The sequence below is a fragment of the Oryzias latipes genome, chromosome 8, assembly GCF_053564925.1.
Source record: "Oryzias latipes strain Hd-rR chromosome 8, Olatipes_Hd-rR_3.1".
Taxonomy (NCBI): Eukaryota; Metazoa; Chordata; class Actinopteri; order Beloniformes; family Adrianichthyidae; genus Oryzias; species Oryzias latipes.
In genome coordinates this window covers 1,464,031-1,532,748 of record NC_136244.1, presented here as the reverse complement: position 1 = coordinate 1,532,748, position 68,718 = coordinate 1,464,031, and the positions used below count along the sequence as shown (strand labels likewise).

The 68,718-nt window shown below is 46.1% G+C and overlaps 6 protein-coding genes across 9 annotated transcripts; 4 read left to right on the top strand and 2 right to left on the bottom strand.

The window, feature by feature from the left end:
• The first annotated feature begins 9,206 nt into the window (after positions 1-9,206).
• On the top strand, positions 9,207-19,512 carry scaf1 (SR-related CTD-associated factor 1). Of its 3 annotated transcripts, XM_078951083.1 has the most exons (7): positions 9,207-9,393; positions 10,680-14,111; positions 14,714-14,796; positions 14,880-15,155; positions 18,669-18,797; positions 18,884-19,060; positions 19,158-19,289. In XM_078951083.1, exons 2-6 carry the CDS (start codon positions 10,751-10,753, stop codon positions 19,040-19,042), a joined length of 4,008 nt encoding a protein of 1,335 aa, XP_078807209.1. In that variant the 5' UTR covers positions 9,207-9,393; positions 10,680-10,750; the 3' UTR covers positions 19,043-19,060; positions 19,158-19,289. The 3 variants fall into 3 exon arrangements, with proteins under 3 accessions (XP_078807209.1, XP_023813621.1, XP_078807208.1); XM_023957853.2 differs by having other exon boundaries at positions 18,884-19,512; XM_078951082.1 differs by lacking the exon at positions 9,207-9,393 and adding an exon at positions 9,774-9,890 and having other exon boundaries at positions 18,884-19,512.
• Positions 19,513-23,377: 3,865 nt separating this feature from the next.
• snrnp70 (small nuclear ribonucleoprotein 70 (U1)) lies at positions 23,378-35,094 on the top strand. The gene is made up of 10 exons (XM_004071876.4): positions 23,378-23,603; positions 23,964-24,116; positions 24,191-24,253; positions 25,378-25,432; positions 25,515-25,579; positions 25,647-25,709; positions 25,934-26,015; positions 33,017-33,118; positions 33,872-33,971; positions 34,040-35,094. The coding sequence occupies exons 2-10, from the start codon at positions 23,970-23,972 to the stop codon at positions 34,770-34,772; spliced, it is 1,410 nt and encodes a 469-aa protein (XP_004071924.1). The 5' UTR covers positions 23,378-23,603; positions 23,964-23,969; the 3' UTR covers positions 34,773-35,094.
• A 127-nt stretch (positions 35,095-35,221) lies between these two features.
• On the top strand, positions 35,222-40,967 carry lin7b (lin-7 homolog B (C. elegans)). The gene is made up of 6 exons (XM_004071877.4): positions 35,222-35,437; positions 37,081-37,199; positions 37,743-37,814; positions 38,065-38,274; positions 38,396-38,559; positions 40,547-40,967. The coding sequence occupies exons 1-6, from the start codon at positions 35,362-35,364 to the stop codon at positions 40,566-40,568; spliced, it is 663 nt and encodes a 220-aa protein (XP_004071925.1). The 5' UTR covers positions 35,222-35,361; the 3' UTR covers positions 40,569-40,967.
• A 751-nt stretch (positions 40,968-41,718) lies between these two features.
• Positions 41,719-44,621, top strand: ppp1r35 (protein phosphatase 1, regulatory subunit 35). The gene is made up of 6 exons (XM_004071884.5): positions 41,719-41,967; positions 42,308-42,512; positions 42,879-42,978; positions 43,528-43,637; positions 43,991-44,081; positions 44,251-44,621. The coding sequence occupies exons 2-6, from the start codon at positions 42,309-42,311 to the stop codon at positions 44,553-44,555; spliced, it is 810 nt and encodes a 269-aa protein (XP_004071932.1). The 5' UTR covers positions 41,719-41,967; position 42,308; the 3' UTR covers positions 44,556-44,621.
• A 431-nt stretch (positions 44,622-45,052) lies between these two features.
• On the bottom strand, positions 45,053-49,411 carry prmt1 (protein arginine methyltransferase 1). 2 transcript variants are annotated; one of them, XM_004071871.5, is made up of 10 exons: positions 49,192-49,411; positions 48,198-48,293; positions 47,966-48,121; positions 47,826-47,889; positions 47,614-47,756; positions 46,451-46,538; positions 46,260-46,375; positions 46,037-46,187; positions 45,787-45,908; positions 45,053-45,713 (listed from the first exon to the last, which is right to left on the bottom strand). In XM_004071871.5, exons 1-10 carry the CDS (start codon positions 49,216-49,218, stop codon positions 45,630-45,632), a joined length of 1,047 nt encoding a protein of 348 aa, XP_004071919.1. In that variant the 5' UTR covers positions 49,219-49,411; the 3' UTR covers positions 45,053-45,629. The 2 variants fall into 2 exon arrangements, with proteins under 2 accessions (XP_004071919.1, XP_011476959.1); XM_011478657.4 differs by having other exon boundaries at positions 48,198-48,284; positions 49,192-49,328.
• A 2,300-nt stretch (positions 49,412-51,711) lies between these two features.
• LOC101172738 (uncharacterized) lies at positions 51,712-59,178 on the bottom strand. The gene is made up of 6 exons (XM_004072023.5): positions 57,618-59,178; positions 55,203-55,276; positions 55,053-55,121; positions 53,974-54,025; positions 53,014-53,050; positions 51,712-52,933 (listed from the first exon to the last, which is right to left on the bottom strand). The coding sequence occupies exons 1-6, from the start codon at positions 58,165-58,167 to the stop codon at positions 52,873-52,875; spliced, it is 843 nt and encodes a 280-aa protein (XP_004072071.1). The 5' UTR covers positions 58,168-59,178; the 3' UTR covers positions 51,712-52,872.
• Positions 59,179-68,718: the final 9,540 nt, after the last annotated feature.

Genomic DNA, 68,718 nt, shown 5'->3' with positions numbered 1-68,718 from the left:
TCGTGTCCCTGGGGGGTGGGTCCTGGTCCTTGCCCCTGGGCGCTGGGCCCCGCCAAACTTCCAACATGGCCGAGCCTGGTCGGGCCATATTTATAACACCCCTTGTGGGCCGCCCTTTTTTCCCCAGGGTTCCCCCCTCCTGGGCGGGGGCGGCGGGCCCCTGCCTTGCTCCTACCTGGACCAACCGTGGGCCGGGTGGGTGGCTGCCTGGAGTGCGGAGCGGGTCTCCCTTGGGGGGTCCTGGCTCGTACCTGGGGTCGGGGCGGGGGGATGCCCGGAACTCCTGGGTGGTGGTGGGGTGCTCGTCTGGGGCTGTGGGCGTCCCTCTCCGGTGGGGCCCTGCGTTGGGCTCTTCCGGCGCGGCGGGGGGCTGCTTTCCTGGCTGGGCTGGGGCGGCACTCTCTTTCCCTCTGCGCCTCCCTGCTCTCTGGCTCTGGGGGCCTCGCGGCGGTCCTGCTGGCCCTGGCCTGGGTGGCGGTCTTGGTCGCCCGGGGGGCGGTTGTTCCCTGCCTGTTCCCGTGTGGCGTTGGGGGGATTCCGGCTGCCGCTGCTGCTGCGGCGGGGGTCTGGGTGTGGGGGTGGCTGGGCGCTCCTCCTCCTTCTTTTCACATTCCACCATCCATTTTAGAAGAACATAAATACTCACTTGAGCACAGGTGTTAGCTCACCTTTGCACTAATAGTTTGCATGATTGAATGAATGAAAGATTTCACACTAGTTGGTTTAAAGGCATAGGTATGCGTTCGTGAACACTATCTGTTTTGTGTGCATGTTGACATGTGGACATTTTTGCGGCTAGCAGGTGTGTTGATAATATTTGAGTGTGTGTGAACAGGCCCCGCCCTTTTTGTACTACATTTGAACCGTACCGTGACGATAAACAACCAGTAAACCTGTCTGCTCTATGCTGCTTCATGGTCTTACCCCCCTTCCCCTCCTATTATCACCCTCCTACCCCCCCCCTCTCTCTAACGTCCCTCTCTCTTCTTCCCCTCTTTCCTTTTCCGTCCGGTCCAACACCAAAGATTTTCAAACATGATTGAAATTAATAAAGTTTGGCCTCAATTACAAAAGGGGTTTATTCAGACATACCTTTGGTTTGTCTTAAGATGAATAACCCCTCTTGTTAAAATAAAATATGTCCAACACAAGAGGCCCTCAGCTCTCATCTGTTTGCCTAGCTGTTGGACAGGACAAGTTAAAAAAAAAAAAAAAAAAAAAAAGCGCTAAATAAGTATACGCCATTTACTCGTCTCTGCTCACCTAAAACTTTCATTGTAAGTAAAGCATGCATTTTTCTTTGTAAACTTTTGCCTTAATAAAACCAGACAGATGAATTTGGTGAAATGTTTCCAGAAAGAAGAATTTCAGTCCAGACAGCAGGATTCAGCTAAACGTCACCTGGAGGACTGAGAACCTTCATCGACTCCAGAAAACCGGTTTTAATTTCACATTTTCAGTCATTTATTCTTCAAACGCAGGGATAACCCAAGAAGGTTTCTAAATGCTGTTGGATAACTGACTCCATCCATCCATCCAGGGATGCTGGAGCCTATCCAGCTCTTCTTTAACTGCTGAATACATCTCTATACCTTCAATATCAGAACAGTCTTTGCTCCATTTATTTCTGGTTTCTACATTTTTTCCTCTAAACTCTGAGACTCCTGGGACTCATTTCAAGAAGAAAGATGAATATAATCTGAATCTAATGAGAAACTGACTAAATTCATCCTATTAGAACAAAACTCAGAGATAAAAGACTCTTGAATGTAACGGAACAGAGAAAACTTGCACTGTGGTTGTTTTTCAAGATTTCAAAATGTGTTTTATTGTCATTTCACACATTTTATTTGCAGAGAAATGGGACGAGATGTTGTTTCTCACTAGTATGACTGCAAAGAAAGCAAGCAACAAAATCGCAATCAACTGCAATGAAAGTAGCAATAAAACCTGAAACCACTGCATTAAACTTTCTGTACTGACTGATCACAAACCTATTGTTCTACTACAACAGAGATTATGTCAGAACATTACTTTGTTGGCTTCAGTATCTTTAGAGATATTGAGCATTTTCGACCAAATATGATCCATATTTACATGTAAAAATAATTCTCAACATAAACAAAGTGAATTTATGAATAATCTTTGGGACAATAAGGTCATGATTAGTACAGAAAGTTTAGTGATAATAGCCTCAGTATTTTTAGAGCTATTGAGCACCTGTATTATGATGCATATCTCTATTCAAACTTGAAAATAAATATATCGATACAATAAAATAAAGATGGACTTTCTTATAAAATATTTATTGTAGCCTAAATATGCTGACGAGTCTTCATTACCAGCTCATATAAATGTAGACAATTATTCATTATTGAGAATTTTCTTATTATTGATTTTTACAGAATGGTCGTTTCACACTTGCAATTTGTTTACGGTCCCTTAGCAGCCGTGTTGCATGTCTGCATTTACAGCTGGAAGAGATCATTTCTCAGTAACCCTTGTTCTATCCTAGGCACTTTAACATTGGGAGTGGGGTCATCTAGACCCACTACATAGTGCTCTGAACCTTTTTTCTTCAATGATTTGTCATCTTCACTGGTGTCCATGGATTACATGAAATCTTTCCACCTTTATCCACCTTTGTCATGGTAGGGAGAACACCTCAATGGAAGGGGGGGGTCATCTAAGATAACACAAGGGTTAAGAGGCAGAAAAAAGCATCTTTTTTCTTTAGAACTACATTTTTAGTTCACTCTCTGTGTTAATACAAAATGATTGCAATACTTTTGTCAAACTTTTATCGTTTATCAGAAGAGTTATAGAGACCAGAAGTCCAAAACTGTTTAGATCTTTCAAACTTCATCAAATCTTCTGAGTCCTGCACTCTGATGGATTGACAACCCCCCCCCCTCCTCTAACCTAACCCCCTTGTTCCATTAAAATAAATAATAATAAACTTTATTTATATAGCACTTTTCGAAATCCAGATTAAAAAGTGCTGTACAATTAATATGAGACAAAGTCAGTATTAAAAACAGTTTCCAGTATGGAGTAATAAAACCCAGCACACATATGAAATGGTGATAGTGGTTAAAATCAATACAATCGTTAAATCAGTAAAATCAAGAAAATCAAGAAAAACCAAGGAAATTGATGAAATCAATAAAATCAAATATTTAGATTTAAGAACCAGTAAAATCATTAAAACACACCTGTAGAGGTACGTTTTTAAAAGAGATTTAAATACTGGCATGGACCCAGCGAGCCTGATCTCTTTAAGGAGGCTGTTCCAGAGTGTTGGGGCTCTTACAGCAAAGGCCCTGTCTCCCCCGGTCTTTAATCTAGATTGTACAATTGTTAAAAGGCCTCTTGCCGAAGATCTAAGATCGCGACCAGATACGTAGGGAATGAGGAGATCAGCTATATATTTAGGGGCCAGACCACAGAGTGCTTTAAAAGCAATCATTGAAATCTTAAAATCTATTCTAAAACGGACTGGGAGCCAGTCCAAAGACGCTAAAACTGGAGTGATATGGTCTCTCATTCTGGTACCGGTTAATAGTCTGGCGGCAGAATTTTGGACTAACTGGAGTTGATACACACTCTGCTGTGAAAGGCATGTGTAGAGTGCATTACAATAGTCCAAACGGGAAAAATAAAAGCGTGAATCACCATCTCAAGACATTTTTTTGATAGGAGAGGGGTTATCCTGTATAAACTATGTAGTTGCCAGAAACAGGATTTGACCAATGATTTAACATGTGTCTCCAGATTCATATCGGTATCAAATATCACCCTCAGATTTCTGCAGCTTGAAGAAACATTGTTAGACAGAGACTCCAATTTCAAAGCCACACCATTTCGGGCCTCAACTGAACCAAAAATAATCACATCAGTTTTGTCCATATTCAACTGCAGAAGATTTTGGGCCATCCAGGTTTTAATATCAGCAATACAGCTATTGAGATTCTTTAAAAGACCAAGGTCACCAGGTTTAAATGATAAGTAAAGTTGAGTATCATCTGCATAAAAATGAAAATTAAGGTTATGTTGGCGTATTATCTCCCCCAGTGGTAACATGTAAATGGAAAATAACAGAGGTCCCAGTACCGAACCCTGGGGAACGCCACATGTCATTTTCACCTTAGATGAGCAAGAATTGCAGATGAAAACATTAAAAAACCTGACCGATAAATAAGAATAAAACCAGTTAAAAACTGTGCCAGAAAAACCAATCCAAGATTTTAGACGTTGTAATAAGATGGAGTGGTCAACTGTATCAAATGCTGCACTGAGATCTAAAAGAACTAAAATGGATATTTTTCCTGAGTCTGCAGCCATTAAAAGGTCATTCATCACTCTCAGCAACGCAGTCTCTGTGCTGTGGTTGGCCTTAAACCCAGATTGAAGGGTCTCAAATAATTTATTTTTATTTAAAAAGGAAATTACCTGCTCAGCCACTAACTTTTCCAGGATCTTAGCCAAGAAAGGCAGTTTTGAGATTGGTCTGTAGTGCTCCAAGCAACTTGGGTCCAGGGAGGGTTTTTTCAATAGTGGCTGATTCATGGCAGCCTTAAAATCATCTGGACTGTGCCAGTTGAAAGAGAGGTGTTCATTAGGAACAGTATGTGGGAGCTAACCGATCCATATATTTCTGGAAAAAATCTAACTGGCATAATGTCCAGAGAGCAATGGCATGGTTTCATTTTATGAACTATCTCAGAAAGAGTGTTGAGGGAGACTGACTGAAAGGCTTCAAAGACCACTGTGGGCCTCGCAGGTGGAGTTGACAGAATAGGAGGTGACGAAGATCTGGTAATGGATATCTGGGACCTAATGTTAGAAATTTTGTTAATAAAATGATTTGCAAATTGCTCACAGATTACTGGGGAAGTCGGTAAATTGCTAGTATGTGGGGCTTCACTTAGCTGATTTATGACCTTAGAAAGTACCCTGGGATTATTTCTATTGGCATCAATTAATTGCGAGAGTCTGATCTTGCCTTTTTCATTTGACGGTTAAAATTATTCATGTGATTTTTCAAGGTTTCCAAGTCCACAGTTGATTTAGAAGCTTTCCATTTGCGCTCGGCTCTGCGACAGATTCTTTTCGAGTTGTGAATACTATCAGTTATCCAAGGCAGATTTTTATTTTGGACTTTTCTCAACCTGAAAGGGGCAATTTGGTCCAGGATGCGTGCAGTTGCTGAGTTAAAATTTGATAAAATACTGTTTGCATCAGAATTTAAAACCAAAGGGGCCGAGAAAACATTTCCAAAATTTGCTGCAGTAGATGAGTTGAAGACACGTGAGTAAATGACATTAGGCTTAGACTCATTACCATTTAGGATTACCATTTAGTTCTGGAGAAAACAAAATGCACTTATGGTCAGACATGACAAAATCCATACATGTCACATTGAGGACTGAGATCCCACATGTTAAAATAATATCTAGTGTGTGACCTTTGATATGGGTTGATCCAGTGAAAGCTCGATCAAGGTTAAAAGAATCAATGATGTTTAAAAATTCCCTTGCTAGTTGATTATCTGAGCAGCACACATGGATGTTGAAATCTCCAGCAATAATAACTTTATTATGTGTTGTCATAACCAGGGAGAGAAGTTCAGCAAACTCCTCAATAAAACCAGAGGTTGATTTGGGGGGCCTATAAATAAGAATACATAGAACTTTACTCAAACCACTTATATAAAAATATAAAGACTCAAAAGATTTAAAATCACCAAAAGTGGCTGAAGTACAGTTAAATGAGGTCCTGGCAAGTAAACGATTTGTTAGCCAGGGATCTAATATTCAGAAGTCCAAAGTTTGTCAGATATGACACAGGGTTTGATGACGGGTAAATAGTGATCATGTTATGAGGATTTCTAGATCTCCTATATTTAAGAGGATAATGGTTCTTTAGCTGGTTTTAAGATGACAGTTATATTACAGTTATATTACAAATGGGTTGAGATTGTGATGAACAATAGTATACTGACAAAGGGGATTTCCTTTGGGAATTAATTGCACAACAGTTGGGATTCTGTGAGGTAATTGAGCAGCAGGGGGAGCTGGTGAGACAACCGCGCAGCTTCATTACCAGCTCATAGCAGAAGAAGAAGCTGGAGGAGTGCTTTGTTGTGAAAACAGTCAGTCACGTGGTCTCATCTGAACGGCATATCTGATATTTGATAACTACCCATCCTGTTTGGGTGAGTTCCATCCAGACAATAAAAAGAAGTGCGTTTCCAGAAAAGATTAAAATTGTCAATAAAACTGCACTTTTGTGTCATGCATGCAGCTTGTAGCCAGGTGTTCATCCTAGAAGACGACTGAAGCGTTCTGTGCTCCGGGAGAATCCTGGCAGAGGACCGCTGATGAAAACCGACTTTCCACAGTTTTTTAAAAAATTAAACAGGTCCATGAAATCCGCTTTGGTTTCTTGAGATTCCCGGCGGGAGGTGTCATTACAGCCCACATGCACTATCAGACGGAAAACAGTTGTTGGAAGTGAGTTTAGTATGCCCGGAAGTTTTTCCAAAATATCCCGAACTGTAGATCCAGGAAAACAGCGAGTGACAGCGTTGAAAAATGGGACATGTCTGATGCTGTCGCCCACTATCAGGGTAGTGGGAGCAAATTCGGCTGAGTAGCTCGGTTGGTAAGGTGAGCGGCTACCATGCAGGAATCCAGGGTTCGATTCCCGGAGGGGAAGAAACAATGGTACTGGGGGCAATTACCAATTACCAGAGCAGTTAACATCACTCAGTGAGGGTCCTTAGGCAAGACCCTTAACGCTACTGCCTCCCGAGCGCAGTTCAGTTGCAGCTCACTGCTCCCCCAGGGGATGGGTCAAATGGAGAGAAGAATGTCCCCATTGAGGGATAAATAAAGTATACGAAAAAAAAAAATAGTGGGCGAGGTGGAGGCATGTGGGGCTCAGAGTTTGCTGAGTCCACATCACTTGGCTGGACAGGTGATGCTTCCTTCTTGTCTTGCTGCTGCGTCGGGGAAACGCTCCTCTGTGACTCCAGGGACTGGAGCCCCCCGGGGCGACGATGTAGTACGGCGTTTTTTAGGAGGATCCTCCGCCATGAGGAAGAGGTGGAGCTGCGTTTAGAAAGTTACGGGAGACCTTATGGAAATGTTGATTTCTGTATCCATCTTGATTTGCCTCTCCACTCCAGGCCGGCGGGGGATCACAGATGCCGAGGAATTCAGATCCGGTTTTTGTGGGGCTGCTGAGGGCTCGGCCTCATGCGTCATAGCTGACACTGACAGCTTTGGATTCAGGGGAGGACGCTGTGGGGATTCCCCAGCCTGGTTGTCATCCGCCAGAGCAGCAAAACGATTGGCAAGGTTCAATCCAGGAGCCTGAGTTGAGAGCGAACGGCTTGGACCTTTTTGATAGCCACGTACGACCACCTCCGACCATGTTGACCCGCATTTGGTGTTGAGCAGGACGGCAGTTTCTCTGGATTCCAAGGCAGTGAGTCCTGGAGGGTTTGGTTTAGCGTGGCTAGCCGCTGGGATTGACTACCCGCTAGATCCATGTAGTTCTGCAACAAGGAATCCTTCCTTATGTCGCAATTCCTCGGAGAGTCGGCAGATGTCTTCTTACGGAAGCTCTGAGCTGCCACCGCGAAAAATATTTTTTGGAACAGTTTCTCGTAATAACGAGAACAGTATCTCGTTATAACGTGATACGTTTCTCGTTATTACGAAAAGCTTTTCCAAAAAATATTTTTCGCGGTGGCGGCTCAGAGCTTCCGTACGTTGGAACTTGTGTTGTGGTTTACATTGTTTTTGAAGAATTTTTTTTCTCTGGTGTTTCTGTTTTTCATTTTAAATAAAGCTAACGGAACAGCAGACGGTTTTCATTTTGGTGAACTAAAAGCAAGAATGTGGAGCTTCCTGCTCTCTGGTTTTATGATGGGGAATATCTCACAGTCTTTTACACATCTCCTTGACCTTTTGACCTTCACATTTACCCACCACCCTTCATCCTTCTCGTGCTGCAGCCTAAACTCAGGTGAGCTCTGGTCGCCTCCATCAGCTCCACCCCGCATGACACCCGACCCTCTGAAACACAAACACCCACAGCTCAGATTCTCAGTCCAGCTGTCAGCTGCACCCCCGTCTTCTGGTTTTCTAACGGTGTCGTACGCGTTGGTTTTGCTCAAGGACACTTCAACATATGAGCAGGCAGAGACGGAGGTTGCCGGTTGAAGTTCTTCCCTGCTGTTCAGGTGTTGGGTCTGTTCCACAGGTGTAGAAAGAACAGCTGCTTCAGTGATGCTCCTCTTCATCAAAGCACAGTCGGCTGCCAGCAGGATTACGACAAATGAAGATTTAGTTAAAAATATTAAATATTTAGTTTAGAAAATTAATTTTAAGGCTAGATCTTAATATTTCATTTGCAAATGATTTATTTTATTAAATTAAATAGTTAATTAACAAACTAAAATTTTTATTCTGTAAACTTAACATGTACCGGTAATTATTTAAAAAAAACATTTAACTTTAAATTAAATATTTAGCTTGCTGACTACATATTAAGTAAGTGTAACATTTATAAATACATGAATTAAAAAGTGAAAATGTGCATTTGAAAAATTAAACCTGTTTTTCTCCAAAAACAGACTAAATTACCAATATTTTAGCTATTAATATTTGACAGCAGCTTTACAAACGGTAAACTACAAGCTTTTCCTAACAGCATTTTTTCCATTTGCGTCTGATTTACCACCATTTGAATAAAGAAATACTCAGAAATGAGGTTTAAATCTTAATTTTCTTTATTAATGTCCTCCATCGTTAGAAAAATGCTGTAAAAAAAAACACTTCTAAATTTCATTGGAGTGGGTTTTTAATAGCGGTTAAAAAGAATGGAATCTGTTTTTTATTTAAGACTTGAGGTCCAAATGTCAGCACCATAATTCAGAAGAATTTATATATGAGTACATGTAGACATTATCAACTTTAAAGACTGAAATATTTTGAGGTTTTTTAAACAACGTTTTTATTGTGAATTCCGTTTTTGCTTCGTGTTTGTTTGTAGGCTTTGAACTCAGAAAGTATTACGTAAAAAGTACCCACCATATCAGTCTTTTTTAAATTTTATTTTATTTTTTCCCTCCATATCAATCTTTCAGAGCCACACAGGGAAGAATGACATAACAAACTCAATTTCCCATCGTCCTTAGCGATCCGGTTTCACCAGAGGGAAGATGGCGGCGCTAAGTGGAACAAGGCTGCCGCTGCGTTTCTAAAAAACGACTAAAGCGGACCGCGCGGGGCTTGGAGAAGCGAGTCGGTGTCTTAGACGGCTTGTCGGTGATCCCGGGGCGGATGCTGCGGCCTCGGAGGGGAAACGGGAGCGCGGACGGTGAGTCGTGAACGCGCTTGTCTGTCTGTCTGCCTCCTAAGCACGGCGGCTATATTAGCCGACTGTCTACTGCTGAGCAGTGAAGTGCGTGAAATGCGGCACGCGCATTTTATTGCTGACTCCCCCCCCCCCCCCCCACACACACACACCGTACGTACACGCGCACAGCGACGTGCGTCTTCCAGCCTGGAAGCGGACAGACGAGGCAGCGTCGGGGAGCGTCCGGCGTCACGGTCAACAGTCCGGCTGACATCAGGCAGCGGGGGTGCAGGGAAGCCACAGCCCCCCCCAGAACAGGCCAGCCGCCTTATGAAGACACCCACGAAGCGTGCGGGGAACCAGTCCGGACTCGGGAATGACTAGAACACGCATGGTGGTTCCGAAAAAACCCGGTGCGATCCAAGAACGGGGCTGCAGAACGTTTGAGTCCGCAGGAGACTGCAGGCACGTGCAAGGACGGCACCCTGGTTGCCCTGGAAACAGATGCTGGAACCAAAGTAAAGCTCCTAATCTTAGATGGATGGATGGATGAATGGATGGAGTCACACTTCTAGAACCAGGACTAGAGATGTGACTCCATCCATCTCTAGAAACATCCATGACCATCTGTAGATGTGGATGGAGTCACGTCTCTAGTCCCAGAAACGCACCATCAAGTGTCCAGTCAGAGACTCAACTTTGGTGCTGATGAATGGGTAGCATTCTTTATTATTCACTGACGCACTGATCATGAAAGGGAAATCTTATTTTAGCGGTTTGTCCCTGGCTTCTACGACACCAAGTCTGTAAAATAAAAGGCCTGGAGCCAGATTCACCAGGTTTGCACCGCTTTGACCGTTCACACCAGGTGCGTGCACTAGGATCCGCTAGCGGCTGTCCAGTGTGAACAGCATGGGCTAAAAGCACGCCCAAGATAGCTTAGTGCGTCCCAAACGCGCAGCACAGGCCCGGTGTGAACGTAGCATGAGGCTGAGGATGGCGTGAAGGAGGCTTGCAGCCTCGCTGGTGTATCGACCAATCACAGATGCTCTGTCGGTGCACACTGAAACCACAGTGGCTGTGCTCACGAAGTAAACGACAACGGAATATTTGTTATTATCACATCATACACAGATTATCGGTGCGTGGTCCCAAAGGAAACTTTGTTGGTCGGTAAAACGCAGGCGGTGGCGGGTGTGGCGGCGCTTGCTAGCGGTGGAGTTTTACTTTTGAGGGAGAACCAGCTTTGGTCACATGGTCCCATCATCAGGTCTGAACTCTAATCCTTCTGTTGTTCTTTCCTCTAGATTCGCTCCTGCTTGTCCTTGTGTGACCGCCGCCCCCCCAGCCCCACAGGGAGATCTCTGTGCCCCCCCTCATGGACTTGACTCCAACTCTTGGTTTGAAGAGGAGGCTCGCCTCCCCCTCGTCCCCCGCTGGAGTTGGGGAGCCCGCCAGGACTCTTCGTCGCTCTCCCTCCTCGTCCCTTTCACCTTCATCTTACCCGTCCTCCCCCCTGTCTTCATCTTCGTCGGTGGGGGCTTATCAAAACCATGTGAAAAATCAGAGGGCGGGGTTCTCCACATCTGCCACGCTCACCACTCCTCCCACCTCCCTGGACTTCCCTCGCGCATCCATGCAGTCCGGTGGAGACCGTGCCGAAGATGGTCGGAGGAAGATGTACGATCCCTTCAGTCCCACTGATGGAGACAAGGAGAGGAGGGGGGAGGTGGAGGGGGGAGAAGGAGAGAAGTACGACCCCTTTGACCCCACCGGCTCCCCGGCATCAGATGAGGACAACAGGAGCGACAAAGAATGGATTTCAAAGGGGGATGACGATGAAGAGGAGGAGAAAGATGAAGAACCTCCAGATTCTACAGACACACTGACGGACCTGCCGAGCCCCCAGCTGACCACCAAGCTCCCTCTGAGGAGGAGGGTGGAGCGTGGCCCCCTCAGAGCCGGGCGGCCGGCGGGCGCCGTTGACTCTGATAATTCTGAGATCGAGGAAGGAGAAATAGTTGGAGTCGTTGACAGAGACGGGCTCAAAAAAAGACTGAACGAAGAAGCCCCGCCTCCTGGCTCCCCCAAGATCTCCTTCTTTGCTTCAAAGCCAGAGAGGATCCTCCGGGTTCTGGACGGAGACGGGTTTGTGTCGGTCTGCGCCGAAGGAAACTGGGAGGAAGAGCGGGAGGACGAGCCTGTGGTCGGGGTGGAAGATCTGAGGAGGAAGCTGGTGAGCAGGAGGAAGGAGCGGTATCTCTCCTTTCCCGCCTCATCGCCCCCTTCGCCTCAGCAGCCGAGACCTCCCCCTTCTCCTGCCACTCCCCCCGCTGAGCAGCCCAGCAAGAGCCACAAGGCCTCCAAGAGCGCCAAGGAGCCCGACCGGCAGAAAAGCAAAGAACGCAAAACCGGAGATAAGGAGACGAAGAGGAAGAAGAGAAGGAAAGGCAAAGAGGGAGATCGGAACAGGAGCAAAGACAAAGAGCAAGGAGGCAAGGCTGGAAAGGAGGTCAAAGCAAGGAGGAGCAGCAGGAGCAGCAGCCGTAAGAGAAAGAGAAGACGGCAGAGCACCCCGGAGGCCTCCCACTCCTGCAACTCCTCACGAAAGGGAGGTCACTCCAGGCGATCCTTCTCCAGCCTGTCAGAGGACAGACACCGAGAGAGGGAAAGAGACAAGGACAAAGCCCGAGACAAAGGCAGAGACCGATCCAGAGACAGATCCAGAGACAAGGACAGGTCTAGAGACCGAGATAAAGGGCGGGAAAGAGGAGAGCGAGAGCACCGGAGCAGCAGCAGCCGCAGACGAAACGACGGAACGCGTGACAGTCGTCCCAGAAAGAGAGACAAGAAGGAGAAACCACATTCAAGCAGCAGAGAGCGGCCCGCAGCGCAGAGCGCCAAAAGGAGCAGGGAGAGGAGGGACGGCAACCGAGACCGCCACCACGACCGGGAGCGTCGCTGCGATGGCCGCCCTGTGGTTCCGCCCTCCATCCAGGACCTCAACGGGGCCGACCTCTTTGCCATCAAACGAACCATCACGGTCACCACCACCACCACCACGGTGCCCGGCTCCCCCAGACACGCCCCCCCATCCCCCTGCCGCATCGCAGAGGTTGCCGATCCCCACAAGAGGAAGAAGAGAAAGTGGCGCTCGTCTGTGGATGTGGAGGATCACCGAAGGAGTCGCAGCTGCTCGCCGCCACTCTCGCCGCCAAGATACCATGGCTACGGCTCAGACCGCTACTCCGACAAACTAGAGATCGACGTTTTGTCTTTGGACGGGGAAGCTCTAGACTCGGACTACCCGTCTTTAGAGGACACGCCTCCTGCTGCTCTGCCTCCAGAACCTCATATTCCCAGCCCCAAACCCAAGTCGGCCCCCAAGACTGGACAGAACCGCTCCAAAAAGAAGTCCCGCATCCTGAAGAAGTCTGAATCCTCCTCCAGTAGAACCACCGGCAAATGTCTGTCCTCGCTGACGGTCACTTCGGGCTCCGCCTCCGCCTCGCCAGCCCTCCCCTCAGTGAAGCGACCCAGAAAACTCGGGAAGGAAAAGGGGCGGGACAACAGCAGGAAGGACCCGAGTCGGCCGGGGAAATCCAAGAAGGAGACAGGCGGCAGTCGGAAGGGCAAGCTTCAGTCCAAGGTGTCCGTGCTGGTCCGGGAGGGGGTGAGCAGCACCACGGGGGCCGGAGTTGGCTCCGGGAAGCTGAGCATGGACCTTCTTGGTCCTGGAGGGGCAGGAGGCGGAGCTGGAGGCTCAGTGGTGGGAGGATCCATTGCTGTGGTCTTCTGCAGGGACAATGAAAGCAGATCGCCCTTCCTCAAGCCCTGCTCCGAGCCGCTGTCGCTGGGGGGCCGCAGTAAGGACCTGACCGGCTTGGCCAAGCGAAGCGGTTTGGCTGGACCACCATCGTCCTTAACCGGCCCCGCGGGGCTTAAACCCAAAAAGACCAAACCCAGCTCCATTACATCCACCTCCTCCTCAGCGTCCTCCCCCTCATCCTCTCTGGCAACCAAGCGCCGCCGCCGCCTCGCCAAAAAGGTAAAAGAGAAAAGCGGAGCCATTGGCTCGACTGCAGAGGACGGTAGCCAATCAAAACCTCCGCCTGAAGGCTGGGGCGGAGCCTCCTTTGATGGTCAGTCTGTCGCTAAAGAGAGCGGGAGTAAGACGGTCAGCCCTCACACTGGCCATACCGGGCCGGCGCCCTCCTCCTCCTCCTCCACGTCCTCATCCACCAGCGTGCTCCCGCCCTCCTCCTCCCCCCCACACAGTCCTCCTTCATCTGCCGCTCCTCTGAGGGACACCCGGGAGTCGTCGCCCGACTCTCAGACCGTGGACAGTAGCTGCAAGACCCCAGAACCGTCCTTCTTGGGGGAGGACGGTCCAGCCCGGAGCAGCCCCACACCGGCCCCTGCCAGTCCCTCCAGCCTGTCCACGCCGCAGGGCGCCGGCATCACCAATGTCTTGACCACACCCACCGCAAAGCACCAACCTCCAGATGACACCCCGAAGTCTGTGGCGTCTCCTCCTTCCTCGTCTTCGTCAGCAGGCGGGGGCCTCAACTCTCTCTCTCTGCCCCTGTCTTCGTCTGATCCCTCCTCCTCGTCTTCGGTGTCGTCCTCCTCTGCCAGCAAACCTCCTCCTCCTCCACCCCCGCCTCCCCTGACGGCATCCAGCCTCCCCTGGAGCCTGCAGACCGGGGTGGACTGCACGACGGGGGGGGTCCTGGCATGTAAGTCCTCTGGTAACCAGCAGCTCTGCCTTCATAGAAACATGTGGGGGGGCTGCATAAATACCCCCTGTAGGGGTAGGTTTAAAAACTGAGACTGAATTTCACTTAGAAGCATTGATTGAAGTATTGTTTATTCCTGTATTTCAGGAAAAAATACTTTTAAATAGAAGAATTTATCATTTAATGATGAAAATTCCAAGTTTTTCTTTTTTTATCAGTGTAAAGAGTTTGGGACCGTTCTTCCAAATGTACTCGGTCCTGATCCGATGACTCGTGACTCGGTCGTCCAGGCAGATTTAGCTGATGTTATCTCACATTACCCAGAAAGCTCAGCACGGATGGACCGCCGTGAAAAGCAGTGACGTTTAAAGAAATCCCCGTCAGAGTGGTTGAAGGCAGGAGTCGCCTGTTTGGAAGAACATCAAAGCTGAAAAACTCTGAGGTTAGGTCTGAAAAGGAACCGGGGAGGATCAGGCAGCTGACACGGTCATGATGGAGGCGGAGCTTAGCGTCTGCGGGAAAGCCTGGCCTCTATTTAAAAAAAACAAAAAAGATCTCAGCTGCAGGTTGTTGTGCTGATGTTTCATCTGCTCCCCCCTCAGTGACCGCCCTCCTCTTCAAAATGGAAGAAGCCAACCTGGCCAGCAGAGCAAAGGCTCAGGAGTTCATCCAGGCCACCAGCCAGGTGAGTTGGGAGGCCCACCTGCCTCTTCTCCTCTTCCTCCTCTCTGAGGCAGAGCGCAAACTAACAAACATGTCCCCCTGCAGATCCTCTCACAGGCCAATCAGAGCCAGGCACAGCAGCTTGCTCCTCCCCCCTCTGCACAAATCCCTCCCCCTCCTGGTCTAAGCCCCACCCAGTTCATTCTCCACAGCTCTCGTCCTTTGGCTGGATGCACCAAGACGCCACCCCCTCATCTCCACGCCTCCATAACAGCCGGGTGTGCGCAGACCCCCCCCTCTATCATGCCTGGAGGGCTGTTGGGGGTGACGGGGGGCTCCAGTGATGCAGCATGGGAAAATGAGTCCAAAGACCCTGACAAGGTGAGACGAGTCGTAGCAGAAGCTACATTTCTTTCTTTCTCTCTTTAAGGTTTCAAACTGATATTAGTGGGAGAAGTGCACGCCGCCTACACGTTCACAGCTGCAACATTTGCTGGACCTTGTGGAAACAACAATCCACCCTTTTCATTGGATCTCAAAGCATTTGATCACCACAAACCTAATAGATACAACCGCAGCACAGTAGTGTGTTGGTGAGCGACGGCGTCCCCGCCGCTTCCACAAGCTCACCCCGTTATTCAGCCATGGAATGATTACGGGTCTCAGTCCACAAAGTGAGTCTGCAGGAGCGTCAGCCACCCCCGTCTTCACTGCCCCCTTCCTGGCTGAGCAACGGCTACCCCCTCCCCCTGGCTCGCAATGACACTCGAGGAGTTAGGACACGATGGATCAAAATTTCCTAGGAAGAGTTTTAGACTTTTTAAATTCAAGATGGCGACCTTTTCCTGAGGTCAAAGATCAACAAAACTCCGGTTGTGGTTATACGCTTCGTCCAAATTCCTTCCCTACTCTCTACAAAGTGCACTATGATGCTCACTAGATCAGCAAATATAGACCACAATGCATTGCGTCTGAGCAATCTTTGCCAATAAAATGTATTTAAATGTATTCTTTAAATAGATGATCAATGTTTTTATCTTTAGAAGACAGTCGACTCATAAATAAACGTCTCAAAACGCTCATATTATTTGGATTTTAACTTCATGAAATCAATGACGTCATATACGGCGTTTTTTATTGCTTTTCAAATCCAGGGGCCTAAATATTCCAGCACTTTCTAGTTTTTTAGTCGTAAGGCTGGGAATTGAGACACAGCCATGGACTCAAACTGGTGGCGTGTGTGAAATTAAATAAAGAAAACAGACGTCTTTTTTGGCACTTTCATCCGCTGTGATGTCATCATGGGGGGGGCATTTTCAGCATTCACTATGTGTGTACAAATTTTGGTGAGTTTTTGATTTTGTGGCAGTGCCAAAGGTCAGGGGCCTCATTTCTAAAACTTTGCGTAGGATTTGCGTCAGAAGTGGCGTACAGATGAAACATAGGACGTGCGTACGCACAGAAATATTCGGATTTATAAAACCGTGCGCACGCACATCCTACGCATCTTAATAAATCACAACCAATTCTAAATGTAGCGCAGTTTTTGCGGCTTCATGACACGCCCATAGTTGCCCATAAATAGTCCGTGAAACACAAATGAATATTCATTGATTGCGAAATCATGGCACACAGAGAGAAAATCAAAAAAACGTAACTTCACTCAATGTGAAGTAGAAGTTATCGTTGGCGAGGTGGAGAAGAGGAGAATAATGTTGTTTGGAGGGCACAGTGTGGGCATTACTAATGCCAAAAAGGCACGTGAGTGGCAGACGGCGGCAGACGGCTGTAGCCTCACAACCTCGGACCGTGGCCGAAATAAAAAAGAAAAGGTCGGACATCAAAGTCGAGGCAAAAAAACGTCTGGCGCTGCATCGCCAGAGTGTGTCTGCCATGGGGGGGGACCCCGGAGCTGACCCCTCTTGATGAGAGACTGGCGGCTATTATTGGGGAATCCCTTTTAAGTGGAGTGGTGACTGAGGCGGAGGGGGAACACCGTCGCGCCAGATGCACCGGGTGACACCCCCCCAAAAGCTCCAACAGGACGGCTGGAGGAAGTCTGAACCGGCTCATAAGCCACTCGTCCTCGTTTGCCAGCAAGTCTCCTTGCTGTCTACAGATGCGTTCACTCCGAATTCTTCCATTTGCCACATCTTCTAAGAGCGTAAGATCAGCCATTGTGCGTCATTACGCATTGTGATGGGGCATTTTATTTCCCTCCATTTAATTACATCTGACAAGCTGCAGATGTCGGTAATAATCCACGTGGAAATGGGAAATTGATCAGCAAATGTAATTTCTTGTGGCTTTCTGAATGGTTGAGACATACGCCATACATTGCTTTATCAGAATTAAAACAAACTAAAGGCATATGCATGAATACCATAATTCCATAGCTTATGAAGAAATGTTTTATGAAAACAACTTTCCCCAGTGGACAATTAATACGTTTGTCTGTCTGTCTGCTCCTATATCTGCTCCTCCAGACGGACACATTGACGGGAATATCAGTTTTGTACATTATTTCGTTCTGTTAACTATATTATTTATGAGGATGAATTGCACAACATGCCAATATTGCAGAACATATTTCACTTTTCTTTTTGCAAATAAGTGTTCATTTGAATTTCTGTTGTAATTTTCGTTTGATTTTTTTGTTTGTTTCACTGCTGATCGATCAAACGGGTGTTGGTGTAGCTGTTAATTGTAAGACTTGCTTTGTGAAGTCTTCATGTTATTTCTGAGAGGCAGGATTGTCATTTTCACTTTCACGTGTTTCTTCCATCTGCCGACGGCGTCGCCGTTTCTCATTTCACCCGTTTTTGTGCGTACGCCTGGGTCAGAGCTTGCGTGAAGGACCGCACATTTTCCCGTCAAGTTTGCTTTTTATAAATCTCAACTATTGTGTAGAGAGTGGCGTACGCCTTCTTTTGTGCGTACGCAACGTTTAGAAATGATGCCCCAGGTCCTGGACTACATTGACCCGATTGGACCGTATAATAGAAGGAGTGTCTTCAGACGGAGCAGCTTCTGCTTCATGGACTGGATGCAGACCTGGACTGAGCGGGTGTGACGTCACCCACAGAAAAGGCCTCACCTCCGGCTCCAGCCATCATCGCCAGTTCAGTCACCATTTGCCGCGCTACAGCGCCGCCATTTGGAGCCAGTTGACAGTGATTGGTTAGTCTGAGTTGACGTTTCTATGGCAACTAAATGTGTTGGCTTGCTGGAAGTCACACCCCTTCTGCTGAAAGAGGCTCGAGAGAATCTGTCAATCAAATGTATGAGGTGGGGGCCAGCGGGCTCCACATGCTTTTACTGAGGCAAGTTTATAAAAAAATTAGGAGCTGTGTTTCATTATGAACAGAAATGTTTCCCTCCCCACCAGTGAAGCCCTAACAGCACAGCTGATGTAGGCCATGGGGGTGCTGGATGGAGAACGGGGGGTTCATATAAAGTCCACTTCAGCCTGAGAGGAGGGGGGTCCCCAGAGACTCCTTTAGCTTTGAGGCTCCTGTGGATCAGAACCAGTTCTGTTTGTAAACGGACTCCACACAAGAGGAAAAGGAAGGTCTTCACCTTTAGATGCGGATACATGTTCCGTGTTCGGATCGGATCATTGGGTGTAACACGCACACCGAGTTAGTTTCAGTATGAAGGCCATTCACCAGGACGGGGCTCTGACCGACTTCCTGCTCATTGCAAGTTCTGCTGGATCCAGAACACTAAAGAAAAGTCTCATTGTGTGTTTTATTACAACAACAATGTCCACCGTTGACTATCACGGTGTTCTCATGGTTGACCCTTCTCCTGCACACCCCAGGGATGAACTGCACCCGTGTTCACCCAACCACCAGCTCTTCCTCCTGATGAAGTTGTTTTTGCTTTCCTCAGTATCTGAAGAAGCTGCACACGCAGGAGCGCGCGGTCGAGGAGGTCAAGCTGGCCATCAAACCTTACTATCAGCGCAAGGACATCAACAAGGACGAGTACAAGGACATCCTCCGTAAAGCCGTGCATAAGGTCAGTCTGGGCTCGTCCCGGCGGCGTGGACGCGCCCCGCCTTCGTCTGTGTGAATCTTCCCGTGTAACCGGGTTTGTCTGTGCAGATCTGTCACAGCCGCACCGGAGAAATCAATCCGGTCAAAGTCAGCAACCTGGTCAAGCTTTACGTCCAACGCTACAAGTACTTCCGGAAACACGGACGCAGGATGGATGACGAAGAAAGAGAGGAACGGGAATCGGGGGGGTTGCATCCGTCTACCTGAGACAAACGGCGTGTCGTGGTTCAGACCTCCACTCACAGCTCTCCTTCTCTGTCCTTAAAGTTTACTCTGTCCATAGTCTGATCTCCTCTGTCTGCTGTAAATATGTCTGATGTAGAAACCACAACATGAATGCAGCCTTCGGGAAGGGAGGCGCAGGTGAGCTGCATGCCCACAGCCCCCCAGCGAAGATCCACATGTGCTTAAGGTCATACGGTGCCGACACACGTCAGGCACACGCGGGCCGTGGGTGTTCAAACCCACCGCCGCCAGCGCAGAAATGAAGCCGAACACTAACCTGTCAGTCTGTGAGGAGGCAGGGGCCGACCCCCCCTGCTGTCCGGGAGCCGCAGAGACGCTCAAACCAGTTAACCCTCTGAGTTTCTTATTCTGTCTGTGTACGGTGTGCATGTGTTACCGCGGCTGAGGAAGGTGGCAGATGTCTTTATTAAATAACGACCTACAAATATAAATGTGTCTGGAAAGTCGATCTGTGGATTTCTGTTTCGGTTCCGGATGAAAGCGTGTCACGCGTGATCCTGGACATGGTCCATGGTCGATACGTAACATTCAGCTCAGCGGCCATACCATGCAGTCCAATCCTTTCATCTAAATGGATACAATCTAGATATTTATTCTTTATACGGTATTTAAAGCTATAAATGAAAACTGAAACGTTTTCTCTTATTGGCACTAAAGGACAAAGCGGCTTTTGGGTCTTTTTATGTTCTTTTTTAAGGTTAAATAAAGTGTTATTCAGGTATTGTGTTGCTGTGAAAAAAGGGTTATTGTTATTGTTATTGTTTAGTAAACACACAACGCACTGTAGTTAGTTGTGTGTGTTAGTTCACCGCATTTATAATTGGCCCACATTGGTAAAATGGGGGTAAAAACTTATTTGGTGGTTGTTGTTGTTTTACCTTGACTTATGGCCCAAAGTGCTTTACAGCACACACACACGCACACACTGATGCTGAACACCGATGCCAACCGACAACCACCCAGAGCAACGTGAGGTTCAGTGTCTTGCCCAAGGACACTTCGGTAGGAAGCAAACCTGTGATATTTTTGATCAGAGGTCAACCACTCTACCTCTGTACCACAGCCAACATACATCGAATAGATTGGACTTTTTTATTTTATTTAACATCCTATGTACCTGTACTTGAAAAGGCAAAGACAGTAGAGACCCAACAGGAAGAGATTACTGACCTAAATGGTATTATACCTTTTTACCAACATGATCTTGTTTTTTATTTTGAAGCAATACTGCGGTTACTGTCAGTACTAGACGGGTCTTCAGTATCTCTGTCCTTTATATCCCTAGTACTGACTGGGGTGCGTGTCCCTCCACCCTTCATGTTAAGGAGTCAGTTTGAAAAATACATTTGTTTTGTTAATCCGGGTTTTCATCAGGAATCCACACGAAAAAGTAGGAGACATGGATTTGTGAAGCTACTACAAAGATTTTAAAGTAACAAGCTCATCATCTGGTAGCGGCTGGGTAGCTCAGTTGGTAAGGTGAAGGGCTACCATCCAGGGTTCCATGAAAAATGGTAACAATGGGGATGGGGCAATTACCATGGCGACCAAAATGTGGAGCAATTAACATCACCCATCATTGCCCCTTGGGCAAGGCCCTTAACTCTACTGCCTACCAGCATGAATGTGCATGGATGATCCCGGTGACGGTCAGAGGGGCCGCAGGCGCGAACCGGCAGCCACGCCTCTACCATCTCCAAGAGTGAATGAATAATAGAGGCAATGTATGCGCTTTGAGCGTCTGGGAAAGCACAGATAAATCCAATGCATTATTATTATTATTAGCATTAATAGCGCGTCACTATATTCATTTGGGACTTCCTCATTTAAGACGCTAATGATGAAAATACTTTATACAGACGTTAGAAAATTTCTCCCTTTTGAACTAGAATTGATCTGAAATGAGAAACAGACATTGTTTTTACAAACATTTCAACTGCTGGAATTAAAATGTAACCTCTCTAAAAGTAAATATTCCACATAATATCCATCCATCCATCTTCAGAACCCACTGAATCGGGGCCATGGGGCAGCTGGAGCCGTCCAGCTACTGTTGAAGGCAGACGCCTACACGCATACAACCATGCAGCCCTTTCATGGAAAGATATATATATAAAAGCATTTCAATGTTAAGTTTACACAAATTTAAAGAATAAATGACATTAAGATGTCTGCAATTGAACAACATGAGGTTAAGCTGTTTAAAATGAATGAATTTGACATTGTGTAAGAAAATCAGAACAAATCATGTTCACCTTTGAGCATCTCTTGTCAGGCGTCACCACAGCGAATCATCTTTCAATGGTTTGCACAAATGGTTAAGCAGAGATTTTTCAACCGGACGACCTTCCTGACACAACCCTGTGTTTTATTGGGCTAGGGACCGGCACAGGAGGACGTTCTGTTAGGCAATAGTGGATGAAGCTCATGGGAATCAAACCCTGCTCTCCCATGTGCCGTCCTGGGCTAAACCAACTGAGCCATCCAGCATGCGATAAAGTAAGAATATAGTGAAACAAATGGCATTTTATGTTAAAAAAGGTAACGAGAATGGTTATCCTGACGATTTTAATGACAGAGTTATAGCTGTTTTATAATTTATTTAGGTTAAAACAAATTCATCAATGTTTTAGCAGGACTACAACATATAGATGCTAGAATTAGCAAAAGAGCTCATTTATTTCTGTATTCGAAAGGCAGGTGAAGGAGATCCGTCCAAACCACTGACCTCATTGAAGAGTAAACATTACAGATTAAGACATGAAACATAGAATAGCACAAAGTAGACAAATCCACACAAACCATTTCTCTGTAGATGTCTATCAGATTTGGCTTCTTTGAACCAGCAGGTAACTCTTGTTTGGAACCGCAGGGGGACGAGTCACTCAGTCCAGTTTTCATACAGTCAGTTGTTCATAGGTAGATAGGTTGGTTGGTTGATTGATTGATTTGGTTTGGTTTCTTTCAAGTATTAATTGTAGTCAATACAAGAGAAAAATCACACGGATGTATCAAACTCCTTACAGAGATAATCAACTGCATAGATTCAAACAAACAAACAAACAGAAACAAAGACACACTTAAGACACATTTAAATATAGTGATTATTAACTAAATAGTCAAGTAGAAAGTGATTTAGTGCTAGGAAAAAAAGGAGTTGGAAAAAGCAAATTCATATAATCTCACTCCTATTGAGTTATTTTGTGTGAGAGTTTTGCAGTTTTGGATGATAACGCTCCACCACATGCTGCCAGAATGATCACAACCAGTCTCTAGGCTCATATGGTCTGACCAGCAATGACCCTTGACCTGAACCCCATAGAGCAGGTCTGGGACCAGCTGAAGCAGAGACTCTTTTGTAATAAAATTAAGGGTATTATATTAGTTTAATCTGTGTTCCCCCACACTTCAATACAAAATGTAAAGTACGGTAAAACCAAAGAGCAATATAACACATGCACACTCTGACATGGTAAAATATACTTGGATTTGTTCAAAACAAAAAGGGTCTTGGTTACTTTATTTTTTACATAAAATATGAGATTTCCATGTTCATTTGTCATCCAACATAACCCCTAAAATTTAAATTCAGACACCTGCTCTATATTTATGTTGTCAATGGATAAAGCCACTTCTGTTTTTTCTTTATTACCAAATACCATAAACTTTGTTTTTGTTAATTATAATCAAACCACATTTTAAGTTTCATTTCCTTTTTAACACTTTTAAGTTAGGGTTTTAGATTATCCCTGAACAGAGAAATTTGTCTTCATGTCCAAATAAAACAAACTGCAACAACTTAGAAATACCCCAAACATTTATAATTGAACCTTGTGGAAGTCCACAAATAATATTCATGAGATCAGACTTATTACCTCCAAACTGCACATACTGTATTGTCTGTTTTGTAAATAACTGGTGGGCGATTGCTCTAACCCCATACGCATGCAGTTTAGAAATCGAGATAGAATGATCTATGGTGTCAAATTCCTTCTTTAAATCAATGATAACTTTTAATGTATTTTTCTTTTTGTCAATTGCTGTTGAAATTTCTTCAACTACTTTCATTGTAGCAAAACCTGTAGACCTATTAGAACCAAACCCATAGTGATTCTCACTTAACAAGTTATTTATTTTTTTAACAAAAAAATAAACTTTTAACAATGTCAAAGGAAACTTATATTTATTTCAATAAAATTCAGAGCAAAATGGGAAAAATCACATGGAAATCACATTGTCAATAATAAACTCATTGGACGGCGTCCTGACGTCATCACGTAAGTTACGTCAAAAGACGTACGTTCACGCGGCGGTCCCCCCCGCCATTTTATATTTTCAACAGGCCGAGCAGCCGCAGTACGCAGCCAGCTATCTCCACGTTGTTTTCAGCTCCATTTCCAGCATTTTTATCTTCACGGAGTCTCTTTTTGGCGGTTCTACGTTGAGCCACCGAACCCGCGGACAGTCCCGCTCCTCCTTCAGGTCCATGAACTAAAAGCTGCTGGACTCTGGAGGAGAGAAGGTGAGTGTAAGGGCGCAGTTAGTGGTTAGCTCCATGCTAACGGGAGCGCTACATCCCACGAGCGGAGCAGACGCCTCCGGCTGCCTCCGGACGGCCAAACTCTTAACTTGTACGCAGACCATAACGTGTACTACTGTGGGAGGGGGTTCCTGATGTTCTACTTCTGGATGCATGAAATGCGTTGAACGCGTCCCCCGTCCTGTGGGGAAGTGAACAATAAGCGCGTGAAGCTAGCTAGCTAGTACGGGTATTACGGCTAGCTAGCTAGCTAGCTAGCTGCCCTGACAGCTAGTTTCGCTGCTTCATTGTGTTGCGGCAGATCCGTGTCTGATATCATGCATGTTTTCCTTATCGATCAAGTGAAAGATGACGCAGTTCCTCCCGCCGAACCTGTTGGCCCTGTTCGCCCCCCGGGACCCGATTCCGTTCCTGCCTCAGCTGGAGAAGCTGCCCCACGAGAAGCATCACAACCAGCCGTACAGCGGCATCGCCCCCTTCATCAGACACTTCGAGGTGAGCGTCGCTGTCACGTGCGAGCCTCCGTCCCCCCGATGCCTCTGTCTCACCTTCCTACTGTTTCCCACCAGGATCCTAGAGATGCCCCCCCACCAACCAGAGCCGAGACCCGCGAGGAACGCCTGGAGAGAAAGGTGAGTTTCCTCCCCCCTTTGCACATGTGCTCAAATACAGAACCTGATGGATAAATAAACGGTTTATCTCTGCTTTCATCCAGAAGATTTCATATTTGCGTTTGTTTTGCTTTATGGCAGCTGGCAGTAGCACAGATTCTGTCACATCAACCCAATGAATCATGGGAGATGTAGTAAACTCTGTGACACTGATGCAAATCTCCGGGCTTCATTATTGGATGCACTTTTTACACGGTCTGACACCGGATCCTGCTTGAAGCTACACTTCCACCATTGTTAGCTGGTATTTTGTCAGGGTGAGGAACTGGGGGTGTTTTACAAACTTTTTCCAAAATAAGAGCCATTGGCCTAAGTTGCTGCACAGTAGTGGTGCAGACATTTTTTTTAATCAAAGTGTCTTAAATAGGAAGTAAAAGTCTTCTGTGATCTGTAGTACTCCCAACTGAAACCTGGGCGTATTTCGATGAACGTAGAGCTAATATTCTGGCGATGGAAAATGTTTTTTTTTTTAGAACAAATAGGTGAAATTGAGTAATTTCTCATGGCACACTCAACCATCTCTTTACTATATAAACCTCTAACCTGATCCTGTCTGTGCTGCAGCGTCCACCAGTCGTTACTGTTTGGATCTCTGATTGTGCTGCGTAGATAACGATGGAAGGCATGTATACAGAAAATTAGGATTAAAATTGCATTTGTTAGTATTGTTGTTTGAGAAACTCAACGCCTGGATAGCTCCTTTATCGCTCGCCATTTTTGTTGCACAGATAATGTTATGTTGGGGTTGTAACGTTTCAGTTGAGCGTCTTGAGCCATAAAGGAAATTTATTTGTGAACTTGTGAATTGACTGAAGCAGGAGTTTGGCTGTGAAGCACAGACCTAATGAATGCAGATTCTCAAAGGAGGGGTAGTTGAATTACAGTCCTAACTCCTTCATTCAGCATTTTCTGCCTCGGTGAAAACCTCTCAAGTCTATAGAAATATTATACCAGGCAGGAGCCCAGCACAGGTGCATGCTGGCAGCAGACAAGAAACCAAGTGCGGGATTATGTCAGCTCTGTGCTGATGCTCTGCTGTTGGAGGCTCTGCGGTTGGCCGTCACCATTTTCTTTTCTGTTTCCAGAGGAGAGAGAAGATTGAGAGGCGACAGGGAGAAGTGGAGACAGAACTGAAGCTCTGTGAGTTTGTCACTTTCTTCACGCCGTTCTCCTCAAACGGTGAAAAGCTTTGTGCTCATCCTTCCTGTTTGTTCCATGTCAGGGGACCCCCATAATGACCCCAATGCTCAGGGGGATGCCTTCAAGACTCTGTTTGTGGCACGAGTGGTGAGTATTTGTCTTGGTTCTTCTCACTCCTTGTTCACATCTGGTAATTAAAACCTTTTTGTTTCAGAATTATGATACGACAGAGTCCAAACTTCGCCGTGAGTTTGAAGTCTATGGCCCCATTAAACGGGTAGCTATTGATTATTATTTTTCTGTGTCCAGATTTTCTTCAAAACATGAACCCTTTTGTCTTTACAATGTGAGAAAATTCTCCTGGCTCTTCAAAATACTATAAAAAAAAGTAAAGAGCCGTGCGTGAAGCGTTTTGGCGCCGCTTTGTGCGTGTCGTCGTGCGCTGACTGCATGTCTGCTGCCTCCGCTCTGCCGAGTCTCACCAGGAGTTTTTCTTTTCAGATTTACATCGTCTACAACAAGGGAACAGGGAAGCCCCGCGGCTACGCCTTCATAGAGTATGAGCACGAGCGAGACATGCACTGTGAGTACGGCTGAGGCATCGGCCACCAAAGCCAGTCTGTGTTGGTGTGTGTGGATCAGAGCACTGCTCGTCACTGATGCTTCTGTAAGGAGACCAGCAAACTGAGCTCTGCTCACCAGATCCATGTCTGCTGCTCGTCTGACGTGTGTGTGTGTGTGTGTGGGGGGGGGGGTCTGCTCGATGTGTCGCCGGTGGACTAACAGTTGCGTTTAAAGGGGGGAGGAGTCATTTATTGGAGGCGTCGGGGTGGAGTAACAGAAATGTTTGATCTGTGAACCTGAACATGTTTGCTTGTCAAAGGGCACATTGTCTTTAAGTGTGAGGAGTTGTAGTTCAGTGGAAGAGCCGCTCTCCCGGTGGGACTGTGATGGTAAGCTCAAGGTGGACACCAAACACGGAGCAGGCTTTCTGCCAATCACTCGTCACCTTTAATCATTCAGTCTTGAGTTTGTCTGTCAGTTTGAGTGGTGGTCTTCAACCCTGGTCATGTTGGAATAAGAATTCTCCTGATCCGGATGCCACCAAATGTAAACATAGTCCAGACTCGACCCAATGCTTGAGTTTTGCTTCCTGGTCTGGTTCACACAGAGCCTGCAGGTCTGACCTGGTGACCTATGCTGACCTTTGGTGCAGGCGAGACATCGTCTGCACCAAAGGTCAGCCCAGATCCTGTTCTGCTTTAGACCAGAACAGCAAAAGACTAGACTGAGGGGAAAACTGGAGGTTCTAGATTCTGCTCATGGGGCAGCAGTCAAAAGGCAAAATGGTTTTATTGGTATTCAGAGCAGAAAGTTCTGTGGTAGTTTGGAACTGTGTTTGGAAGAAGGCTGCTGAGTTTTCACACATGCATGAATAGTCTTATGTTTTTGGAGCTTCAATGATAAAAACTGTCATGATTGGATCCGGCAAATTCTGTGAAATTTGGAACCTCTTCAGGGCTTTCACTTCTGCCTAGCTGTGACTGTTAAGCAACAGTTCAGTCTTTGGTTTTGCTGACGAGGTGCTTTTTCATGCCGTCTATGTTCAACTGCGACTTTTTAAAAATGATGCCATTCACGTGCGAAGTTAACAGCTTAAAAAAACAACAAAACAGCAGATATTTCCTTTCCTACCAAACACAAAACATCAGCGAGGCAAGCAAAGAGAAAAGGACCTGCAGGTTGAATCTCCAGTCTGTCTTAAGTAGATGTGTGCCACGACGTTCAATAACTTATTGAGCTCTTTCCAGAGCTTAGTTCCATCAGCGTCTTTTGCATCGCTGCTGGAACCAGCAGGAGTCTGACCGGCTTCTCTGTGAACGTGCTCTCTGGGTCGGGAAAGATGCTCCCTGGTTGGGGGCTGCAAGATTCCATGTGAATGAAGCGGGACCAACAGATTCGTGGGAGGCCTTCACAGTGAACTGAACTCTAGTCACTGAACAGGTTCCTGCTTCTGGATTTAATATCGAGATAGATCTTTATAGTCATTGTCACGAGTACAATGAAATTCCAAAGGTGCTTCCTGGTCTGTGAAACACCCATGCACTAAAACTAGCCATGGTAAAACCTAAAAACGACCAAAAAAAATCATAAAGTGCATTATTCTGTAACTAAGAAGGGATTAAAATAATTTTTGCCAAACAAAACCAGAAAAAAGTAAAAAAAAAAAAAAAAAGCCAATGCACATTTTAAGCAGTCTAATAGAAGACAGCAAACGTCAGTCAATTTTCCGTTAATTAATGATGATATTAATTTCGGTATTCTCGTTGAAGCGGAGAGCTCTGTCTGTCTATGTGTGTGCAAGGGGGGCGGGGCTGTTGTTAAGACAGCACGCGCCGCGCGCGCACACACACACAAGACAAGGCAGCGTACACACAGTCTCGTAAGGTAGACGTGAGCGACCCTAGAGTAAGAACACCCGTTTCTGCGTAAAATTAATGAAGTTTGCGTCAAGGAGCCCCTACCATGCTGTCACCTAGCTGCTACGATGACCGTATGTTGCGCTGTTTGTGTAGAACACGCTGTAGCGGCGTTTTCTACACAAAACAAACAGGTAGAGAGGCGGGGCTTAGATTCACCGCTTATGATGCCAGACCCGTGACAAACTATCAGCTGCTTCCTAATACTTAATAATAATTAACGACTAATGATAGTTGTCATCCGTAAAATTAATATAATTTATTGCGTTTACTGGATTTAAACAAAAATAAATAGAAAGGGGGCTGCATCAAAGTGAATTTGTTTCCATCGTCTCACTCAATCCTAACCCTGGTGTTTGACAGACAGAAAAGTCTGTTCAAGGTTGTGGAAAATGGACAAAAGATCAAAGGAAACATCACGCTCATAAAGAATAAAAATAATTAGATTAAATAAATATCCTGTCTGGAACATTCTCATGTATAAGGTAAAATGTTTTGTTAAAAAACAGTGTTGTTGCACAATGAGGAAATAAAACAAATAAAACTGTTCTTAATTTGTTATTTATTTATTTATTTTTCGTCCTCAAAAAGTATCGATAAGAGTACCGTTAAAATACCGGATCGATAAGCAGTATCGATAAGAGTAGTAGTATCGTTAAAACCTTAACGATACCCATCCCTAATTGTGCATCTGGCGCCTCTATCAACGCGTGTCAAATTTGCTGTTGTACATAATGTTGTACATGTACCTTGCCTGTACATTGAATCTAGCCAACTTGATGTGCAAATCGCGTTCAATGTGAATACAACTTAAGTCTGAAGGTAGAACCTCTAGAACACGTCTGCAAGAAACTGAGACCACGTCCCAGATCAGCCGTCTGTGGCGTCCAAATACTCAACTCAAATTACGATCTGAGATTTTGTTAAATGGATTCATTCTTTCATTTCAATCTAAGGCCATTTTGAGTTTTGAATGTTTCTGAAATCTGTGACATAATTAGCCAGAAAATGGGGAATTTCATTAAATTAAGTTTTGAAATTAAGACATTTGTTTTTGGAAAGAAACTGACTTTAAGAAAATGTTTTTCTTTGTTTTGATTCAGTGATGTTTCAGTTAAGTTAAGGCCTGTTTAATCCAGCTTTAGTCCTTTCAAAGAAAGGCGGCCCCACTGGGCCTCACAGAACCTTCACAGCTGGTTCTGTTCCAGCCAGGATGACACTGCAGGAAGCAGACTCAGAGTCCGGGGTGGGGGGGTTCTTGTAGGGAGCTCAGGCACCGGGCAGACCTGCAGAGACCTGCTGTGGAAGCAGAAATGAAACTTTAGTGGCACCGTCTTTGTTTCGGTACAACAAGCTCTTCAAGACCAGAGTTGCTGAATCACAGCATCGTAGCAAACAGCAGGGGGTGTACTGGTGGGGGGGCGGGGGACTAAACAGCATATTAACTGTGTGTTGTTCTCATTGCCACTGCAGCCGCCAATCTGTGATGGCTATTGGCCAAAGCTGGCTGGCAGATGATGATGGTTATGATACATCTACACCCTACTACCACAGCTCAGTATATGGTTGGTATAATGGGTTTGTATGATGGGTAAGATTTCTTTCCACCCTCCATCTCCTACATAGGGAACATGGGCTACGTTCAGTGGCTAAAGCATCTTCTTTAAGTGCTTCTGTAATAACCTTTTGGTGCAAGTACAGCAAACTGGATTGTAGGCTTTAACCATTGAACGCACCCCTGCTAACTAGCTTAGTCAACATTCCCCAGGGACTTTGCCTTTTATGTTAAAGCCACCTCCAGGCAGCCAAAGGTCTGTATATTTGCAACTTTGAGTCTCCTATGGTAAAAATGTAAAGGCCAACACACCTAAAAAATGTCCCCACTAAAGTCTAGGTCCTGTTTGTTCAAAGCCAGAAACCGTTCCGTCACTGATGATGGAGATCAAAACCAGGTTACAGGATTAGTTCAAAGGTGCTTGGTGGTTTTAGCTCGTAATGGAGAAATGTGGACGAAGGTTAGGGACCAATGCCGTGCGGGGGGGGGTAGTATCACAAGATTGAGTTCAGAGAAGTTCTAGAGAACGTAGAGGATTAGCTTCACACGGTGGGTACGATTGTGGTCATCTGCTGGATTGACTTCCACTGTCGTGCTGTAGTACGATGCTCTGTTAAATACAGGAAAACCAGACAGAGATACGTGTCTGCTTCTGTTCAGAAGCCGTTTTTGTTCCAAAGGATCCCAGAAGCCTGAGCTGGCTTTAACAGAAAAGGCAGATGAGGGGAATTTCTTGGTAATACAGTCCAATGGGTTTTCCATGCCTCATCTCCTACATGTTTAGGTAGGCACCCATTAATGTAGCCTTCAAATGAGTTGGAGCCGGGTCAAGCTGCAGCTTAGAGAAGTCAGTGCAGCCTGGCTGGATCAGTGTCACTATTCAGGTACATAACAGACTTCATAGCCGTTCCTCAGGTGGCTGATCCTGTCAATATCCAGCTCACTTTATGTGTGCTTTATTTTCCTCCAGCAAAAGATTTATTTTGTCTGGTGGGTTTTGCCAGCATTGTGTGGGTTTGGTAAGGCCCTGGGTTGTATCAATCAGGTAGCGGGGGGGGTTTTGGTAAGGCCCCCGGTGGAGCTGTTATACACTGGGGTAGAGACTGTCGTGCGGACATCATTGGGAGATTATGGGAAGAGTTCTGTGTGAATGAAGGGATGTGGTAAGACCCTCTGTACGCCAGGATGTGAGTGTCCTCCTCGCTGCATCACTTCCTGGTTGCAGACACGAGGAACCAGATGGGACTGCCTTGCACAAAATCAGCCTGAAGATGGTCATGGAGTTCTGTGAAACTGTACCTCTTCACAGGCAGAAAACCGCTTTGCTGATGGTTAAAGTGCACTTATGACTTCCATTCTGCTGCGGGGAATAGCCTGGAAACACTTGTTTGGACTCTAGTCCCAGCTTCTGATTTGTTCTGCAGTAACAGATTCATAGTAAATGCTAATTCAGGGTCAATTTAATACATGGAACCATGGACTGCTTCAGAAATGAACAAAAAAAAGTTAGAAATAAAAGTCTGTAAAACATGTTTGAAGTTTTTTTTTTTCTTCAACTGACCACCATGTTGGTTATAATCCAGATTATATGTGGGAAAACTGAAAATATTATTAATCAGTATGGCAATAGCAAAACATTTTCATTTCACTGCAACAGGTTTAAGTAAAAGTCCCAATAACTTAACCCATAAGAACCCAGACCCATTTCTTCTTAATTATAGCATAGAACAGAATAGATTTATTGTTATTATACAGAACACAGCGACATTTAGCAGCAGCTTCCTTGGGCAAGGAATGACAAAGAAAACATGCATGAGGTGTAAGAATGTAAACAGTTAGAAATGTGGTGCATTTTTCTGTCTGCATTCAGGGCTGAGACTTGGATAGAAGCGGCCTCTTAGCCTGATTGTATTGACCTGTATTGCCTCCAAGGTCAACAGCTCCAAGAGGTGGAGTCCAGGGTGGAATCTGTCTTTGGCGACACTATGGGTTAGGGGGACGCTAGGGGGCAGAGAGCGGCCAATGGTATTTTTTTCAGCCTCTTCTCGTCTTCTGTGCATCAGGAGAACCACACAGTAATGGTGTATGTTGGTAGGCTCTCTGTTAGTCACCAGCAGAAGTTCTCCATTCTCAGTACCCTCAAAAAGGGGACGTGCTGCTGAGCCTTCTTCACCGCTGCTGCCGTGTTCAGTGTCAGGTTGTTGGCTGAGGCTCGGTCTTCCTGATGCAGGAACTCATCCCAGTAGGCCGTCTCACCCTCACCTGTTATCCTTGCCACCACCGTTGTGTCATCTGCATATTTCATGTTCTCGGGGTGGGCAGTGAGCAGAGGAGTGGGCTCAGGACGCAGTACTGGGGGTAAGAGTGGAGGAGAGCTGGGAGCCGAGTATCAAATGCTGGAGTCTGTTGGTTAGAAAGTCCCTGAGCCAGTCGCAGGTGGAGGATGAGACTGAATAGCTAGGGCCCACCTTAAGATCAGCGTAGGAGTTACCCAACTCAAACCAAGTGGACCACAGAATCCATTTCTGATGTTATCTTTTGCACCAATGTCACCATGGGTTCCTATGGGTTAAATTATTCCCCAAATGACCCCGCCTACATAGGATGCGGGGCTCTAACATTAAAGGGCTCCATCCGATTGGTCAACAACGTGATGGGCTCCGCCTCAATCTGATCAAATGCACAGAGCCTTCAATACTTTCTTGGGATCCTTTTAGCATGGATGTAAACATTGAGGATAACTTTTCATTGCATGTTGCACAGACTGATAGAGCGATGGGGATACATTCCCGATGTATCGTGCAGACCTAGTCCAGATCTGGTTTCTGCTCTCTAATGCGTAGAACGTGCATTACTTCAGCGTGAAGCCGTCTCCTCTGCAGACAGAACGCTTCACTTGCATGTTTTGCGTTGGAAGAATCTGAGCAGCAACAAGCAGTCACGTCACAAATTTAGATATCTGCTTAGCTCCATGTCTGACAAACCACCTGTTGAAGTCTAACAGGTAACTGGAGTTTGGTGTCTTAAACCGGGTGGTGCTGGTCTCACAGAACCGGATCTCAGAAAAACCCAAATCTGGTTCTAATGTTTTCTGATCCTCTGTGTGTAATAAAAGATCCAACAGAAGAACACTCCAGAAATGGATCTTGAGATGTCTTTAAGGCGGTTTTCTAGCCGCGGGTCCAGGGAAAGTACCATCGCCAGGTTCTGATCAACACAGAACCTGGCGAAGTGTCTGTGGATGCAAGCCTGAAAGGCTCGCATCCCTCCGCCTGTACAGCAGAATGAATGGATGTAGGTCTTTACAGTTAAAATACTGATGATTCAAAAATAGACTAAGTATGAAGAAGTTAAAACATAACAACCCCTCAACGGGTGGAAGGAAGTCTACTCCATTATTCCTCGGCTTTTGCCCAGAGAGCAGCCATCTCGGCTTCACCTGCTCCTGGTCAGTATAATGTACCGTTTTTGTTTTTTTCCCTTGGCCACATTGAAGCTGGTCCCTCCCGGCTCACCTCTTCATTCCTTCTCTCCCATCCTCTCCTCCAGCTGCTTACAAGCATGCCGATGGGAAGAAGATCGACGGCAGAAGGGTGCTGGTGGATGTGGAGCGGGGGCGCACCGTCAAAGGCTGGCTGCCCCGAAGGCTAGGTGAGCCGCTCTGACACGGATGCAAAGGAAGCATCATTAGCGTGTTGATGTTTGTTTCCTGGGTGATGCTAAAGATCGGTAGATGTGGGGAAATGACTGGGATCCTTTGGTGAGAACATTTTATGATACGAGCCCACCAGGGATGTGTGGCGTGTTCAAGAAGGGTGCAGAATGCGGGTCCTTCAACGCCTTTTTAGCAAATAATGTTCACACAGGTCGATACTAGCGCATGTACTCACAGTTAGTGTGAAATGACAAAGCAGTGTAAATCTGGTGAATCTTGCTCCAGTTTTTTCTCACAGCTCTATTCCAATGGTGTCGTAGAATTCCAGACCCACGCAAACTGCAACTGGAACTTCTGTGTTTTGAAAACCCAAACGTCACTACCAAATCTGAGGTCCCAATTGGTCAAAGTTCAACAGGTTTAACTTTCAACACGCGTGTCCTTGTCCTGTAACATTTCTGGTCTGAAAACAGTCTGGAAAACTTGAGTAACGGAGTGCAAACGCCAGGGTTTTGGACACGAACCCCTGACACGCTAATATGTGAGCGTTCCCATAGACGTTTCACTGGTAGCGGTCGCTGGAACGCATGTTTCCGAGCCGGGTGTGAACACAGCATTGGAGAACGGAGCCCTGTGTCGCATTTGACTGGTGTTCTCTGCTGATTAGCTGCTGACGTCCCAAAAACCGGAAGACGACGATGGTTGTCTAACCCTGTTTGTTGTTCACGGCGCCCTCTTGGTTTATGCAGGAGGGGGGTTGGGAGGTACGAGGAGAGGCGGAGCTGACGTCAACATCAAGCACTCTGGACGAGATGATGCGTCGCGCTACGACGACCGTCCCCTGGGGGGGTGAGTTCCGGCTAAGCAGGGCTGTCTTCCTGAAGACTGTTCTTACCTGACGGGTTGTGTTTCCGCAGTGACCGTGACCGTGGAGAGCGCAAGGAGCGCAGCCGCGACCGCGATCGGGACAAGGAAAGGGAGCGGCGCCGGTCCAGATCCCGAGATAGGCGGCGCCACATACGCTCCCAAGACCGGGACAGGGACAGAGAGAAACCAATCGCAGAAGACGGCGCTAGCAGCCGTCGCCGCGAGCGAGAACGGGATCGCGGAGCGGCTGCAGGGGTGGGGGCCGCTGCGGGGGGGAGCAGTAGAAGCAGGGAGAGGAGTCGAGACAGGAAACGGCGGAGCAGGAGCCGAGATCGCAAGCGAGAGCGGGAGCGAGGCAAAGGGCTGGATGGAGAGGAGGCCGGTCAGGGAGACGGCGTTCCAGAACCTGGTGAGCGCATTCCAGAGGAGCAGGAAGGAGAAGTGGCTGAAGGAGGAGAGGAACGAAGGGACAGGGAGCGAGACAGGGACAGGAGGCGCAGCCACAGGGACAGGGACAGGCGTCGGGGGGAGCGGGACAGAGACAGGGAGCACAAGAGAGATCGTGGAGACAGAGACCGAGGGGAGCGGAGAGAGGAGCGGCATGCTTCTGCACGGGAGGAGGTGGCTCCTCAAGGAGACGGCGCCAACGAGGAGGATGGAGGCCCAACACACATGGAGGAGTACGGCCAGGAGGCCATGATGGACCAGCAGATGGTCCCGTCGGTGGACGGCTACGGCTCCGAGAACGGCTTCAAGATGGAGCCAGTAGGAGAGGAGTACTGAGGCGGGGGTAAACTCCGCCCCCCGCATGCCTCAAGCCTCAGACCTTCAGGGTTTCCGGCCCCTAAATGCTCCTGTCAGCCCGTTTGTATCATTGCTCCTGCAGTGGGGGGTGGGGGGTCTCTCATTGGAACTCTGCAGTTTTGTTAAAACATCAAAAACCTGTCAGTTTGACTCATTTACAGAGGGGGGGGGCATCAATGAAGCAGCAACATGTCTCTGTAAGACGTTAGTGTGTGTTGCTCGTTTTGTTTTTCATGTTTTTTGAATATCTGCTGTCAGTAGATTTTCAGGGTCATTTTAATAAAGATGTGACTTGACGGCACAGCCTGTCTGCTTCATGTCTTCACTCGGTTCGGTTCGGTTCTGATCCTGACACGGTGGATCAGCTGCTGGAACGTCATTGGCCGTTCTGCAGAAATCAGAGGCGGGTCCATCCGGGAGCAGCTGCGCTGCAGCGGCTGCGTCAGGCCGCGCTGCACGCGCCTCCGCAGACGCGCGCTCCTTCCGTCTGCTCATCATGTCTGCGGGGCCGCAGCAGCAGCAGCAGTCGGCGCTGTGAGGCGGATCCGTGGATGCGGAGCAGCTCAGGATGATGTCGTCTTTCTACCACCCCGGGAAGGAGGCGGACATGGCGGCCATGGCGGAGCCGCTGTGCCTGGAGAGAGGTAACGGTCTCTGCGTGTCCGCCGTGCGGTCACAGATCAGCTGATGCTGAGGCCTGCCTTGCTTCGTGCGGGGTAAGGTGCAGTCCTTCGCCATGCCGCGCTGAAGAGCCCCGCACCGCGCTGATGTGTGTGAGCGTTCCGTGCGTGTTTGGTGCTGAGAGGCCCGCGAGCGCCGGCGTGAGGACCGCTAAGCGACAGAAACCACAGGCATGTTTGAGGAAACACCTTGTGGGGTCCAGGGCCTGGTTGGGTGTTTTTGAGGACGGGGGCGAACATCCCCAGACCCCCAGCTCCCCTTTCACCTGTTTAATTTTCCAACAATATTATTATTGCAGTTCTCTGGAGAATCTACGACATGAGTGCACATTTTATGGTGTGTGAGCTACATTTGAGGTGACACGCTCCAAAAGATCAACCTATACATGTGTGTACACACTTAGGTGTGTGTGTGCGTATACATACATATACGTGTATACATATATATATATACACATATACATACAAAGTCACTTTTAATTCAACTTCTAAGTTGACAACTTTTATATCTTCGGTCATAAATACTGTTTATGAACTAATAACTCAAAAACTACACAGTAAGAGTACACAAATATTTGTAAGGAGATAGCTTTGAGAAGAAAAAAAGTCCACTCAGTGTAGTTAAATGGTGAAGTGTTTCAGAGGATGTTTGATTTGCTGTTCTGCATGTCAATCATGTGATGTATTTCACGTTGAAGAAGATGACTCGCTGACAGATTAAAAATATATATATATAGTTTATCTTTAATAGCTCCCACTCCAACTATCCACAACAATAAAAGGCTGAACAAACGACATGATCCAAAAATGAGCTTGACTTGTCAAGAAATCGCTAAAATTACAAAGCAACATGATTGACTGTATATGACAACTAGACTGACTGACTCCTCCCCCTGGCGTTCCAAACAGGAAGTGGCTCCAGGAAACTAAAATCCCATTGACTTCTGTAGAGACAGCTGTTGCTCAGTCATTGTAGAGGTCAGAAGAACCGTTCCGGATCTGATACCATTTTCTAACATCTTCTTGATAATCCTTGCTTTTAATTTTTTTCTTTGGTTCAAGTTATTCAAGTTACAAACTGACCAATCAGATGCCTCAAAAATCATGAACCTATAATTGACAGCTTTTCCTGATTGGTCAGAGTGGTCGTCGTAGAAATGTTGACTTAGACTGGTTTGGACCAATCACTGCTTACCGATGTCTGGTTCCAACATGGCGCCGTCCGTATCGCAAAAACATGGCAACTGAATTGGCTTCACTTGGTTGGAGCCGGAAAGAAGACATTTTCTATGGGTGACGTCACACTCACTGCCTCCAGTTCTCATATATTGGGTGGAGTTTTCAAGGGCAGGTGTGACCTTTGACCTACTCACAGCTGATAACCTGGATCAGGTATGTCCAGTCAATCATTCCAAGTTTCTAAAACACACCTCAGCAGGAACGTGGTGGAAATGACCAGGTGAGACCAGGACATTTCTTGGTGACCTGATCCAAGCCTGCCTCTACATCTGAGGACAGGAAGTCTGAGCTCAGGAGCAGAGCAGCGTGACCCGTGAAACCCGCTGTGGTGTAGGGGTCGCCTCTGACACCTGTTTGTGTTGTGGCAGATGTGTGCAGAGTGATCGAACTGTTGGACCGACTCCAGAGGACCGGTGAGCTCCCCCCTCCCAAACTCCAAGCCCTGCAGAGAGTCCTGCAGAGCAAATTCTGCGCCGCCATCAGAGAGGTACTGAGTGTTCGTTGTTGCACTTCACTTTTCATCAAAGTCACCTTAAAGTCCCACTCTGATCATCGTCTGTTTCCAAAGCGTTCCCAGTGTTTTTTTTATTCTGATGATGCAGTTCTTAGCTAAAATCCAAAAACAACAAAAATGGCAGCAACATCGTAGCTTTCCAGTTGTCCAGTTCTGACCCAGATTCCAGCTCAGACCAGGAAAACAAAGACCTTCATGGATCTATAGGTCTGCAGGTGGATCCATCAGAAAGGGGCGGAGCAGGAAGCTCGTGGTTCACGCTGCACATTCTCTACATCACAGCATTTTTTCATCTGCTCCTCATCCACAATGATTTGAATAAAGAAACTCAGAAATGCAAACTGAAGCTTAAATTCTTTTACATATGTCATCAGAAAATGCTACAAGAACATGTTAGAAACGGCATTTCCATTGGAGTGGGTCTTTAAGATCATGTGGTGTTCCGGCTGCTTGCCATGCAGCCGGTCTCTCAGGACCCCTGAGCTGCTCCTCTGCAGCTGCTCTGCTGTCTTTCAGGTGTACGAGCAGCTCTACGACACTCTGGACATTGTCGGGGGACCAGAAGTCCGAGCTCAAGCCACGGCAAAGGTAGAAGAAACCACAAAGTACCTGCAGCTCATTTCCCCTGTGCATATGTTGGCGCTCCGTTCATAAGGTCACGAATGTTCTCCAAACGGGCGTGGTCAGACTCAGTCACTTCCAGCCACTGCAGATCTTCTAGCTCCACTGTTTTAGCGCGTTCCAGAGAACAGGAAGGAGGCTGAAGGACTCCTCAACTGTCACAGAGGTGGAGGAGACACTTCCGCCATTCAAATGAACTGTTCTCCCCCCCTCCCAGGCCACTGTGGCGGCGTTTGCAGCCAGCGAGGGTCACGCCCACCCCAGAGTGGTGGAACTGCCAAAGACAGATGAAGGGCTGGGCTTTAACATCATGGGAGGAAAAGAGCAGAACTCCCCCATTTACATCTCCAGAGTCATACCTGGAGGGGTGGCCGATCGCCAGGGGGGGCTGAAGAGAGGAGACCAGCTGCTGTCTGTCAATGGAGTGGTATGTATGTGTGATGTTCGATTCTCCCTTCTGAATTTGTGAGCTTCAGGAGCACGGGGGGAAGTGTCTGTGGGTCCACGGAGACCCCCGGTGGGATCTGAACTGTGCCGTGTCCCTGCAGAGCGTGGAGGGGGAGCAGCACGAGAAGGCCGTGGAGCTGCTCAAAGCTGCTCAGGGGTCGGTCAAGCTGGTTGTCCGCTACACCCCGAAGGTTCTGGAGGAGATGGAGGCTCGCTTTGAGAAGATGAGGAGCGCCCGGAGACGTCAGCAGCACACCAGCTACTCGTGAGCCTGCTTGTCAGTCCACACCCCCCCCCCCTGGTCTGATGAAGACATCCACCTTCATCGGACCAGGTGGATCACTGACCCACCAGGGGAGTGAAAACTGCGCTCAGCCCAGGGTTGTGGAGAAATGTGCTCCACTGGCGTTTATCGAGGTCGCTGAGGTTCACATACACCTGAAAATGTCCGTTTTTAAGGAGGAGCCACAGGTCTGCAGGTGCCAGACGCGTTTTTCGGCAGCTGCTCCTCAGTTAGAACCTGGTGTTGGCAGCGGCTGCAGCTCTCTGCTGCATCTGAAACACGCCTTCCTGTTTTTCGTCCACACAGGGGTAGGGTTTGTCCTCATCCCAGTCCTCCTGTAGTTGGTCCTCCATTACTTTGGCGGTCGTACCGTATCACCCAGGAGACTACCTGATCAGCTGATTTGGTCATCAAATAAGTAGCATGCCATACGGTTACAGGGCAACATGAAGTCCTCAGGTCGCTCTGCTGGCATGAGCAGCTTACCTGCGTTTTTGTGGACTAGTCTTGAGGAGCCCTTTGGTTCTCTAAGGCAGTGTTTTTCAACCTTTTCTGAGCCGCGGCACACTTTAACCTTAAAAAAAATCCCGCGGCACACCAGCATCCAAAAAAAAAAAAAAAAAAGGAGAAACTCATGGTCTGTATTGATCTACAGTCCCTCCACAATCTCACATGCATTTTTGATATTATTGTGTCAGAAAAAGCTGGAAACTGCAGCTGTTTTTTTCCCTAAAAAATGCAATAAAAGTTAAGTTAGAAGATTTAAAAACAGATTGATGCGTGTTCGTTGTTTCAAGACGTTTAACAACAGATCTCCTTGTGCGCTGTCAATCTCATGACCCAATGCATCATGGGAGATGTAGTGCATAAAACGGCTGGAGATCGGTTTTCGGAGCTTCAGTGTTTTGTTCACTTGTTCCACGGTCTGATACCGGATTCTGTGCAAAGCTACACCGCTAAAGACGAGCTTTAGCTGGTATTTTTGTTAGAACTGAGCGACTTTACGAGCTAAATCGGGACAAGGAAGTGAAGACTTTAACCACTTCTGATTGGTCAGACCGATGACATGTGATTAAGCTCCCCAAGAATGATTGGTGGAGACAGTTAAAGGGACGGGACTTTTCCAAAATACAGCCGAAGGTGCAGCTGAATCGCGGTACTGTACAGTCATTCTTATCAAAATGTCTTTAATAAAATAAAATAAACGCAAAGAAAATGTATTTTACATCTTTTATATTCCTAACTCCTCAGTGTTTTATCAGGGCCTGTTTGGATGAACAGAGAGCTGAAATCCTGGAGATGGGAAATGTTTTTAGATCAGTTAATGAGGACAATTTCCCACGGCACACTAGTGTGCCGCGGCACACTGGTTGAAAAACACTGCTCTAAGGGTTGGGTCAACCCATCTGTATCTGAGGAGGTCCGGTACAGGTAAACTGAAACTTTGGAGAAGCTTTTTTTTTTAACTTCAAGATCTTCTATGGTCGCTGAGTAGGCTGCATTGAATTGTCTTCCCCCCCATAACCCTTGTGTTATATTGTGGGGTCAAAATGACCCCACCCTTTCACTGACGTGTTATCCCTACCATGACACAGGTGGATAAAGGTGGAGAGGATGGTAATGTGTCTTGGATAGAACAAGAGTTAGGCTTGGCATCGGGTGTGTGACGCGTGTGAACCCAAGTTTAGCCTGTGTCCCTGATTGGTCAAAGTTTGACCTTGTTTACCCTTCAACACGCATTCGTTCAATAGCTGCATGTTTTTGCACGCAGAACTCAAAAACTGGCATAGAAACTGGCGTAGTTACGTGTGAATGCAAGAGTTTTGAGTGTGGAAGCCCGAAATGCACATTTACACGCATTTACACAGACCTCTACACCGCTCTGCATGATCTAGCTTCTGTCTTCTGGAGATCTGCGTGTCTGAATGGATGGATGGATGCTTCTTCATGACTCGGTCTCTCTTTCCAGGTCTCTGGAGTCCAGAGGCTAATCCATCTCCACCCTCCTGTTTCTGCCTCCAGAAGGTGGGAAAGAACAGAAAACCGTCTCCACCCAAACAGTTCAGGATCTCTCCCTCCTTCCTTCCTGCTCCTCAGAAAGTGCTGTCAGATGATTCCTGTAAAATTACCTGGACATTGTGACGTTGTCAGCATCTGTCATGCTCTGGCCACACATCTTCTTCTGTGCGTGTGGCTCAGCTGTGTGTTTGTTTGTTTCTCAGCAGAGGAGCGAAGCCTTCAGCCTTTATCACTCCAACACCAACCTGAGCTAGAGGGCTAATAGTTCAAGAGCTACAGTTACCTCAACAGTTACCTTTGAGATGGTTTTGTATTTATTCCTGTAATCATGTGTTTGCATAACTCTCCATAAAATAAACGTTCATTTCAAATCTTCTGCGTCACATCAGAGTCCGGTTTTTCAGAGCCCCCATCCTGGTCTGCAGCCCCCACCCCAACAATCCTTCCTCAACAGCACAACAGATATTTGACACCAGGAAACAATAAAAGAGCAAACGTTGTGGTTAATGAGACAATGACAACACAAATACAAAGAGAAAAACGTGGACTGACAATCCACAGATGACACAGATTTGAATTTTAGTTCAACGGAATCATTTAAAAGATGATTTGGGTTAAAAAAACGTTTCCTGTACTTCAGATAGTATATAAAATAGATAGTATATAAAAGTAAACTTCAAGTATACATCCTCACTTTTAGGACAGATTAAGTGTAGTTGTAGTACACTTAAATAGATTACTTTTTGCTGAGTACAGATTTAAGACACTGTGTGTCAGATGCAGCCCAGACCATAACAGAACCACCTCCGTGTTTCTCAGCTGAACAATCTTCCCTTCCAACCATTTCTACAGCTGGACAAAGAACTGATGTCTCCACTGTTGTCTCGTTTGTCCAAAGGACAATCTACTGGAAGCTCTGTGGTGTGTCAAAATGCATTGTGGGAAATTTTATAGCAATAACGAATTATTTTATTCTTTGAAAATCTACCATTGTCACTGTTAATGTGTGAAACTTTTGTAATGCTGACATTTGAAGTGTTGCCGATGTCGGACTCAGTTTTTAAATAAAGTTTGAGAGAAGAAAAAAAAAGTAGATGCGAACCGGAAGCGGAAATGGGATCTGACGTCAGAGAAGGTTGAACGAGTAGCGGCAAAGTGTCGCTAGCTTCCCAGAGGGTGAAATGATCCGGACAGAGTGACGCAGGAGGGAAACCGTGAGCTCTGGGCCGTGACGTCACACGAACGAAACGGTGTTGGCCGGTTTTTGCGGGTTCTGTGCGCTCGCGACCAGCGTGAACACCAACGGGAAAAACCGCAAAGCTGCGTGGAAACTAGAAGTTCTTCTAAACACGCCATCATCCGTCCTCACAGGTAAGCTGCAGGTCACTTTTGTGTTTTTTCTTTTATTTCCTCTTTAGTCTGGAAAAGACATTGAATAAACAGCCTAAAGGGTTTAGATGAACAGACCGTGATGGACAGATCCGGGCAGTGGCGGACTTAGCCGTTTGGGGGCCACGGGCGAACAAACACATGGGGCCCCTCTGCAGTGGTGGTATTAATCATAAAAATAAATCTTCCCTGTTGGCTAAAATGTCAGTGGAATAACTTATTCCCTGGTCCACCGCTTCCTTTACCGAGATGTTTATGAAGCACGTCTGTCTGAGCATGCTCAGTTGGGATAAGCGGTTCCAACGTTTGCTTTTCCCATCAGGATGAGCTTCCCGGACCTCCTTTCTCCTCCTCAGTCTCCTTCACCTGCTCCCCTTCCACTTCCATCCTCCTCAGTCATTTGCTGCCCTGAGCTTGACCTGTCGGTCACGTCTAGCCCCGCCCCCAACCCTCTCCACACAGAGGTGAAGCCACAGACAAAGAGCGCACGCCCACAAGGAGCACCTGGAAGGAGGAAAAACTCAAAGGTAACGACCTCATCATCACCTGTGCTTCGGTTTGGAATGAGAAGGAAAACAGAAAATCAGTTTCTGCAGGTTCCAGTTCCTAAATACTAAAAGCCCAACGTCATCACTGGTTGTTGTGCCTTTTAGCAAAGTTCACCTGAACAAAAACATCTTTGAGAACAAGATGATCCGTCAGTAGAGAAGAACAGGCAATAACTGTAGCACTAATGAGTATTAGGATGTGCTCACCTGTCCCAGAGAGAACAGGTGAGGCTTTTAGGAAAAGGTGAGCATCATCAGACGGAGCCTCACTCCTACAGAAAAACCGTTCAACGCCTGGAAAACCACCGAGCCACAAAGTTCTGACTCGTTCCTCTTCTGCTGAAGGTGACGTTTGCAGAGCTGGACGTCGTCGCAGGAGCGCAACAGCCGTCTGTCGCTGCTGCCCTGCAGCCAGGGAGGGGGCGGAGCAAAGGCCGTCAGCATGGTAACCTGCACAGCTTCATTTGGAAACACATCACAGACCTTCATGAAACACGTTCTGAAGGACTTCACGCTGAGAAGACGTTCCTGAGAGCTTCTCTAAGAGGCTTTCTGCTTTTACTGATCACAAATGGAAACACATTCTGGACCGGCTCACATCTGAGGCTCGTCTCTGAACTTGCTGCTAGATTTCCTCCTGAAACAGAGTTAGTGCACAAAGGAAAGGAAGCAGAGTTATGAAGACTCGTAGAAGTGAAGGAACGGGGGGGGCTGAGCATCCTCCCCCAGCTAAAGGGTTGGTGGTTCTATAGCTGTCACATGGCAGGTGTTTGCACATCTGCACACATAGGAAGTGTGTAAAAGCACATTAGATGGTAGAAGAAAGGGGCTACAGCTGAATGATGATGGCTTTTACTGCCAGAACAGTTCCAGGACGACCTCAGCGCCTCACGCCGCCAACTCTGAGTCACAAACTGGCTTCATGCATGTTTCCGTTTGCAGAGCTTTGCCGTCTCCACTTCAGAGTTTAAACATGTTCTGTTTCTGCTTGGAGCCCACAGAGCTTCACCAGAACCTTCTGCATCCAACCAAGACCCAAGCTGTCTGGAGAGGGCGGAGCTAAACACCACTCTGGCTCTGAAGGCGGAGCTTCAGTCATTGCAGGTCTGCATGTTCCACTGAATGCTGGCTGCAAAGGGGAGCAATGCTCTATGGACTTGGTTCTGATTTCCCTCCAAAAATGAGTGTAGTCCAGTCTCTTCTCTGTCCTGTTAATGACATATGTTGGGGGGATGGGGGTTAGTAGAGGCAGGACTTAACGTTCGCCGTGTCCCGCCTAATCACCTGTTTGTGACAGGAAGTGGGAGGAGCCAGCCCCACTTCCTGCCGGTTTTGTGTTTCACATTAACTAAACATCTGTTGATGCTGCAGCCACAGTGAAGTTCTGCTTCCAAAGGCTTTCATGCTGTTACACCATCATGACTGAGCTGGTTACCATGGTGACTGTCGCCCTGCAGGAGGCGGAGTTTGACTCTGAGAAGGCTCTTCACGAGACTCTGCAGAAGTCCGAGAGGACCAAGAACCTGATCAATGCCAGAGCCACTGAAGGTAAGGCGGAGCTCCCACAATGCACCTGAAAGTGCTTCAAAGTGCACCCCCACTCCAGGAGGACACGGTCTCTGCACACCGACCCAGAACACAGAGCGGGCCGCCTGCAGAGACCGGCCTCTTGCTGTTTGATGGTGTTTGACGTCTGCGTCTCCGTCCGTCCGTCCAGTGGTGAACATCTCCCGCTCTCAGCTCCTCTTCCACTCGCTGGTGAGCGTGGACGTGCAGCAGGAGCAGCTCCTCAGTCGGGTCCTGAAGGAGCGGCTGCACCTCCCCCCCACGGCCAGCTGTCCCCCCACCCCCACAGCCGAGGGGCCCACACTACTCTTCTTCAAGACCAGCAGCCTTGTTCACCAGAAGCCCCTCCCACAAGAGGAGGGGCTTCTTGACAGTAAAGCACTTCCCTCACCATGCCCCCCCCGGTTCGCCTTTGATCTGTACAGACGGCAGAGATGCTGGGAGGCGGCGCCGTGACGCACAGGACGTCTGCACACCGTTTTTTAAGTCTTGTCATTTTCAATAAAGTTTTTAAAATTTAAAGGTTCCAGTTTGACTAAGTTCATTAAAATGATTGGGAGGGGCTTCATGTTTTAGCAGTTTTATCACATTAACCCTTCCGAGGGCATTTCCACGCCAGGAGGGGCGTGGTCTCTCAGTCCAGGTCTCATTTACAGTCAATGTCTTGGAGCCAGATTTCCATCCAAACCTGTCGTGATTTGTTTCAATTTAAAATCCAAATTGGATGTGCTCAACGCTGGGAGTGGGTCATCTGGACCCCACTAGGGTTACAAAACAAAATTGGAACTTTTCTGGAAAGAAGCTTCCAAACAAACAGCTGATTGTTCCCTAAACTCACTTGGGGGGGGGTCAGGCTTCCTCAGGTGAACTGGAGTTTATTTTAATGACGGGTCAAACCTTTTCCAAACTCAAGTGTGTGAGATTCCATGAATCAGGTTGTTCGACCTCTCCGGTGGCGTTAAAGATGCGTTTATTTACAGTCACATGATCAGATCAACTGCAGACGTACGTTCATGGTCACACAGCTGACAGAAGCTTCAGGACCAAACTGCAGCCCGCCCCGGACCCAATGGATGGTCAAAGCTCAGAATGTACAGTTGTTAAAATGAAGACGCTTTACGCTTTATTTTTTTAAAAAAAGCAGCAAAAAAACAGAACAAACAGAAAACCTTTTAGTTTTTATGGAACCGGACTAGAACGGCCTTTTGGGTCGCAGAACATGTAAACCAACACTGAACCAAACGAGGCTACAGCAGAGGAACCAGAGAGAGGGGGGGGGGTCCCACCACGTTTCCATGGAGACAAACCCACACATGCAAAAGACCCAAAACCATGAAGATGTTTAGCAAACGCCTCAAGGAACTACGGCACAGAATCACGTTTGAACTCAAAGACGTGAAATGCTTTAAATACTGTTAACGTCGGAATAAGAAAACGAGGAAAAAAGTCTGAAACGTTGCTGCGAGGAGCCGTGACCTAACAGAGGCCCCCACTTTCACATCATGATCTGTCCATAATGAAGACAAACACCTAACGCATCCGGTACTCCAGGGACTTGGTCATCGTGCACAGCTGACCCGTGAAGTCCACGTCCACGGTGAAGTCCAGGTCTCTCTGCAAAGCGACAGGAAGAGGTCACACAGAGAACACGGAGACGAGTGGCGGTCAGTCTGTCCGCGCCGCTTACGTTGTTTTTGACGTTTGGCTTCATGCTGATGGTGCCGAAGATCTCCTCTCCGCTCTTCACCGTCAGGTAGTCCTCCAGGTAGAAGACCGTCTGCTTCCAGTGAGTGTAGGGGGACTCTGGACCTGGAGGGACGGACAGGGAGGTGAGACCAGAACACCGCTGTTCATCAGGACCGCCGCCCTGCTGCCTTCAAACTGAAAAGCTCTGCTTGAGTGAGTCAGAAGGCGTGGCGGAGGCGTGGCACACTGACTGGTGGAGAAGCCGATCCTCTTGTGGCAGCGAGTGAACTCGATGTTGAAGTAAGTGACCAGCGCGTGGATGTAGTCGTTCCTCTTCACCTGCAGGCAGAAGGGCGAGGTGAAGGTCAGGTCCTCGGCCTTCACCGTGTAGATGTCCACCTCCTGAAAGGGCAAACGGAGCGTTAGCGGAGCGTGCAGACGTGTGACGGAAGAAGCCCCGCCCACAGGACTCACCCGGATCAGGCAGGAGTTGCTGACCAGCTGTTTGGGATCCACCACGTCTACCAGCGGTTCCTTAATGGCCACCTCCTTGATACAGGACATGTCGAAGCCGTACACGTTCTCCCACCCTGAAACAGACCGCGCAAACGTGACTCCCCCACCGAGACGGAGCCAGCCCCGCCCCGGTCATGTGACCTACTCACAGTGGATTTTGTAGTCCTTGTACTGCCGGTCTTCAATGGCCGTGACGTATAGAGTAGCTCTGTCAGGGAAAATGAGTCCGTCCGGCTTCTGTGAGGGAGGGGGACATGAGTGTTAGGAACACACTCAGGGGTTACATTTAAACATCTTCAATGAACCGATCATGACTGTGTTCACAGCAGAAGCTCCTTTCTAGAGCCACCAGGAGGATCTTTGAGGGATTCCCAGAATTCCAGCCGCCAACCTTTGCCGTCAGCTCAGCTTTGGTAGAAACTTTTATCATTGAAATGTCGTACTTTTGTTAAGACCATTGACTGTTTCAGAGAACTGGACTGAGTAACCCCTCCCTTCTGGCATTCCAAACAGGAAGTGACTCCAAGAAGCCAATGTCCCATAGACGTCTATAGAGAAACAGACAGCTGTTCGTCCTGTGTTCTATTGGTCAGAAGAACCGTTCTGGATCTGATGCCTTTTCCTAACAATCTATTGATAATTTAAATATTTTTTCTGTAGTTCAAACAATAAACTGACCAATCAGAAGCCTCAAAAGTAGGTTGTGTTAGAAACGTTTGACAGATTTTCGTGTAGCCCACTTTAAGTGGTAGGGGTGTGGCCTTCCAACATGCTCTCTTCTGATTGGTTGTCATAGAAACAACTTAGACCAATCATTGCTCACTGACATTGTCTGGCTTCAACATGGCAGCGTAAAAAATTTAATTTTGAACTTTTCTATCGTTTGACGTAATTCTAGGCCTGCACAAAAAAAAAAATCAAAAAACAATCAACATGGCCATATCAACTTGAGCAATCCCGCATTGCAAAGAGGGCGTAAACGTTGACACATATGCACAGTCAGACAAATGTTTAAAACACACCCAACCACAAATTATCTAGTCTGTTCTTGACCGGGTAGATGGGGGCATTTACCCGCTTACCCATCTCCTATTGACAGAACTGGCAGTACAGTTTGTTGACTTATTTTAAAAAATCTCATTATTATATCAATTATATTGTTGTTGTTGTTTGTCTGTTGCAATATTGGTGGCTAATTTTCTTCATGCCATGCAGCTCCATGTCCCGCTCCCTCAGTCCAGGTCTCACATACAGTCAGTGGTTACAGTTACTAGTTTGGAGGAAGCGCTGACGTCCAGAAGGAGACACCCACCAGCCACTTGTCGCGGGCGTAGATGACTGTGTTGAGCATGGACTCGTAGAACAGACAGTAGCCCATCCACTCCGATATGATGATGTCGACCTTGTCCACCGGCAGCTCCACCTCCTCCACCTTCCCCTTGATGATGGTCACAACTAGAGACAGAAGAGGTCAGGACCTTCCCTCCACATTCAGCGGTCAACACCGGACGGCGGTGGACTCACCGTCATCCATGTTGTTGGCCTTCACTATTTTGACGGCGTAGTCAGAAATGCTGCTGCATTCTATCTGTAACGGCAGAAGCACACGGATGAGACAAGGCGCCGCAACCGGGCGCCGCCAAGCCGAGTCCACGCCTTCCTACCCCGATGACTTTCTTGGCTCCGGCTTTAGCCGCGAACATGCAGAGGATGCCCGTCCCGCTGCCCACATCCAGCACCACCTTGTCCTTGAACAGGTGCTTGTTGTAGAACATGGAGTTGCGGTAGGTCAGGGTCCGGACCTCGTCCTTCAGCATCTCCTGCAGGAACAGAGCAGAGGGCGATTGAGGACGCGGGCACCGGGGGCCGCAGGTTTAACGGGACACGAAGGCGTACCTCGTGGATCCCAAAGTGGGCGTAGGAGTCGAAGTAGTAGTCCTTGGATGTCATGTCTTCAGCTGCAGGCTTGGCTGAGCTCTCTCCCTGAGAAACCTCAAAGGAGGAAAAACCCCATGAATGTCTGCAGATCAAAGGAGTCACGTGATCTGGAACCGCCGAGGAGCCGGTCCGGTTCCAGGCAACACAGAAGACAGAGAAACAACCGATCCGTTAACGCTGCCTCAGAGGAACAAAGGACGTGGACCCGATGCCCCATGAGACCACCGGAAGTTAGAGTTATCCTACCCCCCACCCCCACCCGGTAACGTCGGTTCGGTCGTAACAAAGCCACACGTGACGACCAACTTCCAGAACAAGGTTCTGTTGTTGGACCAGCTCAGAGACCGGGACACTCAAGAGGACGGCAGAACCGGTACCGAAGATTCTAGTCTAGTCCGGGATGAAACAGTGGGACTACCCGCTCGCCGGTTTTCCACTCCAGGCTCGACAGAAAAGCTAGTTCAGGTTTCCGGTAAACCGGCACCGCGCGGGTGGAGTGACCCACGTGGAGCTCCGTAGTGGATCACGTTGATCGAGAGTTTTAACGTAAACTCTGGCAGACTAACGTCCGGCGGATCCGAGCTCAGCATCAGCGTGTTAGCACGAGCTGCTAATTAGCCCGGCAGCTAGCACGTTAGTCTCCATGCGGTCCGAAGGCTCTGCCGGTTCCACCGCCAGCTGCGTGCCTGCCGCCCCCCCACCGTCGCTTCAGCGTCGAACCGAAAATACACACCAGACCCCACCGTAAACAAAAGCCAGTTTGAAGAGTTTAACCGTTTCCCCTGTTTTTCTCGTAAATGCGACACTGTGATGAATGAGCGGCGGCAGCATCCGGAAACTCCAGCGCTAACACCCCCTCTACACCGGCGAAGCGCCGCTCCGGAGCCTGCGGGAAAACTCGCGGACGTTTCCTCGAACACAAATGAGCGTTTTTCCCGCTCAAAGACCTCACCTCCATCCTCTCTGCTGGCGCCGCCATTTCGATCTACAGCGAAGAGTCCGTTTCTTCTTCTACTCCGTCCTTCCTTCTCTTCCTCCGTACATTTAATCTGAATCTGCGTTGAAGGCCTACACCGCCACCTACTGTACAGACGGTGGAAATACCGCTTTACCCGTGAGACATTTTTTCTGCATTTTGCCCCTTTTACCACCATCTGGGGCAGGAATCACTAACCTTCCTGAGGGTGAGGGCTATTTTATGGGCTCCACAGGACCTGTTCACTATACATTTACCAACGTTTTCCCAAAATAAACTATAAAAAAATGCTACAAACACTTTAAAAAGACAATTTATGAATCCACTGGGTAATGATAATGAAACTGCTGGTTTATAAAAAAAATGAAATAAAAATATTTTAACAAAATGTGTTAAAATATTAAAAACTGTTAAATAAAGTCTATCTATCTATCTATCTATCTATCTATCTATCTATCTATCTATCTATCTATCTATCTGTCTGTCTGTCTGTCTGTCTGTCTGTCTGTCTGTCTGTCTGTCTGTCTGTCTGTCTGTCTGTCTCTCTGTCTGTCTGTCTGTCTGTCTGTCTGTCTGTCTATCTATCTTTCTTTCTATCTTTCTATCTATCTATCCATGCTCACTGGTTTTTCGTAGAGACTTCTGGGATATTTCTAGGGCCCTGGATTTTGAAATGTAGATTTGTAGACGCACTATATAGTGAAGGGATTTGGACTCAACGATTTTCTCACTTTCACACAATTTGGCAAAAGAAAACTTTTGTTTAAGCAATTACAGTTTTTTTCAGTCGCTTTAGTACAATTGTCAGATCAGAATGAAATTCCCAAAACTATTTGTTCAATCTTCACATCATGATGTCACTTGTGCACATCATATAAGCAGTTTCTCACTTCTTTGAACAAGTTGCAATTGCTTTGGTACATCCATGCAAATGATTATGTACAATTCTCTGCTCTTTGCTACATTATCAATTGTTTATGTCATGTTGATCAAAATGTATTATATAGTTCACTGTGCAATAGTCTTACTCCTCAAAACTCCTAGTCATTAGTTCATCGTATAAGTCATTAACTGCAAAATGGTTGACCAAGTTGTCATAATGTGACAATCATATTTCGCTGCATTGCAAGAGAGGATATTCGCTGTGATGTGGATGAGAATTTGTGGCCTAACATACAGGAACGACAAGAGGTGTAGGAAGACCACACCAATTCCTACTGCACTGCCTGGACTGTTGGACAGAATATTGTCCTATCTTTTTTCCCCTTTGTGTTACTGTTTGCAGTGGGTTTTTTCTATGTTGGTATGACATGGTCTGTCTACAAATTACAATATGAACAATAAAAGTGTAAATGTGAATCTTGTCCAGTCTCTTGCAATCAAAAAAAAAAGGTGTAACTTCCATTTTACAATAATTGTCATCCAAACTTTAGCCATAGTTTCCATCAGAACCTCCCTTTAAAGTACACAGTTATATTGACAACATGACTAAGTCATTTGACTGTCTTGTTCGTAGACAATGACACAAGGACTTGACATTCTGATGGCACTGACATGTTCAATGACATAAAGACTTAGTTTGGAGAGATGAACTAAAGATTTTGAGCAAGTTACAGGCTTTTGCAAGAAATCCATAGTGTTTTGCTGTTTGTACAAATAGTTTTGAGAAATGCACACACGTATTTGCAAACTTCAATTCTGATCTGAGAATTGAAACTGAAGCGACTGAGAAAAACTCTATTACAAAACGCATGCCACCAGGTTAAGTCTGCCAGACCCAAAGTGTTTTTGACCTTTGACCTTGAGATAAAAGGGCTGTCCTCTTAAAATTTCCCTAAAAAATCCCCACTAGTGTACTTTTTACAAACTGAAACTCCTCCTTGGGCTTCTGACCCACCTTCTTCCTCTAAGAATGGACCTGTTCGTCAACCACATAAGTTAATACGTTCTGGATCATTGACTGTTGCAACTTCTTAGTTTACTCACTGAACTAGTAGCACAGCTCTGATGCAGTCACATCCACAGGAACCTGAATTCTCCATCAGCTGTTAGAGTTGAAGAATCTCCTCAGACGAGCAACCAAACGTTTTCAAGAAGTCCGGTTCCCCGAAGAACACAACCCACCCCCGACAGGTGCTCCTTTTGACCGGACCAGCATGGCTGAGCTCTTTTTCAGTTAGAGAACTCTATTTTTTTGCAGAAAGCTACTTTTACTCTCACTCAATCTCCAGGCATGTGACAAACTTAAATGAAAAACGGTCCTTGAAAAAGTCCTCGCTGTTCCCCGGACACCCGAAACCCTAAAGTGTGTAACGGTGTGAGCCTCTGGTTGGCATTAACGCCAGCTTTGCTTTTACAAACAAAATGAGAGAAGATGGTAAAATTACTTATGTTTTTGTGAGGTTGTCACTCAAAATCGTGGAGGCTCTGTATCTGTGTGAGGCCTTTAATGGCTGCTGGGAAAACTGTATGTCCAGACAAACTCCAAGACTCAGATCAGTGAAAACAGTCTGTCTGTTTTAGTTAAGACAACCGAGTACAAGTGAAATCTTATTCTCCTTAAAAGTGCAACTTGTCAGATAAGAGCAGTACACAAATACGTTCCTGTTGACAATCTGTGTTTAATATTATGACGGAGTTTTAGGGCCCCAAAAAAAAAAGTACAATTAAGAGATTTAAACTCATAAATTTACGAGACGAGATTAAAGTGAAAGTGAGTTTACAGAGCAGCAGGTGAACGCAACGCAGCAGCAGAGCAGAGCGTCTAAACTTAGTAGAAAAGGTGAGCTGAATGTTTATTGATAACGTTCCAAATGTTGGGAAGCTCCTTTGTTTGATTTATGATTTATTCATGTTTTATTCATTGATGGGTGGTTTGCAGGATCTCTGCAGCCGTTGAAGAAGAGATCGGTGTCCCTGCAGACGTCCACTTCAATCCTTTCTTCCTCCACCAAAGACCAGATCTCTACGTTTGTGTGATGCTTCCATCTGAGGAGGAGCACTTTTCAGCATTTTCAACATTCTAATGCTAATATAACAGACAATTTTCATTCATATTTGTTGTTTTATGTTGAAACGGGACGTTTCATCTGGAGGAGGGGGCGTATGGAACAGTTTTCATTCCTCTCTGGTCTTGTGTGCATGACAGGTTCATGACGTAATGGGACAAAATGGACTTCTGGGTATGTGAATAAAAAGGACAATAAAGTAGTGGTCATTTACATCCAAACGTGTCTCTGAGCTCCTTATTTTACAGATGAAACTCTGCTTTACCGACACCGAAGCCCGGAAAGACGGCTACACTGACAATGATCTGATTTTGAGTCGGCAAAAGGTTAAACATTTCTTTGTTTCTGAAACCTATCAGGAAATAAAGCTGCCCAAAAGGCTCAACATCTTTCATCTTCAAGCATGGCTCCGATAAACAGACAACGTTGGTGTTTTTCCCTGTAAATTTATGACTTTTTCTTGTAAATTTAAGACTTTAAAGTCGTAATTAAAAAAACATTTGTTTGTAAATTGGCCCTAAAACTCCATCGTACAATATTACTGAAGACTTGTTCACGAATCTGAAAGACAGTTACAAAGGTATCCAGAAAATAGAGAGGAAGCTGATCTTCCTCAGTCTGGCCACATGGTGGCAACAAATGTTCGGCTTCAGTTGGCATCCTTGTCATCATCATCATCATCATCATCATCAAAGATGTCAGCTACAGTCCTGCGGATGAAGACAAGCAGAGGTCACAGGCTGCAGTTTGAAATTCTCTCAGGACGTAAGTAGGATGGATTCAGACGTACTTGTAGATGGATCCAGTCACTTCATCCACAAAACCTCCTGCAGAAAAAGACAAAAGATGAACCAAACAAGCCAGAACCACCTGTTCCTGTTGCAAAAGAAACCCGCCGTTTGGTTGGACTTTTCCTGCCTTCTCTTTGATGCACAAATGAAATATAGGAGGAAGGCATTGATCTGCTTCTGTGGAGCGTTAAACCGCAGCTGCTGCCTGACTCCATGTTTCCCTGCTGTGGGAAAACGTGTTGACTACTGACGGACCGGCTGCAGAGGCCGGAACTTTCTGTTCTTCATGAAAGGAGGCTGATATGAAGGAAGAACACCAAGAATACATTTGCAAGAACGTTGAGTGTTTCCTTTGACTTGAACTAAAATGTATGTAACGTATGAAATGTCGGCCTTTCGTGATCCATGCGTGATAAACGTCATTCATAAGAGTTTCTTGCGTTCGTCATTCGACAATCGTGCGCAGATGTCCGTTGAGGGTTTCGTCCGACGAGTCTTTTTACGTGAATTCGGTTTTGAGAACTACGCAGTGTATGCATATTTCACATAGTTTATACGCAATTATTACGTAAATCTTACACCGTTGTATGTGATTTTTTTCGAGATCCATACACTAATGTGTGTCTGTCCACGTCTGTTCCACGTATGTCTAACGGATTTTTCACGCATGAAACCAAAACTTTTATATCGCAATTACGGCGCACATTTTACGTTAAAGTTACGTAACTGACGCACACATTTTGGGCCAAATTTGGCTTTATGTTGGTTTACGTCTTCTTTGCGTGGTTCATTCCTGATACATCTGTGATAACGTCCCGGACAGATCACAACTTTTCTCACTTTTTCCACTTAGAAAAAGTCATAAACGTTGTTTTTGACACAGCTGTGTCCCACACTAATCTGTCCTCTCTGAGGTCAACACGTGGTCGTTCCTGCTCTGCGGCTCCACGTCCACTCACCAGGCTTGCAAGCAGTTTCACAGAGAGGACACACGTGGCAGTAAGTGCACATCTGAGGGGAAAAAGAAACACAAATTTAAAGTTGAGGAGCTGTTTTCTTGATGTGAACTTGAATTTGATTGTTTTTCCTCCATTTAGAGCAGTTTCTAGCTGTTCATTTTTCATTTGGATGATTGTCTGTTCTGGGAGAACCATTGATTGTATCTGAGAACTGGACTGAGTGATTGTGATGTCATGCATAGAAAATGATTTAATTTCTACAATTGAAGTCACTTTAGTCACCATTTTTTTGCGATGAGGACACCGCCATGTTGGAGCCAGATGACATAAGTAAGCAGTGATTGGTCCGAGTCCGGGTCAGCGAATTTATGGCAACCACTCTCACCAATCACGATTGAGCTTGTTGGAAGGCCACACCCCTAACAATTGAAAGCAGGCTACCTGAAATCTGTCAAATGTTTTGAACGTTGGATGTGGGGCCAGAAGGATCATTTTCTTCTGTTGACGCGTCTGGTCAGTTTATAACTTGAATAACAATAATATCATAAAGAATTATCAAAAAGACTTTAAAAAAAGGAATCAGATCCAGAATGGTTGTTCTGACCAATAGAATGACTGACTAACAGCTGTTTATTTCTTTATTTTCTTTCTTTCTTTTAAGTCTGTGGGATTTTGGCTTCTTGGAGCCGGGAGGTACTTCCTGTTTGGAACGCCAGGGGGGGAGGAGTCATTCAGTCCAGTTCTCATATACAGTAACAGTGAGACCTTGGTGTTGCACTGGAATGAACATGACAGAACAAATGTTTTTCCTTTTCTTGGATATTGTTCAAGCAGGGGTCAGGGGTCAACCTGAAGGTCTGGAAGATTCTCACAAGTTCCAGCAAATGGATGAACCGATATCTATCACCGTCTTAACGTGACTCGCAGAAACAGACATTTGTGGAGTTGAGGATTTTATGAAATGACCGGTTGTCCATATTTATCCTCTCATTTTCATAAGCGCACATGCTGGAAGGACATGCACGGAGAGCCACTGAACAAGCCTCTGCATGCGGGGGCGATCATGTGAAGGCTCTCACCTTGCAGTCATCACAGTGTTCGGACTCGTCTCCTTCCTCGCAGGGACATTTGTCACAGCTGTCGCAGTGCTGGAAGAAACCACAAGAGATTTGGAGAAAACCTGGAAAACCGCTGTTTCTGGCAAAAAAAAGAGCTTTTGGAAGATTTACCTCACAGAATTCACAATAAGAGCACAGAGAGCCTTTGTGGTAGGCACCGTCCTCCTTCTCTTCATCAGCATCATCTGCATCAAATACATTAGACAAAAAGGTCAACCTGTAAGCAACTTCAATTATCGTTTTCACTCGTAAAAACAAAACAAGGATTTCGGAATTCTGATCTTAACCCTTGTGCTATCCTAGGCACTTTAACATTGGGAGTTGGGTCATGTAGACCCACTAGACAGTGCTCTGAACCTTTTTTCTTCTATGATTTGTGATCTTCACTGGTGTCCATGGATTACATAAAATCTTTCCACCTTTATCCACCTTTGTCATGGTAGGGAGAACACCTCAATGGAAGGGGGGGGGGGTCATCTAAGATAGCACAAGGGTTAAACGTTGGTGTCAAATCTTCTGTTTTTCTGTGCATCAAACTAATCTTAAAACTTAAACTCTTCCAGGATTTGTGTTCTACTCACAGTAGTCTATCTTCAGTGTTTGACTTTATTTATTTGTTTTCATATTAAATGATGTGGATCTTCTATAATAATAGTGAAAGGGACCATTTTCATCCGTGTTAACAAAAACTATTTCGGTATGATGAGTCATTCAAAGTGATAACATAAATGTTACTGCTCAATTCTATAAACTATTACACAAAAAATGTCATTGGAGACCATTTCAGAACAATTTTAGCTCACGATTGAAATTTGGCACCAGGTTGCCAAACCAGCTAAAAGCTTTGAAAGAAAGAATTTACGTGAGTCCTCTGGGTTTGCATTAACAGAGAGAAGCAGATACTCACCCAGTCAGGACTGCAGCTCTGGGCCTCAGACAGGTAACATCAAACACGTGCACTTAAGCAGTTTGTGATCATTTGATTCTTTAATGAATGTGATGTTGAAGATACATGGACAGTTCAATTTTGCACACAATGGTTCACACATCACAGTTTGAGCAAAACACAGGAAAAGCCGACAACCTTTTCATCTCTTGACAAGCTGATTAACGAAGAGATGTTTCTCTCTTTTCCCAAACACTCTTTCCCTGAAGCTTTGAAAATCATCAGCAAATCCTCTGAGGTAACATCTTCTGACATCTGAGGTGCTTTACATGTGATTGGCTTAGCTTTACAAAAGATCAAAATGTCTATTTTCAGCTAAATCAGCTTTCAACAAACAGGGACTAACAATGGGCAAAAGCCTATTGGCCGCAGCAAAAGTATGTCTAGTGTTTAAGAACGTCTGCACTTAGCGGTTCAAGAAGTGAGGTATGAAAGAACAGGCTTCATAGAAACATGATAGATTCTGTTTTCAGTACATCACACGCCTCCTCAGTCAGTGGCATCAATGCTCCACAGAGAAAGAAAGAGATCAAGAGATATGGAGAAAGAGAGAAACGTTGAATCTGGTGGTACTAAAAGCTTTGAAATGGATAAATGTAGGTGGTGGCCCTCCTGCACCTCCCCTCAAGCTTCATTTGTCCCCTGTCTGTTCCCGTAGCACCCCCACCGCCCTGGTTACTCTCAATATCAACTGTCTCTCTTTCTTTCTCTGCGGGTTCACATGAAGACACAAGTACATGTCAGTCTGATCCAAAACAAATGAGACAGGAGGAACCATATTTATCAAATGAAACACAAATCAAAAGAAATCAGGCTATTGACCCGGGCGACTGATTCCCAAGTCAGGCTTGGCTTGAGTGAAATTGCATTTTGGTTCTTTCTCTCTCTCAAATCAATGCTTCTGCAGTCCTTGAGTTCAAATCTAGTGCACTGTACGAAGGACTTCGGACAGTTGGACTTCAGACGGGCCAGTTCAATTTCCCCAGAGAGCTCATAACTCTAGTTAGGCAGGGAAAAGAACAGAGTGTCAGAGACAGCAAGGGAAATGAACAGCTGGAAAGGGGTGGAGGAGGGACTCAAGTTACCAATGGGCTCTTTAACACAAGACACTGACAGAGATGGTGAGGTTGTACCACTGTTGGTGAAAGGGAAGGGGCCAATAGTTTGGATTAGCCCCTCCCATTTACCAAAATTTAATAGGTGTTTGTTCTGATTTTAAATCTGAACACCAAAACCTCCAACATCAGCCAACACTGACACTGAACGCACAGAATGCTGTTGGATTGAAGTAAAACACGGCACTTTGGACAACCAGTCAAAAGGGGTTCAGTGGTCAGCAACAGCTGATACTTGGACTTTCATCTGGTTCCACTATGCTACAGGTCCTAACATCAGCAGATAGATAGACCTATGTAACATAAGCCTCTCTCAGCCAGCTTTCAGCCATCGGCGTTTCCTATCCTCTCTGGGACCTGGAACAACGTTGGCTGAGAACTGGCTGAGAACCTGCAGTGGACCAGCAGAACCATTTCTCCTGACACAGAGCCAGACAGACAACAGCTGCATTCAATTCCACTCACCTCCATGATCATCGTCGTCATCATCATCGTCATCATCATCATCATCGTCATCGTCGTCATCGTCGTCATCATCATCGTCATCATCATCGTCGTCATCGTCATCATCATCGTCGTCGTCGTCGTCATCATCGTCGTCGTCGTCATCATCATCATCATCATCATCATCGTCGTCATCATCATCGTCATCATCATCGTCGTCATCATCATCGTCGTCGTCATCATCATCATCATCATCATCATCATCGTCGTCATCATCATCGTCATCATCGTCGTCGTCGTCATCATCATCATCGTCGTCATCGTCATCATCGTCATCGTCGTCATCGTCGTCATCGTCATCATCATCATCATCATCTTCGTCATCATCATCATCATCATCGTCGTCATCATCGTCATCATCATCATCGTCATCATCGTCGTCGTCAGCCATCAGACCCTGCTCGTAACGGAATGGCAGATCCTGCGCCTTGGCGGTGGGGGCCAGCGGGGTGTGGAAGGAGCAGAGCAGTGCCAGCAGCAGTGCAAGAATGAAACTTCTCAACGATGCCATGTTCACAGTCAGAATAGAGCCGCTCAAAGAGGAAATGACCTGGATTCACTGCAGGAGTCCAGCACTGCAGCCGTTGGCGACACACACACACACCTGAAGAAAGCCACACGGAAGTGCAAGCGCCCCCTAATACCACTGCTGAATCAGCATCCGATAGGCAAGGTCCCGGGCTCCAAAGGTAGTCCGGACTGAAACCTCCAAGTTCTAGAAAAACTATATCCTCACACTGGCAGATGTCCTTGCCTTGAATCTGGGGCCTGGTTAAAGCAGGAGCTTGTGATAGTCCAGAACTGCCCTTGTACAGTCAGTTTAGTCAGTGGCAATAAGCTGAGAAGAGGCAGTTGTCACTAACTGGTCAATGCTAAAGGCACAGACTCAACTAATGTAAGAGGGACAGAAAAAGAGTGACACCAACCTATGGGGTAAGTCGAGAAGGAGGGGGGCAGCAGGGCTGACTGACAGGGGCAAATGCTGGTGGGCAGGCCAGTCCTACCCATAAGTTAAGTTACCAGGAGAAGAAGAGCATAGTTGAGGGGTGGGAAGGAGGTGGTGGAACTTGTTCTCTCATCCTCTTCAGACATTTACTTCAGAAAGTCACACTTCAGGAAAAAGAAATGTGAACACCACCAGGCTCATCATTTGTTTCTCTGGCTGAACATGGAGGAGTTGAGTTAGAAATAGTTTGCTCTGTCTTGTTCTTGACAAGATCAGAACACAGTTCCTCAACATTTGCCATTGATATTAATGAGTTTAGATGGCGGGCTACCTGTTTGGTTTTCCAGGAATCCCCCTATTTCAAGGGATTGATGGTGGAAATCAGTAGTCATGCAGTTTTGAAAGGTGACTGTGGTCTTACGTGTTTGTTACTATTACCATTTTTCACTTTAAGTGTCAAACTGGCCCTACCGTACCCAACGTTGTTTGTAAAGGATTGTTCCCCTTCAGTAGGCCTCCTGACCACATTGGTTGGCTGATGGGCCTCAAAGTCCTGGCAATCCTGCAGCTGAAAGGGTTCAAAGATTGGATGGGCGGTTGCTGTAAATCCATTTAATGACCTGTGATCTGATTGCATTCCACAGGACGAGCAATGTTAGCTCACAAACGTCTGTACCGTGACTCAATGTGTAACATAGTCATATGGGGAAGTGCGATGAAGGTTTCTGCCATACAGGCAACAATGGAGCATTTTCTGAACTTGCTTTTACGAAACAAGTCCTATAAACCCAGTTCCCCAATTATGCTGATGTGGCCAAAACCACAGTGATCTGTCTGCAGAATGTCTAACTTTCTTTCCCTCCCCCTCCATGCTGTGCCTGAAATAGATGGATTTGGGAGGAGTTGAAACCACCCTATTTAAAGCAGCACACTGTCAGAGTCAGTGTAATGTGAGCCTCACTGGCTCTGCTGCTGGACCAGCTCTGCACCCCCACCCTCCTTCACACCTCTGATGCTAGGAACATCTGAAAGTCCTCCAGAGTCAGTCTGTTATTCAATTGATCACAGCTATTGAGTAGTTTATCTGCACAGTGTTGTGGTACTTTAAACTCACCATGCGGACGTTGCTTTTACAAAACACAAAAGAAAGCATGATTTATTCCATTTAAAATGTCGTGTTTCCACAAAGGTTAATGTTTTGTACTGAAGCCAATTTCCTTGTTGGGTGTCAGGATTTAATTTAGACACATCAAGTGAAAAACATATTTGCCAAAAAGACAAACTGATTGAACACAAAGACTAGAATTTAGTCTCAGTCAGAGGAGAAGACACTCAAGGCTTTTGTTGGATGTTCCTATGACAACACAAGTTGTTTTGGTTTATGATGTCACATTTTTCTACTGATAATTGTCTACAAGCACACTTTTATTTAAACTGTTCAAATCTAAACAAAGATACCCAAACCTCATTTTCCATGGAGACTTCAGGTCTTCCAAGGGGACCCCTAGCTCCCAGGTAAGTTGAGAGCCACGGCCCTTGGTTTGTGAAGACCAGAAGTAGTCTTACTGGTCTTACTGTCATGACGTCGTAGATGTAGCAGACCCAGATGCTGAAACCCAGAAGTAACTCACAACAAGGATGAACTTAAAAAAGGTTTATTTTGCCAACGGTAAATAAAGTTTCTGAGGGAACGTGGAAGTTATTTCCTCCGTGGGATGATCTTGATGTCCCTTAGAGCTGATGAAGGTGAGGGGGGCGACGCGAGGACGCGTCGGACCGTGGAGCCAGAGGGAGCGAGGCTTGGGCGCTGAGGACAGCAGGACCAGCTTGAGGCGAGGCGTGGACGCCGAGGACGGCGGGACCAACTTGAGGCGAGGCGTGGACGCCGAGGACGGCGGGACCAGCTTGGAGCGAAACGTGAGTGCCCAGGATGGCAGAACCAGCGTGACCAGTGGAAGGAACCTGAAGGTGAATACAAGACGTGGTGAGTAGCAGGAACTAGGTAAACTTAGCTGAGACTAAAAGGCCAGGCATAAGCACCGGTGTGAGTATAACGAACTGGTGTTGAATTCTGGTGAGACGCTCCCTTATGAAGACCGGCAGGGTGATGAGAAGATGCAGGTCAGCTGGTTCCAATCAGAAGAGCAGGAGAGCTGTGGGAGGGGGAGGTGAACTGACAGGAACCGTGACAGTTACCCCCCCCCCCCCCCCCCTCAATGACCGCCTCCAGGCGGTCCAGGACGGTGATCTAGGTGAGCCCTGAAAAAGTCATCTAGGAGGGAACGGTCCAGAATCATGGAGCGCGAGATCCCAGAGCGCTCCTCTGGACCGTAACCCTCCCAGTCCACCCGGTACTGGTGACCGCGGCCCCAGCGGCGAATGTCCAGAACCCGACTGACCGTAAAGCCGGGCGGGTGGTGGGGAAGCGGACGGCAGGCACAAGGGGCTTTCCTGAAAGGGTTTGATTTGGGAAACGTGGAAAGAGGGATGGATCTTCAATGCAGCTGCGAGCCGTGGCTTAACACAGGTTGGGTTGATGATTTTGTCAATGATGTACGGGCCAATGTAACGGGGTGCTAGCTTACGGGAGGTGACCTGGAGGGGAACATTCTTGGAGGACAACCAAAACTTTTGCCCAGATTGGTAATCCGGCCCCGCTCTCCTGCGACGGTTAGCCATCCGGCAGTTGCCTTCCCGGGTGCGAAGGAGAGCGGCTTTGGTCTGGCGCCAAATGCGTTGGATGCGTTGGAGGTGATGTTGAACCGAGGGGACAGTCAGATCTATTTCGTGAGAGGGGAACAGAGGAGGTGAATAGCCGAGCGAAGCCTCAAAAGGTGAAATACCGGTTGCAGAAGAGGGATGGTTATTATGGGTGTACTCGATCCAGACCAGGAATTTAGACCAACTTGGGGGATTATGAGCGGCCAGGCATCGGAGGGCGTCTTCCAGCTCCTGGTTGGCACGTTCAGCTTGGCCGTTTGACTGGGGGTGATAACCTGAGGTGAGACTGACGTTTGCACCCAGGGCGGAGCAAAAGGACCTCCAGACCTGGGATACAAATTGGGGACCCCTGTCGGACACGATGTCTTTAGGTATCCCATGATGTCTGAAGACTTGGTGGACCAGGACGTCAGCCATTTCAGCGGCCGTGGGGAGCTTGGACAGGGGGATGAACTGAGTTGCCTTAGAGAAACGGTCAACAATGTCAGTATGACTGTGTTACCTTCGGATGGGGGTAACCCAGTAACAAAGTCCATGGAAACGTGGGACCAGGGGCGTTCAGCGATGGGTAGAGGATGGAGGAGTCCGGCTGGAGGTGAATTGGAGGACTTGGACCTAGCACAGATAGATTGGTTGGTTATGTGGTGGTTAACCCAATCGAACTGGGGATTGTGACTGTGGAGCCAAGGAAAATCTAGGATGGCAGGAGACTGAAGAGTTTGAGTGATGTAAAATTGAATAATTTCGTGGTGGTTACCGGAGGTGATCAGTTGAATAGGCTTGGTGCGATGAGTGATACGGGTGAGTAATTGACCACCCAGGCCAGCCGCTTTGACAGGGTGGTCCAACGGTTCTGTGGGGAGACTGAGCTTTGCAACCAAAAAACTGTCAATGAAACTCTGTTCGGCTCCTGAGTCAATAAGGGCCTGACATGAATGAGTAGTAGACTGGTGACGTAGTTTGACAGGAACATGAAGGAAACTTTTTTCCTGGATAGTAGTAGGAGGACCCTCCCGCGGCCTGTCTTCTAGCGGGGGGCTCTGGATAACCCATTAAGCCTAAGAGAGCAAACAATATATTCTCTTCAACCACCCTTACCAGTGAAATGCCATGGACTAAAACTCTCCATTCAAACACTTTCCATTCAACTGCTAACCGCCCAGTGCAGGCAGTTTGAGGAAACCAGTAGAACAGCGTGCCACCATGAACAGCAATGAATGCCTGTGGTTCTCCATCGGGATATCCTCAGGTCCCTTGTTTTGCCTTGGAATTCTGTCCCAAAAATCTATGAACAGAACCAATAAGCTTCCCTGGGAATTGTGTCCTCATTTTCTTGAAAAAGGACCGCCAGTCTTGATCTAGCTTACTTTTTTTGACTGCTACTCAATCGAAAAAAGAATAAACTGCATCCAGCAACCTGGGGTTGTCTCAGGGTGGACATCTTGATGCCTAGCGAGTGAGAAGCTCTTGACCACCCAGAGGACTTCAGTTGACCAGCCCATTCTTAGGTCCCCTAACCCCTACTTCATCAACACGCCAGCGGAATTGAGTAGATTCTGTAGACGTATATCTTTGCAAACGAGCTCACCAATAGGAGATTACAGCACTGCCACTCTCTTCACCCAAATGGCCAAGAAACAGTTGTACCTCTCAATGACCTCCTCAGTAGAGTTGAATAATTCACCGCCAGCATTGTTGGTAGAGGATTTCAATTCAATTTTTCAATTTTATTTGTATAGCCCAAAATCACAACAACAGTCGTCTCGATGGGCTTCGAAGTAAACATGAACTCAAAAGGATCATGAATACAAAGAGTTCAATAGGAAAATACTAAAATGAACTAACAAACTGACTAAGCTATACTGGCATCCCTGCCCTTAGACCCCCCTTCGCGGTAAGGAAAAACTCCTAAAAAACTGGATTCCGGAAAAAACGAAGAAACATCAGGGGTGCCCACATGAAGGAGGGATCCTTCCCCAGGACGGACAGGGGATTTACCAGAACTCTTAGAGAAGAATTAACTTATCTAAATCTACAACTACATATATAAAGTCCAGCAGACGAGCTTCATCCAGCCGTGGTTGGAGGGACAGTCAGGGGCGCGAGTCGAGCCTGAGACAGGAACCATAGCCAGGTGTAGGAGCAGGAGCAGAGACGAGGTACTCGGTCAGGAACAGAACAGTTGACCCTCGATTGAGGGAACTAAATGATTTCCCTGTATTTCTTTGAGACTGAATGATTGTCAATTTCCATGACATTTCCTAAACTTGTTCTGGACCTGGGTTCAGCCTCCACAACTACCGATGCTGTGGCTCAGTTGGACCACTGGGACCCTCAAGAGTGCTGAAAGCCACCCAGCCTTGATAAAACTCCTTCAATTCCATTGAATTTATTACTTTTGGTGACTGATTAGTTTGTGGTTTGTTACTCTGGTGGAGGATGTGGAGTACTTGGTCCACTCAAAGCCCCCAGCTTCTTTCAATATAAAGTTCTTCTGAATGTTGGAGTTGAATAACCTTTTGACAGCAGGCTCAGACAGACAATGCATTGGGTCAAGCTCCCTTCACCAATGAATCCATCTCACTACTATGAGTTGACAGCCCTGGCACTCTCTTCACCTGATTGTCCAAGAAACAGATGAAGACCAGAGGACACACCTGCAAAGTAGATCATTGACCGATTGCCACAGGTGTCCTGGTGCCATGTGCTCTGATGGACATTCTTGTGTTGAATGAGAAGTTTATTACATACATACTGTAGTTGGCACAGAAATCCAGTACAGTAAACCCTTGTTTTTCGCGGGGATTACGTTCCAAAAAGAACCCGTGATAGGCAAAATCCGTGAAGTAGAGACCTCTATTTTTTTTACAATTATTATACAATTAAATACTCTATTATACGTTGAAAAGAAAGAACAAACCATTTTACAGGCTCAAGCATTTGTTTCACAAATAAAAGTACTTTAGAAACGTTTTTTCAAAAAAATTACTTCTGTAATGTACTGTCAAATAATAATTTTAACCATCGATGTGAACAGAAGGCTTCCAATTGCGGAGATTAGCCCCGCCCACCGCGACCCGAGTAATTGGATTAAACGGGAGAAGATTTAAAATGATTATGAAAAAAATACAAAGTACAGTCGGACAAATAGTGACTCAGGTGTATTTCACTGCTCTTCAGATTGAACTGCTGCATCCTGACTCCGCTCTGCAGTGTTTTCTTCTTTTGAAGCCCGCGGTGCAGCTGTGTTTGTTCAGGAGAAGAACATAGTGATAGGCAGTTGTTGTCGCTCTTTTTTCTGCTTTGCAAAAAGATCCTTCTACACCGACATGCCACCATCAAGAGATTTTGCACGAACGTAATGTAAATTTGGCAAGCTGATTTACGTACGTGTACATATTAAACTGCAACGTTATTGACGCACAGGTAGAAAAGAAGCAGAGTGACTTTTTAGCCAATCAGAATGCAGAACACAATGAACGATGCAAATCCGTGAAGTAGCGAAACCGTGAAAACTAAACCGCGTTATAGCTAGGGATCACTGTATAGTACAACTTGGGTTCAGATCACGAAAACCTGTTCATCCTGTTCACAATCTTTCAGATTGTTTGTTTATTAGTTTATTTGACACAGACGATGTGAAAACACATTAAAGATGCTTTATACCAGATTATAGCTGAAGCAAGTTTCCGCCTGTGGTCCCTGACCAAGTGAAAATATAATACAATGTAAACAGTCCTTCAAATACCCATTTGCATATTAAACATTTCCACTAACTACTGATTACATACTAAAATGATACAATCAAATTTAACTCAAATCACATCACTACTTAAAGATCAATGATAAGTGGCCATTTAAATACACAATCACACATGAAACAGAACAATGACTGCTGGTTACACAATGAAAAATGAAATAAAATTATGCAAATACATTTCTATTATTGCTATTTACAATACATAATACTGACACTGCTGCTTCTCCAGTATAATTTTTTTAAGATTACACAAGAAAAAGAAAAGCCAGAAGAAGAAGAAAGGCGGAGCTAGACTAGAACAGCTAGACTAGAAGTCTTGGCTGTTTGTTCAGAACAGAGTTGGATGTATTTTTTAATGGGGGAGGTGCTATATTTGTAGTATTGGACAATTCGTGGGATTTCAACGACTTCTTATCCAGTACTTTAACTACTTAATTACACTGTGATTTTAATGGTCTTACTGTTGTCTCACGTGCTTGAGACCAGCATGATGTACAGTACATTAATTAATGTGACAAAGAATCATTGCATCAAGACACACTTTTGTTTTGAATGTGTCTAAGAAGTGACAAACAGACACCTCTTAAAATGATTTTTAAAACAAGAATTTGAATCCAGAACAACTCCCAAACATTTAAATTTCTCTAGCGTTTTAATTTGACGTTTTTATATATATATAAATAATATAAGTATACTTAAGTAACCCTTGTGTTATCCTAGACCCACTAGACAGTGCTCTGAACCTTTTTTCTTCAATGATTTGTGATCTTCACTGGTGTCCATGGATTACATGAAATCTTCCCACCTTTATCCACCTTTGTCTTGGTAGTGAGAACACGTCAATGGAAGGGTGGGGTCATATGAGATAGCACAAGGGGTATACTCTTATATAAATAATTTAGTATATATATTATTTTATACACATTATTATTATATATTGTATATTATTTAATATATATATGTATATACATATTACGCGGTTTATGCATCTTTTAGTTTATACAAAATGATCACGTAAATCTTACAAAATCGTGCATGATTTTTGTGAGATGCATACACAAGTTATCGATGTAAAACTTTGATATTACGTATACGGCGCTCATTTCATGTTCATATAACGCAATAAACGCACAAATCACTAATAAATTGCATATAAACATTGCAATTATCACGCACGGTTCATGTTCTACAATGGTTTACGTGTTCTTTGCGTGGCTCATTAGGGAAACTTTCACCTAAAGACACCATCACAACTTTTCTCTCTTTTTTCATTTATATTCATTTATGACAAGCTGTCATCCATGCAATATGCACAAAATGTACTTGGTAGCTGTGAGACACAACCTTAAATTTCTGTCACCCACAACCTGTTTGCCATTAGGAGATTTTGGATCCCTCAGAGCCCTTTATATTGATGCATCAGCGGCTCGTTGAGGAACTGTGAGACGTGTTGAGCTAAAGAACGTCAGACCTGGACTCCCCTTTGCAGCCGGTGGAAAAGGGTTTGGGAAATTTATCTAAAATTTCAGATTTCCACTTTACACGCAGATAATGTAAATAAAACTAAAAAAGAAATATAAAAAAAAAAGACCTTAATTAAAAGTCCAATTTTTTGTTCAGTTAAAAACATGTTTATCATTAGGAAAGTTTTGCAAGAGGAGAAAAATCTGTTTTTACTGAGACGTTCTGATGAGTAAAAACATAAAAAAACATTGGCATTTAATATTTGTTGGGTAACAATATCCATTGATTGTCACAATACTTGACTTTTTGCAGGGTGTGCGTTGAATGTAAGGCTGTCAGGTTGGGAGGGAAGCTACAGAGGAGATGGGCGTCCCATGTCCAGCCTACGTCTTCAGTTTGACACAGAACCGTAAAGTTAATTTTATGTGGTGTGTTCAAAGAAAACTCTCTTCCTAGACAGCACTGCCAACACACCTGAGTGACTCAGTCAGCACAGATAGACTCCCCAGTCAAACTCACAGCATCAATCAACATTCAGTGGTTTTCATAGCACCAGATTTGTAGAATAGAGCTGAATAGACTTCTCCCCATGAGGGAGATTCTTATTAACATTAAGAAAGAAAAGTGTTTTGGACGCGCTCAGATGTGTCTGCAGAAGAGCACAGATCTGAGATGCAGTGCAGCTTCAGAGGGTGATATAAGGAGCAGTGCAAAACAGCTGAGTTGGACCAAGCAAAGGACAGAATGAGGGAGGAGATCAGGTCAAGATGAAGACTGCAAAGTGGCTGAAAGTGGAGATGAGCTCAGACGTGCCAAACACATTTCTTTCTCTTAGTTTGGACCGTGAGCTGCTTGCATTGACCTGGGGGACCCTTTTAGAAAACGGCCCCTTCTGCCATTTACAGAAGAAAATGGTCCGTTTCCGTCCGTTGGGCACGGCAGACGTTGCTGTTTTACAGAGACATTGGGAAAGAATCAACTGTCCTAATGATTAAAAATGATTGTGTTGGTGAAAACCTAACTGGGGAAAGGTGTGGGGGGGCAAAGAGATGACAGCAAGGGCTCTTGGGTGACCCATTCATCAAGCCCTTCTGAAATTCCTCAGCAGGGTTCTTTTTCCTCTTGGAGTTGAAAGCTGTGCCAAATTCATCCCCAGCTCTTCCCATGTAAGGGCCGTCTAAAGGGGGAAATCACTTTCCAGGATACAGTTACCCAAGTGGGTGGTGCTGCTGTCTGCTCCTGTGTGCACGTGTTTGCCCCTCACAATCCTCATTCCAATGAAAACGGGTTATTTTAAAATATGGTACTTCAGTCATGAAGCTGCTTTCTTTAACAAGTGAACATTACAGATTTAAAAACATCTACAAATGAAATGTTTTTAACAAGCTCAAAGAAAAAACAAAGTTTTTCTGTTGGTCCTTTTGGTTTCTAACTAAAAGTGACTTTGTGAGGAACCAATAACATCAGGAATATTGACATGACTAAAATGAAACCACACAGTCATGCTTGAATGTGTGTTTGGCAGGAAAGAACCTCGGACTTTTTTACATTTCTGTCATGATAGAATATATTGAAAATGTCTCGTTCCAAAGTTTGAAGGCAGTTAAAACAAGTGAAAACCCACAATCAGATTGGCTTTAACCCGTGTGCTATCTTAGATGACCCCCCCCCCCTTCCATTGACGTGTTCCCCCTACCATGACAAAGGTGGATAAAGGTGGATAAAGATTTCATGTAATCCATGGACACCAGTGAAGATCACAAATGATTGAAGAAAAAAGGTTCAGAGCACTGTCTAGTGGGTCTAGATGACCCAACTCCCAATATTAAAGTGCCTAGGATAGTACAAGGGTTAAAAGGCCATCCACTAATTTCTGCAAATGACTGCCTATTTTCTTTCTGTTTTTGTTAAATAAATGAACAGTGTTGGTGTTCATTCTTCGTTCTTCATTCTCATTCTCAGTTGGTGTTTTCTTGCTCTTACATTCTTAAGGAGACTTTAGAATTTGACAGGAAAACTGAGCAGCTCATTAAATGCATCAGCTGATTCTGTCATTATCTTCTCCAAAAGCAGATTCCTGAACCGTTTCATTAAAGTTTTCCGTTTTTTATGAACACGACTGTGAAATCCTTCACGGAACAGCAGGACACACGTGTGACATGTTCCTTCCT

Coding starts and splice junctions, on each gene's coding strand:
- scaf1 (XM_023957853.2), top strand. CDS start 10,751: ATGGACTTGACTCCAACTCTTGGTTTGAAGAGGAGGCTCGCCTCCCCC. Junction 14,797..14,879: donor TCATCCAGGCCACCAGCCAG/GTGAGTTGGGAG, acceptor GTCCCCCTGCAG/ATCCTCTCACAGGCCAATCA. Junction 15,156..18,668: donor AGTCCAAAGACCCTGACAAG/GTGAGACGAGTC, acceptor TGCTTTCCTCAG/TATCTGAAGAAGCTGCACAC.
- lin7b (XM_004071877.4), top strand. CDS start 35,362: ATGATGTCGTCTTTCTACCACCCCGGGAAGGAGGCGGACATGGCGGCC. Junction 38,275..38,395: donor TGCTGTCTGTCAATGGAGTG/GTATGTATGTGT, acceptor GTGTCCCTGCAG/AGCGTGGAGGGGGAGCAGCA. Junction 38,560..40,546: donor CAGCAGCACACCAGCTACTC/GTGAGCCTGCTT, acceptor CTCTCTTTCCAG/GTCTCTGGAGTCCAGAGGCT.
- prmt1 (XM_004071871.5), bottom strand. CDS start 49,218: ATGGCGGCGCCAGCAGAGAGGATGGAG. Junction 47,757..47,825: donor GGCCAACAACATGGATGACG/GTGAGTCCACCG, acceptor TTCTGTCTCTAG/TTGTGACCATCATCAAGGGG. Junction 46,539..47,613: donor ACGCCCGCGACAAGTGGCTG/GTGGGTGTCTCC, acceptor CCTCCCTCACAG/AAGCCGGACGGACTCATTTT.
- snrnp70 (XM_004071876.4), top strand. CDS start 23,970: ATGACGCAGTTCCTCCCGCCGAACCTGTTGGCCCTGTTCGCCCCCCGG. Junction 24,117..24,190: donor CCTTCATCAGACACTTCGAG/GTGAGCGTCGCT, acceptor GTTTCCCACCAG/GATCCTAGAGATGCCCCCCC. Junction 25,580..25,646: donor CTCTGTTTGTGGCACGAGTG/GTGAGTATTTGT, acceptor TTTTTGTTTCAG/AATTATGATACGACAGAGTC.
- ppp1r35 (XM_004071884.5), top strand. CDS start 42,309: ATGAGCTTCCCGGACCTCCTTTCTCCTCCTCAGTCTCCTTCACCTGCT. Junction 43,638..43,990: donor CGGAGCTTCAGTCATTGCAG/GTCTGCATGTTC, acceptor GTCGCCCTGCAG/GAGGCGGAGTTTGACTCTGA. Junction 44,082..44,250: donor CAATGCCAGAGCCACTGAAG/GTAAGGCGGAGC, acceptor CCGTCCGTCCAG/TGGTGAACATCTCCCGCTCT.
- LOC101172738 (XM_004072023.5), bottom strand. CDS start 58,167: ATGGCATCGTTGAGAAGTTTCATTCTTGCACTGCTGCTGGCACTGCTC. Junction 55,122..55,202: donor CTTATTGTGAATTCTGTGAG/GTAAATCTTCCA, acceptor GGTTTCTTCCAG/CACTGCGACAGCTGTGACAA. Junction 52,934..53,013: donor GTGACTGGATCCATCTACAA/GTACGTCTGAAT, acceptor CTTCATCCGCAG/GACTGTAGCTGACATCTTTG.